At 37.3% G+C, this 69,219-nt stretch overlaps 2 protein-coding genes across 2 annotated transcripts in view; both read right to left on the reverse strand.

Moving 5' to 3' along the window:
- The window catches only part of LOC129261213 (uncharacterized), a 13,880-nt gene extending 11,567 nt beyond the window's left edge, over positions 1–2,313 (reverse strand). Inside the window, exon 1 of the mRNA XM_064114419.1 lies at positions 1,972–2,313. The gene's annotated coding sequence lies outside the window, so the exon portion shown is untranslated. The remainder of the gene's footprint in view (positions 1–1,971) is intronic.
- Positions 2,314–38,668: 36,355 nt separating this feature from the next.
- LOC129261044 (iduronate 2-sulfatase-like) lies at positions 38,669–54,142 on the reverse strand. Its single transcript, XM_054899087.2, has 5 exons — positions 53,959–54,142; positions 44,660–44,748; positions 43,362–43,838; positions 42,561–42,687; positions 38,669–41,978 (listed from the first exon to the last, which is right to left on the reverse strand). Exons 1-5 carry the CDS (start codon positions 54,140–54,142, stop codon positions 41,041–41,043), a joined length of 1,815 nt encoding a protein of 604 aa, XP_054755062.1. The 3' UTR covers positions 38,669–41,040.
- Between the last annotated feature and the right edge of the window lie 15,077 nt (positions 54,143–69,219).

Raw genomic sequence — 69,219 nt, forward strand, 5'->3', positions numbered from 1 at the left:
GTGATGTTTCGGAGTAAGATTCTTAACTGGAAACAACTTCTTAAACAAAGTGTGGTGATCCTCTATGTGGTATCTAAGGTGGCTAATCATGGATTCTGTAATTTCTTTGGCAAAAGCAATGTCCATTATCCTTCTTAGCAAGATAAGCAATTCCCAGTATTGATTATCTCTGGGAATTTTATTGCCGATCACGAGGGGCAGAATTCTTATGAAGCACCACATCTGTGATGCAGAGTTCTTGAAAGAACTATCTTCACTAAGCAGAGAACTTTTACATATTAGAGATGGCTTATTCTTCACATCTGCAAAGCCATATGAGAAAGAACTCAGTCTGTCATTCAAAATATTGAGTGTGAACAGTTTTTCTTCATATATCAGATGCCTAAGAACTAATTTGCACTCAAGTTTACCTACACCCTCAAGAATGTCGTGCATCACATCGGGACAAAAGTTTTCTGTGACGTGAAAGTAACGTGAATTGTTTAGAACACATGCACTTTTCACTCCATGGTTAGAGCATGCCTGTCGATCAAGCATAACAGACTGCACATGAAGTTCATGCTCAGCTCGAGTTCTCTTTTGACACTGATCATCATGAAAAAGTACTTGCATTTCATGTCTTGGGGTCATACATGTTCTACATGGGTAGTTTGCTCGAAAACTTTCTACAAAACCGCACAAACTGTTTGCACCTAGGTTATCTGCAGGTGTTTGAACCAAAGTTCCTCTGATTTTCTGAACATCTCCATTTCTTAATGTGATCTCTGCTCCATTGTCCGATTCCAGTTGCGCCAATTCCTCAATGAACGGTTCCAGAATGGGTCGAAATCCATACTTGTCACGGTCCAGACTATGAAACAGGCCAAGCAATTGGATAAATGGCAAAGTAGCATTCAGTCTGGCAGGTATGTTTTGTAAAGTGTAATACAGTGCTCCCAGCTTATGAATACCACGCTTTGATCGGATCGGATTTGTCACCTCAAAATCATCGCAGTACAATGCAATTTGCAAGGCATGTGGACATTCTGAAAACAAGGGATGAAGCCTGAAATGTGTACCATCACAAAAATGTCTCCTTACACCATCAGCTGACGGGGACATGCAGCGTATCTCAGCTACAAGATTAGGATTACTTAACAAAATTCCAAGTGTTTCCTTCAGTGAAATATACTGAAATGTGTCTTGCACAAGAACTTGTCTGGCATCACCAGTTGATTTATCCACTCGAACATCAAAGCGATTTCCAAGAGAAACAGTATTAGGTTTAATCAATCCAAGTTCCTGCTGAAAATATTGCTCTTGTTCATATCGCGAGCGTAAAGAAAGAAATGGGTTCCGAGCTTCCTTAAATGAATCAAGCAGTTCCTTACATCCAGCTGAATTTTCATCAATATCTTTTGTTTGTAGAAATGCTGTAGTTTTTTGTTCTAAATCTGTCACTATATCAGTAATGAAAGATGATGATTGATCCACAACTCTTTGAACAGTTGTGTAAGTTACATTAGACTGAGAGAGTAAAGCAGTGATGAAAAGTGCTGCCCTTTTCTGTAGATGTAAATTATCAAATATTTCATTATTTTCATCATTTCTCTCTGGTATGTCTTCATTATAACCTGCTGCTGGGGGTACTGGGTCATCAAGGTCTTGTTCATCATCGTTATTTTCATGATTGCCAACATCAACAGTTTGCTGATTGCCAAGTTCATGATCGTGTAACCTAAGTAGATGTTTTCTAAGCGAATTAAATGTAGGGAAAGTCCGGGGACATCCCCCCTGACCACACTGTACAATCAATCCAGGTCCATCAAACAACGCATGGGCAACATGAAGATGTGAAAACAGCTTTGAATGTCCATGAAATATTAAATGGCACACAAAGCATGTAAGTTCCATTACCCATAACAAGAGTCATATGTCATTATGCATGCAGAAAAACATACATAAACAAATTACTTTCCACTTTGAGCTCACCTTGTTCAGTCGAGACGACAACAGTACAAATTCCTTGTATCTAAGAAATAATGGATCTCTTAGAAATTCCCAGTTAGAGGGTTTCACACTCTTAACAGAAACCGACGACCTTGTCTTCTCATCTGTTTGCGTAAAAGAACCACCAGGGTTAAATTCAGCCGAGGTCACATCACTGCATGGAACAGAACTTGTGCTTCGATTGTCATCATCACTACAGATATTTACAAATGGTGGGAGGGAACTTTCAGATGCAGGATCACTGTCCTCTTCAAATTCCAACTGTTCGTTTTTTGACAAGCAATTTTCTTGAGGATCACTTATGGAGTAATCAGTCAACTGAGTAATGCTTTGTTTGCTAGCATCACAAATAATGTCTGTTACTGGTGGGAGGGGATCATTAGATGACGTATTTGTGTCCTCTTTGACCTGCAACAGTTCATGTCTTGACAAGCTTTTTTGTTTCAAGTCCTTTCCTTGAATCTGAAGTGTGGAGAATTGGGACTCAAACTGTCCTCTTCTGAAATATTGATTGCACCGTCTCTGCCTCTTCTTCCTTCTCTTCATGTAGTGACAGGCTGCAGCTCTGCTATGTCGCCCCATCCATTGAACTTACTGAACTGAAAACTGAAATGTTAGAGAAGTTGTTAAATACGATTCAGTAATCAACAAAAGATTAAAAACTAGATGCCCAATCTATCAAGCCCAAATACATGTACTATATTGATTCTGCCAACTCGAGTGGGCATTCCAAGGTAAAGGGGTACATTTTGGAAATTTGATCTTGCATAAATTTTAAAAGAAATATTCACCATAAATAAAATATATTATACAAATTCATACAGGAGAAATAGTTTATGATAAATATTTTTACAAAAGAGTATTTTAAATTATACTATCTGCTTTTCACTGAACTAATATGAGATGCTCTAAACACAATGTTATATGTTAGAGATTATTTGACTTGCATGGTCAAGACTCAAGACACGGCAACACTGACATGTGTAACATAGGTATCTGTCAAACAGGCTATGGGAGCTGACTGACGAATGTCAATTGAACTCATAAGCTTTTAGAATATGTAATTAAAAATGAGGGTTTCCATGCATTCTTAAGTTATGACGAATTTACAAAAAGCATGTTTTTACCATTTTTACACACTAGATGCACATAGGCATGCTCACAGATTTTTAACTTTGATGTGCGTGTATAACCTTATTGTTGGACCAGAAGATCTGAATTTTAATGAATGGAAATGATTACGAATTGTATTAGGAACCCATATCAAGTGAAAAAAAAAATCTCGCTTCTCTATGTGCTGCGCACCAAAAAACGCAAGCGCAGATACATAGAAATGCATGTGTGCTCATGTCATATTGCGCAGTCAGACAGAATGTAGACTTCCTACATTCTGTTGGTGTGCTGGCATTACGAAAATACCCCGTTTGAGGTTTCACCGCACTTGGGATCGCAAACTGCGGTATTAGACCCCATTTTTCGTTTGAAACTCTCATTTCTCATTTGAACATTTCCGAGCCCCGATAAACCCATCTTGGCCAGGTAATCCCCGTTGTCTCAATTTCACCTCCACAGGCCAGTAAAGCCAAGGACGAAATGATAAACAACAGCTGTGCTATTACGTAAGACTTCTCTGCCTTTAGAAGGAACTTCGGAATGAAATTATTGTCTTCGATATTTAATCACGTTTTCAAAGGCATATTGTATTCAGACATCCAATATTAGTCCTTTCTCAATTTCGAACGAAGAAAATCGACCTCGAAATAAGGAAAATAAGCGAATAAAAATTAGGGTATGGTTTGCATGCAGGGACTGCCCTTAGCGCTGCGATGCATCCCATAGTTTCTGTCCGTCCAGCAAGAAAATATGGGATGCATGCCGTTCACTCGCGCATTGATAAAACAGCCAGACAGAAAGAAAGAATTAGGAAAGAAAGAAAGAAATAAAGAAAGAAAGAAAGGAAGGAAGAAAGAAAGGAAGAAAGAAAGAAATAAAGAAAGAAAGAAAGGAAGGAAGAAAGAAAGGAAGAAAGAAAGAAGAAAAAAAGTTGCACTTCACCGCGTGTATACACGGAACTCCATAGCAGGCTCTTATAGACACGTTGCAATCCATCGTGTGTGGCCCCCTGCTGTGTGTGCTGGACTGTCGTGTTATCTTTGGACCGAGGTCAAGAAACAGGTGTTTTTATATTTAGGGCTTATAGTACTTGGAGAAGAGAATTGGTGAAAAAGAAACGGGGGTATAGTCTTCTCAAACGGAGGTTTTTCGTCATGGGTGGTTAATTTACCTGACCATTTCTTTTCTTCACTGATTTTCACTGATTTTCTCTTCTTTTTTGATCGGAACTTCGACCACAAGCAGTTTCTAAGCGTGGTGCGCATAGTGCCGTGCGCATTTTCTTTGTTTTGCGAGTAAAGTGCAATTTTTCAAGGGGTGTCAGTTTCAATGTACAGCGTCGATGTGTTTAATAGACACCTACCATACAGCGCACACACGCATAGTGCTTCCACATTCAAGGAGTTTTCCTCTTCCATATAATTAAATGCGCTTGTGTACTTTGCAATGTAAGTCCACATGTTCCTGATAAAGGTAACAATTCCTATACATATTTGAATACAAAATTATTTTGGAAGTTTTAAATTCAGTCAATTATCCAATACTACTCTAGCATCATGTGAAAGTGTAATTCTGATTTGTGACATGTTTGGTTTCTGAAACCATGAATTACTTTGGCTACCAAAACTGTCATGAAACTTAAAGATGTGTCATCCCTTAGCTTGTGCATTCTATATTTGGTACCAAAAGCATGAAAAATCTCGAACTAGGTTCATGACAGTTCGGTTTGTAAAAATAGTTCATATTACAAATCGGCCCCCTAATTCATGGAAATACATGTACTGGAGTGTTCGAAGGGATAGGGAAGCCCATCAGTGCGGAGTACCAGACGACGAAGGTAAGCCTACAATGTACGTACGCGCTACCGGTTAGCGAGTTGCATGTTGTGAACGTACACTTGCCGAGCCAAGACGCCAATCCAATTTAAATGTTAAGAATATTTTTAACAATATTCAAATTTAAAATCTGTCATTTAAGTTCATTTTGTGAGACTCACCACATCTGAATTTTATTTCAATTTATTTTGACATGATCAGAGTTGTATTTGGAATTTTGGACTTGCCTCACCAAGTGTATTTTTGTAGCAGTTTGCATGTCGGATACATGACCCATGCCATTTTAATTTTTTAATTTTTTTTTTTTTTATTGTAGAAAGTACAGCGTCTAGACTCTAGTTAGAGGCATGTCGGGTACGTGACCCATGCCTTCTGGCGCTAGTGTGCTTCCGTACCGGACGATGATAGCAAACTAATTTTAGCTCAATTTTCCACATTTATTCACTACTATCTCATCAATCCATAACCTGAATTTCAGCCACATCGAGCATCGGCTTCGATCTCGCTGTTGTCGTTCGAGTGCTCGGTCAGAATTCGCCTTCGCTGTAGTTTTGATAAGGACCGAAGTTAGCTCTAAAATTCTTGCACATCTGCGGCGGTATCCGCCTGTGTGTTTGAAACATTTATGAATATTTAATAATAACTACAAACTAGTGAAAAATGAAACTCACCAAAACACGGAAACCCTCTCTTGAACTGGAGGTGGCGCTTCACTGTAGGTGTATGGGCAGCCGTTTGAAAGAAATACTCTATTCAAACGCCAAACGGGAAAAATAAATATTGAACCAAACCACTGGTACCGAGTCTATACCAAGCCAAAGTCGCCATATACATGTAGTGTGTACTGAAGATTTCAGCTCGATTCTGTAGAGGGCGTTATACATTTGATTCTCGAACATCTCATACACACACGAGTGAAATTAGGGAGAAGAGAAGATCAAAACCTCTAGGTAAAACACCCCTTTTTCACATTTAATTTTAGTTTAGAATTGTATGTAACTTCGATGCCTTTTGGGGGTCTTTAGCGCATTATTTCAACGTAATTGTTTTTTTCCCACACCAAGCTAGTCCAACCTAACAAAGATACATGGTTTTCTACGGCAACGGCGCATACGTGTAATTTTGGCACGTATGCGCCGTTTCCGTACCAAACCGTGTATCTTCGTTAGGTGGGACTACTAGCATGGTTTAGAACAAAAATACGTTCAAATAATGCGCTAAACACCCCCAAAAATGCCTCCACGTTACAAATGAATATTAATACAAACAAAAAATTAAATTAAATGTAGCTATATGAAAGGGGGGTATTTTACCTGGAGGTTTTGATCCTCTCTTCTCCCTAATTTCACTCGTGTGTTTTTGAGATGTTCGCGAATCTAATGTATAGCGCCCTCTACGAAATCGAGCTGAAATTTTCTGTACACACTCTATGCTATGGCGACTTCTTCTCACCGAACTAACTTCGGTGCTTCTTCTTGGTATAGACTCGGTACCAGTGGTTTGGTTAAATATTTATTTTTCCCGTTCGGCGTTCGAATAGAGTGTTTCTTTCAAACGGCTGCCCATACACCTACAGTGAAGCGCCATCTCCTGTTCAAGAGAGGGTATGTTTACCTCACGCATTTGTACAGAATGCACCACGGGGCTAATGCAATTAGTCCCCGTGCTTGCACAGGTGTAATTTTGGTGGCTAAATTCAAAATTTAAAATTAGTTTGCTATTATCGTCCGGTGCGAAAGCACACTAGCCCCGGAAGGCATGGGTCATGTACCCGACATGCCTCTATCTAGAGTCTAGACACTACTTTCTACATTAAAAATAAAAAACAAAAAAATTAAAATGGCATGGGTCATGATGACGTTTCCGACAATCATGCCACTATAAAAATACACTTGGCGAGACAGGCAAGGCCAAAATTCAGATGTGGTAAGTCTCAAAGTCACAAAATGATCTGAATATTGTTACAAATTGGGGTCTTGCATCGGCAAGTGTACGTTCACAACATGCAACTCGCTAACATAACCGGTACCCGTAGCTCGTACGTAGAACTACGTAGGCTTACCTTCGTCGTCTGGTACTCCGCACTGATGGGCTTCCCTATCGCTTCAAACACTCCAGTGCCAGTGGCACTGGTAAAGTCCAAAAATTGTTTAGTTCCATCGATAGACTGCGCAAACCAGGGCTTCACCACAGTGGTTGTGGGTCCGGGCGTCCTTATCGCGCAGCAAGCAGAAATCTTGCCCATGGTTAAGATGGTCAGAAGTACCATTCAGCTGACCTTATTCTCCAGTTCCCTGACCCTGTCTGTCTGTGCGGCCGGCCGTGACAGCTTAGCAACCTAACTAAGCGTACCCGATTGCTAGCAGCATGTTTGCTGTGTCCGTGTATTGCTTAAGTGTAGCTGGCTCGTACGCGCGCTTGAATGTTTCCCCCGACGCATTTTCTGGATTTTTCTCTGTTTTTACATTTTTTTTCACTCTTTTTTTTTTCAAATAAAAATACAAAAATAAATTGAGGCGGCCTCAAAAATTGAAGCGGGCGGGGACGAGAAACATTATTTTACTTCATTTTATTTTTATTTATTTTACTCAGTCTAGTCCAGTCCTTCAGGCACGCTTCACGACTTTGCTAAGCAATACAAATTGGGTTGAAAATGCGAATTCAAGGAATGTTTTCAAAATCTAAGGAATTTTGGGAGCTCAACAACGGAATTTTGATTTTAAGCTTGTGAAAGCACTGCGCGCGCAGCTGGAGCTAGTGCCTAGGCTATTGCACCGTGCACCGCGTTTGTTAGTTCTCCTATTCCTAACTAGCCGACACCGACAGCGAAAGTCACTCACTGATTTATGAAATAGTAATAGTCTACTCTGGGGCTCATTCATTGCATTTAGATCATAAAAATAAAAATCAAACATCTACTTTGCATGGAGGCTGGATCTAGTACAAAATCGGCCTAAGTTTCCACCTTGAAAATTAGCCTGTCAATTGTCGTACCGAATCTAATTTAGATATGAACTTTGCTCTCGTGCCAACAGATAGGGTCTACGTGTAATACACTTGCAAGTGAAGATTGTGTGACCGGGCATTTTGATGAATTGAACAATGATCCATATAAGTCTTGTTTGTGACATTTTCTACCCAAATATATTACCAATTTCCAAATCAAAATTTTCTTTGACTATCAAAGAAGTAGACTTTTAAAGGATGGAATATGACTTACCAGTTTCTGAAAGATTGGATGGGATTTGAAGTTCAGCATACCACTTCTTGGCGATGGGATGCAGGGACGCTTTGGGTGACGCTATGATGTTGACGTCACGGGATGCGTGGACCAATCAAATTATTCATGTGCCCCAACACTTTTAAATTGGTTAATCCAGCACGATTGTTATATGGTTAAATAAACACTTTCACCGTACGCGACATCTCGTAACCATTTTTCTACCATTAAAACTGTTAATGTAGCGTTTTACTATTTCAGCAATATTAAAAGTGTTAGATTCAACACTTTATTTTTAAGAGTGTAGAAGGGGTTTGCCAGTCATAATGGTAGATGAGGGTCGCTTTCCATAATAATAGAAAGGGTTCGCCAGTCATAATAATGGATGAGGGTTGCCAGTCATAACTGATGGAATGAATTACATAAGGTTGATTGTTATGATCCAGCGCACATTTTGAAAATAAATATGGATTTCTAAAGACATCCAATCGTACCTTTGATCAGTATTTGTAGCATATTTCGGACAAAAAGGTCATGAAAATGTTCATTTTAGGCCAAAATAAGGCCCGAATGACCACTGCTATTGTGATTTGGCAAATGAAACCACTTTATTTTGAATCTGGGTGCATTTTTACTTAAGATAGACCCTTTAAATTGCATGTAGCTACAAAAGCATTCTGTTAAGGGATCATTTTTCAATGAGTGGTTAAAATTGTCATTTTTTGTCAAAATTTGGCCAAAATGGCGTGAGTACGGTCAATAAGAGTGACATTTTTGGAATCAGCGCTCAATCTTACCGCGGATAAGCTTGTCAAACCTTCCCCACCAAAAATTCTGAATAAAGCCCCCTATCTCCTACACAAATATCCTCTCCCTCGATCACATACACACACCCCACCCTCAATCACAGCTCTCATGCTGATAATTTCTGCCCATATCATATTCAAGATCAACTAAAAAAAAGGTACATATAGAGTAAAGACATTTTTCTCTTTAAAAAATCTTTATTGAAAAAGAAGGCTTTTAGAAAATACTGTGGTACAGGTTTAGGTCTACACTATCCTAAATGCATATATTCAAAGTAGATTTCCTTGATATTGGAATTATGCACAATCTACACCTTTTCCCCAAGACAAAACCAATTGCATTTTCTAATATATACATTACACCCCCTGCATATACTGTAGAATAAATCATATGGACATGTCAAACAAAATGTTGTAAGTAACAAGTGATTTTATATGATAAATTAAAACATAATTATTTCAATATTGGGTGTCATGAACATCCCATATGTTAAGGTTTTTAATGTCTAAAATTTCCATGATTATCAATGTTAATCTAAAGGATGATAATTTAATAAATTAATATTGCACACATTCTTACAAAATGTGTTCACTTGGTTAATTGCACTGTGATGAATGAAGACTATCATGATTATTAAAACACTTTAAACTAGTGTCTAAAATCAAGGCTTTGTTGTGGGAAATATATACATATAATTCATGCCTTATTGTTAGGTTTAAGAATATAAAATGGTGAAAACCATGAATCAACATATTAAACAAATGCTTATTAAAAAGATTATGCTACACCATGTAAAAGCTTATTTAACAAAATAAAATGACAATATCTGTCATCCTGATTTTGTCTTGTATATCAAATTTATGGTAGCCATTTATACGAAATGAAAGCCATGTTGGAAACAAATGGTAATAAGTTTGCTATGCTTTTCATCTTATTTAAAACTCTGGACTAGAAAACCTCACAGATCTCACATGGGAAATATGACAGATCCACCACAGCATCCTTTAAAACCTTGCATTTTCTTGTGTATTCTGGGTATTTAAAATAAACAGTGCTAATGTAATAAAAAGCTGATTAGCTTATTAGGGCCAATACTACTTTGGTATGTTATTTAAAATCGTTGACACTCCTATGAAGGCATTTCTAGATCTGTTGAATGGTTAAGAGAGGACAAAGAGACTGAAAACTTGCCCCTCCCCCCCCCCCCCCTGAAAGTGGGGAACTTTTTTTGCTTGTCAATTTGTTGTGGTTGAAACCTTTTTTGGGGGGCTTTTTAGATATTTCCTGTGAAAATTTGCCCCCCCCCCTGGATTACTAGATCTGTCCGTGAAGTTGATATAGAATCCATAAAATATGAATTGGGATTTAACAAACTTCCCACTTCATCACATACTTCCTTCACAGACAATTAACTCTAAGTACACAGACACACACTGTGTCCAGATTATCACACGCTCACCAGGTCATAGTTGAGGACTTGAGATGGTGTTGCACAGGGCTGCTATAGTTCGCATTAGTGCATTGAAGGGGAAGTTCATCACCCTGATAATAAGACAGTTTTTATAAAGGCAGAAATATAAAGAAATGTATGTATTTCAATTTTTTGTGACGTCAGACAAGCAGCACATACATAATGCTGTGTCATTGCACTTTTTCTGCAAAAAATGAAAGTGTTTAAATTGAGCAGGAATAGATCATCAGACACCTCATGTCACATCTCTTTTTATAGGAAAATTATTTTATTCATCATGTTTCATTTAACACAAAACAAGCAATTTTGTGTCTCGCCCACTTATGAAAATAACCAGAAATATTTTGATTTGCGAGGGCATGCAACAGATGTATCGAAACTTCATTGTGAAATGACTGGGATGGAATAACACTTGTCATAGGAGCCTTGCTTGTAAACTTTAATGCTGACCTGAAAATAACGCTTGACCTTACCATGTGACCTCCGACTGCAGCATAACATGCGGGTCGCCTAATCTACTTTCCAAGTTTTGTTGAAAAGTGACTTACGGTTGCAGAGTTAGGTGTCATAAGAGTCTTGCATGTAAACTTTAACATTGACCTGAAAACGACCTTTGACATTACCATGTGACCTCCAACTACAGCATAACATGCAGGTCCCCCAAGTCCATCTACCATTCAAGTTTGGTTGAAAAGCAAGGTACGGTTGCGGAGTTAGGTGTCATAAGAGTCTTGCATGTAAACTTTAACGTTGACCTGAAAATGGCCTTTGACCTTTACCATGTGACCGCTGATTGCAGTATAACATGCAGGTCCCCAAAGTCCATCTACCATCCAAGTTTGGTTGAAAAGTGACTTACGGTTGCAGAGTTAGGTGTCATAAGGTTTGGGACAGACGGATGATGACAGACGACATTTGGATCCCTAAGTCTCGCCTTTACCTCTGGTGGGCGAGACAAAAAAAGTATGAAGCAATATTTGACTGGTTACTCCTTGTTTTTCCACATTTATAGGCAATATTTGACTGGTTACTCCTTGTTTTTCCACATTTATAGGCCCATAACTAAGACAAGTGGAATGCCTCTGGCAGTCTCACCTGCATCACGCGATTCAATATAGCACAGTGCTGACTTTGAAAACTACTATAACTCGCACAAGATGTTCAGTGATACTTGGTTACTCTTATTTCCATGTTTTATGAACTAGACCAATACACTTACAGAGATATGATGGTAATTCAACAAATACCTCCAACATGGTCAAAGTTCATTGACCTTACATGACCTTTGACCTTGATCATATGACCTGAAACTTGCACAGGATGTTCAGTGATACTTGATTACTCTTATGTCCAAGTTTCATGAGTCAGATCCATAAACTTAGTTATGATGGTAATATAACAGATACCCCCATTCGGCCAAAGTTCATTGACCCTAAATGACCTTTGACCTTGGTCATGTGACATGAAACTCTTGCAGGATGTTCAGTGATACTTGATCAACCTTATGTCAAAGTTTCATGAAATAGGTCCATATATATAAGTTATGATGACATTTCAAAAACTTAACCTTAGGTTATGATGTTGATGTTGATTCCCCCAACATGGTCTAAGTTCATTGACACTAAATGACCTTTGACCTTAGTCATGTGACATGAAACTAATACTTGATTAACCTTATGGCCAAGTTTCATGAACTAGGCCCATATACTTACTAAGTTATGCTGTCATTTCAAAAACTTAACCTTAGGTTAAGATGACGCCGCCGCCACCGCTGTCGGAAAAGCGGCGCCTATAGTCTCACTCTGCTATGCAGGTAAGACAAAAAACATTACTTTTTTAATAATAATAATATAGGGTATTTATATTGCGCACATATCCACCTTGTTAGGTGTTCAAGGCGCTCCTATATTACCCGGCTAAGCTAGGCGTTCATAGCGCACACAGCTTTTTAAGGAATTACTTCCTACCGGTACCCATTTACCTCACCAGGGTTGAGTGCAGCACATTGTGGATCAGTTTCTTGCTGAAGGAAATTACGCCATGGCTGGGATTCGAACCCAAGACCCTCTGTTTCAAAGTCAGAAGACTAATCCACTGGGCCACAACGCTCCACAAAGTTTTAGTTTTAATAGCTGAAAACTGAATTTATTTCAAATCCTTGAAAATTTCAACATGAGTGTCACTATATATAAACGAGCACATAACACGCCCGCCTGTAATTTAATGTGGAAAATTGGTCAAGCAAGAAAAGTGGAAGGTGGCGACTTTACCTTAAACGGTCTGACCTCAAAATCAATAGAATTCCTGCTGGGATCTATGCTAGTGTAATAAACATGAGCCTAGGTATTAAAGTGAATTAAGTTATCGCATTTACAAGGACTTTACAAGGTAGAATAAAAGCAGGTCACTGTAACCTTGACCTTTGGACCTCAAAATCATTAATCTTCCTGAGATCCATGCTGGTATCATAAACTCCAAATTACATACATGTAAGTCTAGGTTAAGTTAAAGTAAAGTTATCACGTTTACAATTTAGAAGAGTAAGATTAAAACATGTCACTGTCACCTTGACATTTGAATTCAAAATCAACAGGCTTCCTGGGATTCATGCAAGTACCATACACATTCAATATCCAAAGTTATCACGTTTACAAAGACTTCAGAAATATTCATGAATATTCCCAGGGATCTACAACCCTAGCTACTCTCTGATTTATGAACTTGTTTTTGGTGGCATAAATAGCTACTAGCTAGTACAGGATTCAAATCAAACTAATAACGGTAACTGTTTCCCTGAGGTGAAAAGTGGGCTAGACATAAATGGCCATTTACACAGCTAAACAAAAACTCTCCATATTTAATGAAACTCATGTGTTACATAAACAACAGCTGCCCAGTACTCTGCCAAAGTATGGCCGCCATCTCGGAGACTTGCATTAAGTATGTCGATACGTCTCTCCAACCTCCTCCATTTTCTTTTGATCCTAGGAGGGCGATCCCCACGAAGGGCCTTTGCCAAAGATGGCTCAGTCCGCTTTCCTTCCTTCTTCATGCGACGAATTACTGCCCAGAGGGATGGATGAGCTCTTCCTATCTGCGCATTCCATCGCCTATGGAAACCTATTTGGAAAAAAAATTGCTATTAAGTAAAAGGGGGTCCATCCAATTAAAAAAAATGTTTTGAATCATTTAGCAACACAGAAACAGTGACAATTTTATCAAGATCCAATGTAAATAGGAGTGGGCTATACATGGGTCAAAAATACTTTTTTGGTAATTTCAATATGACAACAGTTTTTTTATTCCTTTTACCTTATCTCAACATGAAATGACAATATTTTTTGTCTCGGGTCCGAGAAAAAAGTGTGCTGGGCCAAAATCCAAAATGGCCACCAAAACCCCCCAAAATCACAGTTTTTTGGTTGAAGTTTGAACTTTTTCTCCTCTTTCTTTCTTTCTTTCTTTCTTCATCCTTCTATCCTTCATGCTTGCCCTTTTTTGTTTCATCTATCTTTATTTCCTATCTATCTTTCCTGAACCTTTCTCTTTATCTGTGTTCATTTTTCTTTCTTTCTTTCTCTGGCTTCTTTATTAAATTTCTTTTGAATATAATTATTTTTCATTCTTTCTTTCCTTAATCTTTTCTTTGCTTCCTTCTCCCTTAATTCCTCTCCTTTTTTATTTTTGTTCTTTCTCTCCTTCCATTATTTTCTGTTTTCAGTCTCTCCTCCCTTCATCTTTCCTCCCTCTCTTTCTTCCTTTCTTTCATTTTTTTCTTTGAATTATTTTCCCTTATTCTTTCTTTAAATTCTTTCTTTCCCTTCCTTCCCTTTTTCACCATTCCTTCCTGTTTTCTTCTTTCTTTGTTTGTTTCTTTCTTTCAAAGAATGAAGGAAACATTTCCTTCATTCTTTCTTTCCTCCTCACTTTTTCTTTCTTTTTTCTCCTTCTCTCCTTTATTTCATCTTTCCCAAATTCATTCATCTTCCCTTCCTTTCTTTTTCTTTCTTTCTTTCTATATTCATTTCAAAGAATGACGGAAACCTTTTTTTCCTCTCTTTTATTCTTTCTTTCATCCTTCTTTTATTCTAACTTTCTTTTATTTTTTCCCCTTCATTTTTTTTCTTTATTCATCTCTTTTCTTTCGTCTTTTCACCCTCCCATCCAGTTTTTTATATTTTTTTCACAAGTCTAACACTGTGTAGCCTTCTTCTTTGTCGATTGTCCCGTATTTCATTTTGTGAAATCTGGTCTCCCTGCCTAAGATAATATTTTAAAAATACCCACCTGTTGTATATTTTTGAATTCCCATGGCTTTTTCAAAGTGTAAACTTTTTTTGATACACACTGTATATATATATATGCTACTTAGTTCATAAATTGTGTTGATTACAAAGATTTTGGTACTTAACAGTAACAATAATTTTCATGAATCAATTCCTTGTCAAAGGAAGTCTTAGAAAATAGAGAGAGGAAACTACAGAAATTGTGAAGCCCAAGAGAAAAGAGAGTGATGTTGGAAAGAACCAGAAAGTAATTAGTGTTAAAAGATACAGACCAAGTACCTGAGAAATAAAGAGAGGAAGGGGGGATCTAATGCAGAAGTCATTACTGAATGCTGATTTGGAAATCTTACTACCAGGTACACCTAAAAGTCTGAAAACAATGACTGGGTATCTGATATATTGCAGCAAAGTGCATGTACTGAAATGCAAAGGATAGCAAAAGCGGCAAATCATTTTCCCTTTTACAGGAGGGGGTTTTGTATTTTCAGTGAGGTTAAGTTCCCTATTCGTTGGTGAGGCTTTATCCTTTTTGTCTCGCCTGCGTAGCGGAGCGAGACATAGGTATCACTATTTCCGGCGTCGTCGTCGTCAATAATTGTGTTGTACACCCAATAACTTTCTATAGCTTCGAGGTGGGATCACCAAATTCATACCAGAGGTCCATCTCCTGGAGGCACAGGTCAAGTTTGAATATGAGTCAAATTTGAATAAGGTCAAAGGTCAATGAACTTTTCATGACTGGCACTGTGCTATGTTGTACACATAATAACTTTCTATATCTTCGAGGTGGGATCACCAAATTCATACCAGAGGTCCATCTGAAGGCACAGGTCAAGTTCGAATATGAGTCGAAATGTGAATAAGGTCAAAAGTCAATGAACTTTCCATGACTGGCACTGTGCTGTGTTGTACACACAATAATTTTCTATAGCTTCGAGTTGGGATCGCCAAATTCATACCAGAGGTCCATCTCCTGAAGGCACAGGTCAAGTTCGAATATTAGTCGAATGTGAATAAGGTCAAAGGTCAATGAACTTTCCATGACTGGCACTGTGCTGTGTTGTACACACAATAACTTTCTATAGCTTCGAGGTGAGATCGCCAAATTCATAACAGAGGTCCATCTCTGGAAGGTGCAGGTCAAGTTCAAATGTGAGCCGAATGTGAATAAGGTCAAAGGTCAATGAACTTTCCATGACTGGCACTGTGCCGTACACACAATAACTTTCTATATCTTCGAGGTAGGATTGCCAAATTCATACAAGAGGTCCATCTTTTGAAGGTGCAGGTCAAGTTCGAATGTGAGTTGAATTTGATTAAGGTCAAAGGTCAATGAACTTTCCATGACTGGCACTGTGCTGTGTTGTACACATAATAACTTTTTATATCTTCGAGGTAGGATTGCCAAATTCATAAAAGAGGTCCATCTCTTGAAGGTGCAGGTCAAGTTCAAATGTGAGTTGAATTTGATTAAGGTCAAAGGTCAATGAACTTTCCATGACTGGCACTGTGCTGTGTTGTACACATAATAACTTTTTATATCTTCGAGGTAGGATTGCCAAATTCATAAAAGAGGTCCATCTCTTGAAGGTGCAGGTCAAGTTCAAATGTGAGTTGAATTTGATTAAGGTCAAAGGTCAATGAACTTTCCATGACTGGCACTGTGCTATGTTGTACACACAATAACTTTCTATAGCTCCGAGGTCGGATCGCCAAACTCGTAACAGAGGTCCATCTCTTGAAGGTGCAGGTCAGGTTCAAATGTGAGTTGAATTTGATTAAGGTCAAAGGTCAATGAACTTTCACACTACTTTGTTCCTCTAGTGACATGAACTTTATAATTTTATACTTTTTAACACTAACATTTTACTTCAGAACTCAGTACTCTCTATACCTGAACTAGATTTTGTATTTTACTTGTTTATTCTTTAAAAACTGTTGTTATTTATTTAATGAGCTATAGTTCTTGGCACCATTTATAATAATCACACACATTTGCCAATGGTACAATAGAAAAGCTGTCAAAGTTTCTTAAATGTTACCCTTCAGATTTGACATGCAGTCTCTTCATGACTGCAATATACAGGCGAGACAACGCTTGGCGTTTGCCTTGTTTATTTTGCCTCCCCCTCTAAAATCCTGGATATGCCTTGTCCCATATTGCCCCAGCCCCCTGTCCATGACACCTGCATCCCCCTTAAATCAACCCCAGTTGATAATGCTTCAATTTACAATTTCTATTAAAAAATGCAAATGACAAATTCAGAAAGAAATAAGAGTATGGAAGAAAAAAACACTGTATGTACAGCAGATCACATAGCAAAATATTTTATGGTAATCTTTGTTCGACCCCTGCAATATGACATAATTCATGAAGCGCATTAGACACACATACTATGAATTTGCATATGAGGGCATAAAAAGCAGAAGCCTTAATATCCCCACCTCAAGTCCTGAACTATACTACTACATCTGGCCAGGTTCATTTCCTACGTGTATAATGCAATATTATGAATGTTGTAATCTTGTTGTGATAAATTTGATTAACACACAGATTCAATGTTCTACATTAATACAACAAATTATAACCAAGTACAAGTACTTATCCTCTGCAATTACTCATCAGAAATTTTATGGGCTAATTTATTTCATGTATCATTAATATTTATCTCAAAAGTTTTATAAGACTAGCTATTACTGACACACAGACCATCCATAGTCTTTGTTGATTTGCTCCCCCCCCTATAAAGTTCCAGTTTAACACACTCCCTTGTAAAGCAGCTAATTCAGCTTGTGATGGGCTGAAGGATTTTTTAGTCCACGGCAGCAAACATGGAAAACACAATAGTTTTGGAGAAAATATTTTTTTTTTAATAATGTTCATGTACCACTGCAATCGTTTGGTAATTTTCAATTAAATCAGGAAGGTATAATTTGCAACATGAACTGGTTTGATGTTTCTGGATTTCATCACAGAAGCCATTCACAGTGACACTACTTCTAGGTAATATATCAATATATTTTTTCTCTCCAACTAGCACTTTAGTTTTTTAAAGGTAAATGAAACCTTAGGAACAAGAAGGCTTGTGTCGAAACAGAAAAATCAAAGAATAAGAACAAAGAAAGTTTGAGAAAAATCATACAAATAATGAGGTTATGAGCATTTGAATATTGCAATCACTAATGCTATTGAGATCCTCCTATTGGCAATGCGACAGGGATGTGTGATGTCACATGTGAACAACTTTCCCTTTGATGGATTATAAAATACCCTCAAAATGTCTCTTTTTGCTTTTTCTTATGGTGATACAGACTCTTTATCCATGATGTATTCGTTAAAAATCTGTATGACATGCCCTTCTGTAGAAAGAACACATGATTTACTGATAGATGTACATGATAAAAGAGGCAATATATTGAAATATACACTAAAGTAATGGGGAGAGTAGTTCACAAGTGACATCACACATCTTTGTCGCATTGTTAATTTGAGGATCTCCATAGCATTGGTGATCGCAATATTCAAATGCTCATAACTTTCTCATTATTTGTCTGATTTTTCTAAAACTTTCGTTGATCAGTTTCTTTGATTATTTTTGTTTTCATACATGTACAAGCTATCTTGTTCCAAAGGTTTCATTCTTCTTTAATGAGTAACAAAGACTGCCAAATTAAAAAAAAAGGTGCATTGAATAAAATTTAATTTTGATTTATCAGATTTATGCAATTGTTTGCAATGCCATCAAGTATTATATGAAATTGTTCTTTAAAAAAATTAACTTACTTTCTACTGCGTTGTTGGTCCGGATCGCCATTGGCCTTTGGTGTACGTTCCACACACAGGGAGCAAAGAGATTGCCATGGAGGTACGTCATCTGGAAATACTCCAGGAATTCATTGAAGGGTGGGAATTCTGCCACCAGCTGAACCGTGACCGGGTCATTGCGCAGGTTGCTATTTAAAGAAATAATGCACAGAACTTAGTAAATTCCAAATAGGTCTTCAAAACATGCAAGTATATGATGTCACCATTCTCTTTATCCTGAAAACATGTCTATATTAAAGAAAATGTAATAATTTAATGACTGAATTAACAAAAAAGAACGTTTTCACTGAGAGGAAAAAATGAGCATTCCTGTAAACAATTTAATATATTTTAATTTAAATGACATTTTTTTGTTTTAGCTTCATGGTTGGACTAAACGTAAAATATGCACATTCTTGAATAATTCACTCCTTTATTTCATATAATTAAAAATCAAAAGTTTTTGGAAATATTGTCTGTTGTTTACTTGTTTCCATTGAAAAAAAAACTTTATGTATATGAAATTTATATTTAACAATATTTCTTCATTCTAGAACTTCATTCTGAACAAGAAATAAATAAATTACATGTAGATGTACTCACTCAAAGGATCCTCGAACATGGGCCAGTGGTAGATATCCTATAGCCATAATTCTCCTGACGCAGTCCTTCAAATCTTCATTGCGTCTATATGGTACTTGTAATCCTAGATCTTGTATCTTTCGGTATAGACTGCTACAAAAATGGAAATAGCATCCATATGATCTTGTCTGAGGAAATGCTGCCCGCATCGCAATCATTAAGGCAGCTTCGAAATCTGTGATACATTGTCTGGGCTCAAGTCTCCTTCCGGTGATAGCAAGGACACCATCTTTAAGGGCCTCGAGCAGCACCTCGTATTGCCTCTGGGTCTTCCCTCCGAGCAGTGCCATACCTAAGACAACAATGTAGAAAAAAATTATATAGCACAAAAATACTATCTTTTCGATACATTTCATTTCAATACATGTTGATTATGATCGAAGTATATAGCATGCCTTTACTCTGTGTATGTTTTTTGTGTGTGTGGTTTTGGGGAGGGGTACTTGTCTATCTAAGCCTGAAGGGTGTGATTACGAATTAAGTTTATTACGTTTCATTACCACATTACCATTAGAAACGCTTGACCCACGAAACACGTATTTATGTGTTTTTCAAAGCTTTTTTTAAGACTAGCCAAACGTGTTTATAGGTTATGTTCTTTTCCCCCGGGGTTATATTTTGGCGACAACTTGTTCAGGGGCCAAATCTGTAAATAAAGCCCGACTTGTTACTCACACAGAGATAAACTTTTTAGGGGGTGTTTGGAAATAAGTTGGCCACGAGTGTGTACAGCAATACACACTCTCCCCCCCCCCCCCCCCCAGCCAGGAAATGCCTAATATAATTACACTCACTCATATGATCTTAAAGGACAAGTCCACCTCAACAAAATGTTGATTTGAATAAAAAGAGAAATTAAAAGAGAATTAAAATCGGATCTAAAATAAGAAAGTAATGAAATTTTGAAGTTTTGCTTAATTTCACAAAACAGTTATATGCACATCCTGTTTGGTATGAAAATGAGGATGATGACGTCATCCACTCACTATTTCTTTTTTTTTTATATGAAATATTCTTATTTCTCCTCATTGTCAAGTGGTACAAAGATTCATTCCTCCCTGAACATGTGGAATTAGCATATATTGTATAATACTATATGCTTCAGTCAACTTGGCCTTTATTGTCGAATCTGAAAAAAGTGCATAATTCAAACAATAAAAAAACAAAGAATAGTGAGTGAGGTACATCATTGACTTCTCATTTGCATGTCACTCAGTTGTGCATATCACTGTTTTGTGAAAAATAAGCAAAACTTTAAAATGTCATAACTTTCTTATTTTACATCCGATTTTGATGAAATTTCAGCATTATGCTATAGTTTGATTTCTCTCTATTTATTCAAAACAACATATTTCTGGAGTGGACTTGACCTTTAACAGTTAATATCTGAAATGCTTAGATGAACAATATGACTGATTTACCTAATGGGATGATCCAGTCAGTATTTCTATATTGGCCATGGATTGAGACTATCTGACCATATGGCCTCGGAGTTGTCCTGAATGTCCCGTCAAAAAATAGGACAGGACATTCCTGTAGGGCGATGAGCTCTTCATCAGTAGCGAACAAGACTACCCCTTCCTCATTGTTATGGAAAAGCTTTCTCCTCTCCTCATTCCAACTCTGCGCCCATACTCCATCAATTTGCAGGTCATCAATCCTTCTTGGAATGGGTGGACATAGGGATGCCCTAACTCTCTGTAACTGACTCCTAATTTCAGCAAACGCCGGAACCTCTCTCGGATTGATATGGCCATGTTAAAAAACTATGTCATAAGCTCTTCTGATTGTAAGCGTTGGATCTTGGTGGATTGTATCAGCAACTTCATCAACGAATTGTCTGCGGCGTATATGGTCATCTTCTTGGGGATGGCTGTGATTCTCTAAAACATTACGAAGTATGCGAATCACTGGATTCTGTTCATCTAGAAGGAACCGATTTGTGATAATCGTCTCCCCACAATTTGTTCCAGGGCATCGCCAGTAGATCCGCTCTCTAGCTGCATTACTACGGTAGTATCTAGATTTAAATGTAGATAAAACGAGAGAAAATATTTTCTTTTATTAATCATATAATTGACCCAATGAAAAATATGAGCAAGAATTCATATTCTTTCATGTCTTGTTTTTTTCCTGTTTGTATATTAAGTATTTTGTTTCTTTGTTAAATTTCGTTTCCATATTTCTTATGAGCCCTTTTTTCATCCATTCAAAAATTAATTTCATTACTGAAATTAAGCAATGGATTTTCCGTACATGTAAATAAGGGACTCACTAGCAAAATACAACCTTCAGTGATTTTATGATACCATAACAAAGAAAACTTGTGCAAACATGATGTCCACTTCAGTTTATTAAGGATACTTTCCCATTTAACTTGCAATGATCACAGCAAAATAGTCGGGTAGATATGATCAAAATTATTGCATGACCGTCAAGTTGGGTATGACTGTGATTTTTTTGCTGGAAGTTGTAGTATGGGATGTCTACTTTAAGAACTTTCCCTTAATTGCCAAATAGACACAGTGTGGTATCACAACCTGATAGGGAATTATCAGTGCAAAGCTAGCTTTTTTCTACAAACTTCATTGCCATGCCTTTAACGTCAATTACTTTTCCATCAGTATGCAAAAGACTTGTAAACCCAAAATGAGAACACTGGTAGAACAGAAATGTCAGTGTCGTCAGAGAAAAAAATATATAAGCTTCTACTGCCATTACATCTTCAGAAGATAGCTGATAGCACATGGAACATGTCATTTGGGCCTACCCGTACTTGTTCATGACACAGTGGTTGTTCCCAAGGAATTAAAAGAACTTCCTTATCGATAAAGTCAGTCTCACCCTGTTTTATAGCTTTAAAGGATTAATGTAGTTGCTGGTCGGCCGTCGAATCATATACATACATGTAGTTCATACTGCAAGCGTGAATCAAAGTAACACAGCTCTTGCAGAGGGCATGTAGTTGAGATTGTTGGTGAAGGTGAATCCTATGAGCATCTGGTCGAAGTTGTATGGTACATATGGTAGTTGTGAGAGGGATATAACAGGACATGGTGTAAAACGTTAAATTGGTGTAGATTATTTGGAATCACATAAAATGATTTGATACAAAATGATACGTTTTGTTAAAGTCCTGTTTAACTTGCGCGATCATCAACCTTTCTTGCGTGTAAATGACCTAAAGGTCACGTTAACATGCTCTTCATTTTTTTTCCTAACCTTTAAATGTACATTCTATTTTCCATAAGCTTTAATTTGATACCAAACATGATATGTTTATATTGTACACTAGATAAGTCATAATTAACAGGTTGACCTATTTGAAAATGGTGTGGTTTATAGTGTCATAAAATAAAGTTGCCCAAGGTTGCCAAAGTAGCCTTTGTCATATTCTTAATCTGCACATCCTCAACGTCACTTTCAGCCAAGAATAGACTTACATAAATAATGCCTGACTTGTTTGTATTCCAAACATGATTTATATTCCACATTGTTGCATTACTTACATTGTGACCCAATTTGAACTTTTATGACCTTAGATGACCTTTAATAGCCCTGGACACTTTTAAATGTGTAGCGATTCATATTAGGATCCTATGTGGATTTTATTTTGCATTTTAATTAATGTGATTTCAAACACATATGTTTATTCCGCTAAATATAAAGTAACATTTACGAGGAATGTAACTGAAAGTTGGTGTGGTTTATGACGTCAGAAAAATAAAATTCCTCAAGATGCCAAGGTAGCATCCATTGGATTCTTGATATGCACACTCTCAAACTTAATCTTTGCAAAAAATACTTATAACACCTAACTTGTATTTAAACATGGTATGTTCCGCATCATATGTCTTTTGTGACCTTAAATGACCTTTAACTGACATATGCTTACTTTAAACGCCCTTAATTCAAATACTTTCATTTGATTTATCATTAGCTTTAATTTGATACCAAACATGACATGTTAATTCCGTAACATATGAAAATCAAATTTAAGAGGTATTCGAAAAAGTATAGTAAATGTATAGTAGTAGACTTGTTAACTGCAAAAAAAGGGGTGAACGCTGCATTTTTTAGTACAAATGTGCCTCATGTACATGTATATTCCTTGAACCCATTATCCAAAGAGACACCCTCTATCTATGCAAATTAACCCTAATTTGCATAAATTATGTAAATTAGCCTCTAAAATGAGTACTTTACTAAAAAACCCTTGTAAAAATGTAAAGCTACTTCATAGAAATGTCAAATTTGATGCAAAGCCTGTGTGGAGGTAGCAAAAGAAAACTAATGAAAAAAAATGCGATACCCAAACATTTCATTACCTAATTTGCATAAATTATACACATTTTCAATAAAAAGGGCCTCTTTTTCAAATGATTCTGGATAATCTCAATTGAATAAAAGTATCAATAAATGTGGTATGTAAATGATAAATGGTAGAAATGTGTCTTAGGGTTTGGGAAAGACATTGGAGGAACAAACTGTTTGAAATATGCAAATGATCCCCAATTACCATAATTTATGCATAAAACTGCAAAATGCTCTGAATATTAGAAAAACGCATAAATAGTAAAACATGTCTTACTCGGGAAAATCTTATGATGAAAGGAAAAGAAACTATGCATGAGAAAACTAAATCTTTGTAATATTCAATATTTGCGTTGAATTCATTCGTTTGTGATATTCCTTGCATAATTTGCATTAATTATGCAAATTAGTACTATATTAACCTTTTGTGTGATTTTAAATGATTCAAACTTAATAAATAATGTCATAAGTGCTAAATGGGGTTACTAGAAAGTATTCGGGCACAAGGAATTCACTACATCTATGCAAATGACCACTTATTACCATAAATACATATTAATGAGTTTACTTATCATTGCTTATACGAATTCTATGAACATTGTAAAAAACTTCAACTACCAAAATTAGGCATTTTACTCAGTACTAACGTCCTATGGATGGAGGAAAAGAAAAACGTTTATCCATCCATATTGTCGTCTAATTTGCATAAATTATGTATGAATTATGCATGAATTATCATATATTATGCAAATTCGAACATAAAATGGCTAATTTTCGCAGTTTAAATCTGATTCCCAATTAACATTGTGGCACAATGAAAACTAACTTTCATTATGACATGAAAGAAAAAAGTAAATACAGATAGAACAGTTTGTTGGATGTAGAACTAAGCAACTTTTCATATTATGCTTATCACAGTTGGTATAATTATACAGTGCGTATAAAAAAAACGGGACAGTTTTGAAAAGTCTATAAAAAGCTGTTTCAAATTATATCTATATGTTAATAGAAGCTCTGATATCTTATCTTTGAAATGCAATTTAAAAAAATATATTTTGTTCATGCTTGAGTGAACATGGGACGTTTTTGTCGGAGGTTCAAAAAGAGGCCTGCACCAAAATGGCAGAAATTAGAAATTTGATGATTAGACTTTTGGCCAATCAGCAGACTTCCTCTTAAACTTGTCATTATCTTTTCAAATTGTACCGTCAAATTTCATTTACAAATTTATTTATTTACCTGAAATATTTTGTTCTTCATTTACACTCCTTTAACCTTTGAAATTTTCTTCATAAGTAAGTAAAGAACCTTATTTCGTTTTCGGATTAACGAACCTTCGCAATTACGAATCTTCGGAATTACGAACCTTCGGAAATACGATCCTTCGGAATAACCGAAACTTTGGATTAACGAAGCTTTGGAATTACGAATGTATGCTTATTATATAGATCTAAGCCTAGTCTAGCATAGATCTAGGCCTAGATATAATCTAGCAGTTAGATCAAGATCCGGATCTGATATAATACAAAGTGGTAAGGTAAATGTCTTACAAGTTCGTTAGTGAAAACCCACTAACGTTACCCACTAGCACTAGATCTAGATTATTTCTCGGCCTACAAGGCCAATTAGCCCAGGTCTAACGTTAGAATAGATGATAGATCTATAATAAAGTAAGTCACAACTTCTTACCTATAGCCTTGGTAACTCAAAACTCTACCACCTCGTCTGTTGCCGTTGGTGAGGAACGGGACATCAAGTGGTAGGTTGGGAACATGATTCAAATCCATCTCAGATTGTCAGAAACGCTTGAGCTTGGGTTAATGTATTTGACCATACTCACGGGACTAGCGTGATTTATGGTCTAAATATTTCCAAATGAATTGTGAAAACAGAAATTTTGCACTTACCACGATTATATGGATGAAGGTCTAACGAGTGGCAGTTCCCTGACATCGAGGCACAGACTGGAACCTCAAAAAATGAAAAGTTCTCTCCTTCTACCCCAGTCTCGATCAGCCATTTTTGTTATGAATCATAACAAAATCATAGCAAATATCATCTAAACACAGACTGGTGCCCAGACTGTCTGCTACCTCAATATGAATAGCCCTAGTCATGCAGGTAGAGACCACTCCATTTTTGTCTCGCCTGCATAGCAGAGCGAGACTATAGGCGCCGCTTTTCCGACGGCGACGGCGGCGTCAACATCAAATCTTAACCTAAGGTTAAGTTTTTGAAATGACATCATAACTTAGAAAGTATATGGACCTAGTTCATGAAACTTGGACATAAGGTTAATCAAGTATTACTGAACATCCTGCCTGAGTTTCAGGTCACATGACCAAGGTCAAAGGTCATTTAGGGTCAATGGACTTAGACCATGTTGGGAAAATTATTTTCAAAATCTTAACCGAAGGTTAAGTTTTTGAAATGACATTATAACTTAGAAAGTATATGGACCTAGTTCATGAAACTTGGACATAAGGTTAATCAAGTATAAGTGAACATCCTGCTCGAGTTTCAGGTCACGTGACCAAGGTCAAAGGTCATTTAGGGTCAATGAACTTTGGTCAAGTTGGGGGTATTTGTTGAATTACTATCATAACTTTGAAAATTTATGGATCTAGTCCATGAAACTTGGACATAAGGTTAATCAGGTATTAGTGAACATCCTGCCTGAGTTTCAGGTCACATGACCAAGGTCAAAGGTCAATTAGGGTCAATGAACTTTGGCCAAGTTGGGGGTATTTGTTGAATTACTATCATAACTTTGAAAATTTATGGATTTAGTTCATGAAACTTGGACATTAGGTTAATCAAGTACCACTGAATATCCTGTGCGAGTTTCTGGTCACATGACCATGGTCAATGGTCATTTAAGGTCAATGAACTTTGGCCGTGTTGGGGGTATATGTTAAATTACCATCCTAACTCTGAAAGTTTATGGATCTAGTTCATAAAACTTGGACATAAGAGTAATCAAGTATCACTTAACATCCTGTACGAGTTTCAGGTCACATGACCATGGTCAAAGGTCATTAAAGGTCAATGAACTTTGGCCGTGTTGGGGGTATTTGTTGAATTACCATCCTAACTCTGAAGTTTATGGATCTAGTTCATAAAACTTGGGATATAAGAGTAATCAAGCATCACTGAACATCCCCTGTGAGTTTCAGGTCACAAAACCAAGTCAAAGGTCAGTTAAGGTCAATAAACTTAGGCCATGTTGGGGTAATTGTTGAAGTGCCATCATAACTTTGAAAGTTTATGGATAGAGTGAATGAAATGTGGACATGGGTGTAGTTGACAGTCTCCGTTCAAATGTCATTTATGGTCAATGAACGTGGTATTATGTCATTATATGAATGATGTTTTTGTGACTGATTATTTTATAGTAGTTTTCAAAGTTAGCACTGCTGCTATATTAAATTGCGTAATGCAGGCGAGACTGCCAGAGGCGTTCCACTTGTTCTTTCTTGTTGTCCGTCTGCATCTGATGTTGAATGGGCCAAAATAATAATCGATCCCCTCAGTCATTAATGAATGTTGGTTCATGTACTCTCAGAAGAAAAAAAATAAAGTAAAACATATGATTGGTTTTAGATTGCTAATAAAATTAAAAATTAAAATTTCTTTTTGATCAAAAATATTTTCCATGAATTTCTGTATTTAAAAATCGAATGAATAACAAAATACACTAGTTTAATTTATAGACAAAATTATTTTAATCAAATAAATCAGATTTTCTTATTCCAAAAAAAAAATGCCAACGCGCTCACTTTGACAAACATGATGTGATTCGTCCATGGCAAACTGTTGATTACATCTGTCTTTAAGAGGTGTTGTAGCTCCATAAGGTCTGGGGTTTGAATACCACCATTCATTCGGAAAGGCCTTTATCTACATTTGGTACTCTCTGCCCAGGTGTGTACCCGGTAGGAAGGAATTCCTTGAATGCTCAAGCACCCGATCAGGATAGCCATGCTAAAGCTGGGGTAATGCGGTAGTATGCAGTGCTCAAATCACTATGTTAAAATGTTGCATATTATTATTGTTATCACTTCACAGATAACACAATATACTTATGGTGTGTCAATTAAGGCTGATATTTATGTGCAGACAGTACACTCTATCTTATATGTAAAAGCAAGAAAATGACATATCTATAGTCTAGACAAGTGAAGTTGCTAGCATGTTATTTTCTTATATATTTCTTCATAATAAGATGTTTGAGCTGGTTTTGCTTAACCTTCCTACTATACACAGTTGACCACTGATTTTAAAAATGACTTTGATTGGTGCAATTAAAGCCTGTCTAAAGCTTTGAACAGTTCATAATTAATACAACATTTAAAAAATGTAATAGTCATTGAATGCATTTTGTTTAACCCATCAGAATTTTGATATGGCATTTATTTCTGGCTGTTAGAAATTAAATTGAATAAAAAGAGAAAAATCCAACAAGCATAACACTGAAAAATTTCATCAAAATCGGATGTATAATAAGAAAGTTATGACGTTTTAAAATTTCACTTAATTTCACAAGATAGTTATATGCACATCCTGGTCGTTATGCAAATGAGGAAACGGATGACATCAATCACTCACTATTTCTTTGTATTGTATTCAATTAAATATGAAAAATTCTAATTTTCTACTCATTGTCCTGTGAAACAAAGTTTATTTCTCCCTAAAACTGTGGAATTACCATTGTTTATCATTTTATGGGTCAATCAAGTTTGTCCTTATTGTTAAATCTGTAAAAAATGAAATATTGTCTAATTCAAACAATAAAAACAAAGAAATAGTGAGTGAGGGACATCATCGAGTCTCTCATTTACATCTGACGAAATTGTGCACATAACTATATTGTGAAAAATAAGCGAAACTTTGAAGTGTCATAACTTTCCTATTCTACATCCGATTTTGATGAAATTTTCAGCATTATGTTTGACTTATTTTTCTCTTTTTATTAGAATCAACATTTTTCTGAGGTGGACTTGACCTTTAAATCAAGCGCCCTCTCTTGGTAATGTTTTTATTTTCTATGAAAAATAACTGTTTGAACACTTCTGTTATATGTTTATTGGAAAGTTACTGACGACGATCATATCCTGAAATTTTTAGCCCATTCCATGCTTGGGCACCCGATTGAATTGACTTTGATGTATGTTTAATTCATTTGGTTGAATTTTTAACCTGGGTTATCACAAGCTTGTTTGTAAATTGTAACCCATAAAAAGTCTATAAAATATATTCCTAATCAAGACAATGCTAGGTCACATGGAAATCCAGACCAATATGGACAGAAAAGTCTTGTTTTTGAAGTTGCCTTGTTTTATGATGAAGAAAGAAAGGAAATTACTGATCGATTATTCACTGACAGGATTTGGTATAAAGTTCAACATTCCAGAACTTTCAAACTTTTTCATTGTTTTCAGGATGTTGATGCTTGTAATTGACTGTTGTTGATATTAACTGTACCTTTATTTTTACTGTAGCATATTTATTGTACAATTATCTCTTTTAATCTCTGTGGGCGCCTACTGGTCAAGTCGTTCTGACTCTCACCTTTCAAACACTGGGGGGGGGGCAGTCAAGTATATTGCTGTACACATGTGTTACAAAAAATGTGTTTAAAGGGGTGTTTTTTCAGTTTAGGACACGGGTCGCATGTGCACTCGTTAAGGGTATCAAAAACACAGATTTTCAAGAAAAAGGGTGGTTTTGAAAGACTGGTCAGTGGTCAATCGCGGGGTCAATCGTATTTGGGGTATGTTTTTCCCCAAGCTTTTTCACCGAGATCACGATATTCTGGCGACAACTTGTTTTGGGGCCAAATTGTCCATACAAAGCCCGCGAAAAACTTTCACACAGAGAAAAAACTGGTTTAGGGGATGTTTGGAAATAATTTGGTCACGCATGTGTACAGCAATGTGTGCTGCCCCCCCCCCCCCCCAGGTTCTAACAGAGGGTCGAGATTTCGAATCAGTAAGAAATTTATCCACTGTGCTGCACACGACCCAGGTGAGGTGAATGGGTACCTGATAGGATTAATTCCTTGATTGCACTGAGTGCCGGTGATGGTAGCTCTGGCTAAAGCCGGGGTAAGTTGAGAAGCACTTTGTATCCTCAGGCAAAAAGTGCTATATAAAAGGGAAATTTTCCAAAATACTTATTACAGAGGTTATACTAGTTGCAGAAATGTGCCATTAGAATAATAACAAAGTCATCATACCTTGCCCATACAAACATAATTTTTTTAAATCTCAATATTTTAACAATATTTGACCTGAATGTTTACTGCGTTGCCATGCATATTTATGTATCGGTATTTTAAAAATGTTTTGCCTGAATGTTTTAATTATTTATTTGTCAAAGTGCTGTCAATAGATATGCAACAAGACACTATAATGATCTATACTTGCCAAAGTACCGATATGATTTTTCTTGTTCCATTATTAATTACAGAGGACCTATGATTTGGAATAATTTGAAATCAGAACAGAAATCTTGCCAGTCAATATCTCTTTTTAAACGACAATACAAATCATCTCTTATTATTAATCAATCATTCATTCAATATACTTTCAATTGCCTGTTTGCCCTTTTTTGTATTGGTGTACACTTTATTTATTTGTATGTTATTTTAGGGGACTAGCCTTGATAGCCTTTGCTCGTTCCCTGCATCCGGTACATGTATGTTGTGCGTTCATTTGTTGTAATTGTTATCTCTAAAGTAGTATTTTGCTTTATTATCCCTTGCCTCTTTATAATATTTTTAAATATTGTTTTATCATGTTAAATGTATGATTTTATGTTGGATGCAAATAAAAGGCCATATCGGCCAATCAAGATAAAAAAGCCAGCTATTATTATCATTTTAATTGAATTGAATTATAAGGTAAACATTGTTTTAAATCATTTTCTAGTTTATGTTTGAGGTACTTTGTCATTATTTTGGAGCTAAAAGTTTGTAATTATGAACAAACCTTTAAAATCTCATCTGGTGGGGCAGAAATTTTCTGAAAATATAAAAAAGTTGTCAAAATTATCTGGGGGGGGGGGGGGCTCTGCCACTGTTGGGTATGCTAGTGATGGTAAGAGTTCCATTGAGCATACATAATACATCAGTGATACTCAGTGGTCAGATCTGCTACTTTACAGGAAGTGACACTTCTCTTGTTTCCTTCCCTTTGTTATTGTTAGAATTCTTTTTTTTTAATCATGAACTGGGAGCTATTTTTCATAGAAAACTGCTTGTAAATTACCCATGACTTTCCAATAACTGTTGGTCTGTTCTGTTTTTGAGATGCTTGAAATTTCCCTTGTTTAAAGCATTTATCTGCATGCTTATTAACAATTATGAAAGTTGAATACCAATGTTAGCTGATTGGAATCAATATGAGAATCTCATTCAGCATCCAAGAACAAGTTTAATTAATGCCTAAAATTGTGCATAAACTGACATTATGAAACACCTACACTTGCAGAGTTTTATTTGGAAATTCATTTTTCAATTAAATTGTTTAATTTCAATAGATGTAATATTTTGTTTATTCGTTGTTTGAATTCACTTGAGTGCATTAACTGTATCTTGGTTTGTGATGCCTCTCTTATCAAAGTGTATTTACTGCCCATTAAAAAAAATCCTGTTTTATTAAAAATATGAAAATGTTGAAATTTAACAACCAATTATTTGTTTAATTCCTGAATAAGTATTAAATATAAAGGGAGACAGATTTTGTATTTTCATAGAGTGACTTCAAGATGAATGTACCAGGTGCTGTATTATTATCATCATCTTTATTATTATGATTATCATCATCATCATCATTAGTGATATTATATTGTTGGTATTATTACTTTAATCATTTTCTCCAGAGAATACATTTAGTGGTATGCTATACTGCAATCCTGACACAGGGAATGAATTATATTGGGGCTCGGGGATGATTTAGCCCCCAAAATGCTTAAAAGAGCCCTGGAATATAAAAAAACAGGAAAATCCCCATTCATTGCAATGTTTTAAAGCTTATTCAATGTTGTGGACAGTAGGATGTGAAAAGTAGCCCCCGAAAATAAAATATTAATATTTTTGCCGGCTATGTTTTGTCAATGTACTGTTTGTAATTTGGTGATAAACAATCACTAATGATTGACTCTGGAGAGAAAAAGAAATATGATGAAGCTGATTAGCTGAACAGGTTGAGAAGAAATTATTTTTGTAAATGCTTAAAAATGAACCAAGAAAAATATAGCAAATACTTTTTTGCACTTAAACTTAATAATTGATTAAAATAATCTCTTAACGAATGTTCAAATTAAAATTCAATTCGGTTTTATTAAACAATACTCACCAAAAAGTCAGAAGACTAACAATGTGAGTTTACATTTTTTTAAATACATAACAGAGAAATAAATAAATACATAACATGCAGTGACCATTAAAGAAGAAAAAAATATATATTATGTTTAGAATGAAATAATAGTATAGAAAGAAATGAAAAAGAAATAGAATGAGCAGATGATATAAAAAGAAATAGAATGAGCAGATGTGTATGTAATATTCTATCATGATAAATTGTAACTGAACAGATGCTTATTCTATTCTCTACAATAATATGAGTAATAGAAATAATGCACTATCAAATTTTGAGTCACAGATTTTAACATAATTTTGCAATACTAGAATTATCAATTTTTATTTTTATTAATCTTGAATGGAATATATTTTGTAAATAAAAATCATCAAAATAATCTGCCATGAAGACCTGTGAGTTACAGATCTTATTATACTTTGCAATAATTACATAATAACTTTTATATTTGAAATAAAATGTTATATAGCTTGCTAATCCATTTTGCTTTGTTTCATATTTTGATATGTATATAACATGTATATACATGTATATGTATATATATATATATATATATATATATATATGTATATATATATAAATGAAGAGAACTTTCACAAAAATTTAGATAAAAGAGTTGCCAAAGCTGTTGTACACATAACTTCACACCTTTATATATACATATATGTATGTATACTCACTGGTGTATAGCCATGTCTTATTTATAGCTGTTTGATGAACCATATCTGTACATGGGTTGTAAAATTCAGGGAGATGTGTATCAAGCATATACATGTATAAGAAAAATGAGAAGTGACCTATCTGGGAAGAATTTTAAACGAGGGAGATGCAAAATGATGAAAGCAGAATTAAAGGAGAATGAAACCCTTGAAACCAGCTGAATCCATATCAAAGAGAAAAATTAAAGAAACATATTGTTGAAAGTTTGAGGAAGATTGAATGAATAATAAGAAAGTTATGAGCATTTGAATATTGAGATCACTAATGCCATGTAGATCCTCCCATTGGCAATGCGACCAAGATCTGTGATGTCACACACGTACAACTCCCTCATTACTTTAGTACCTATTTCACTTATATTCTCACTTTTATAGAGTCTATCACAAGGTGAGGTGTTCTCTTTCTGAGAGGACAAGTACAGAGGTTTCACAACATTATATCATTGATGAATCGTTTGTCATAATGATTAGAACATTTAGAATGAGCAAAAAGAGATGTTTTGGGGTATATTTTCAGTGTCCAAAAGGGGAGAGTTGTTCATCTGTGACATCATAGATCTTGGTCGCATTGCCAATGGGAGGATCTCCATAGCATTAGTGATCTCGACATTCAAATGCTCATAACTCCTCTATTGCTAGTCCTATTTTACTCAAACTTTTGTTGATCTTATTCTTTTATTTTTCTGCTTTCACAAAAGCTAACTTGCTCCAAGAGTTTCGTATTGGTTGTTGATTTGAGGTCATTGATGAAGGGGATGGTGATGGTGACAGTGATGATGATGGTGCAGATGGTGGTGGTGTTGATAATGGCGGTGGTGATGGAAGAGGTGATGGATGACGATGGTGTGATACTGATTGTGATGACAATGATGATCATGGTGATGGCAGTAATGAATAAGGGTGGTTGGTGGTGGTGGTGATAGTGATGATGATGATGGTTGACATCTTCATCATAATGGTTAGGTTGTGGTGTTGATGGTGATGATATTTGAACCTTCAGAATAATGAAAGTTATACAATTTGTTGTGTGTCTTTATTGCCTTTCAAGTGATATAACTTTTATTTAAGATATATTCTTATTTCATAGCCTTTTTTTTATTTATCAACTTAATAGCATCCATTTTTCTTTAACACAAACTGATTATTGATCATTTTTGTCTCGCCTGAACGAAGTTCGTCAGATCACTTTTCCCGTTGGTCTGTTTCGATTAGTGTGTTCCAAAATGTGAAAGTTTATGTTCAACTTGCTCCCTTGTCTTTTTCTGCATCAATTATGTCATACTCAGTACATATGATCCTTGGATAATACCACATGTGAACCCATGAGAATGCGATGGGGTCAAAGGTCAAATGATATGAAGTCATGTCCATTCTTTTTATAAAGTTTTTGTTCAACTAGGTCTCTTTTTTTATTTCTGCATCAGTTATGTTCACACTTGGTTGATCGTTGGGTAACACCACATGCTGTTCAGGATTATGGGGTCAAATGTCATCTTGGTGTCAAAGGTAAAGTTTTTGTCTCACCTGCGTAGCAGAGTGAGACTATAGGCGCCGCTTTTCCGACGGCGACGGCGGCAGCCGCGTCAACATCAAATCTTAACCAAAGGGTAAGTTTTTGAAATGACAGCATAACTTAGAAAGTATATGGACCTAGCGAGCGAAGCACGGGCTGAAATTTTGATATACTGACCAGAAAATGAACCTGTTAAGGACTGCATTTAGTGACTCATGAATAGGATACATATCTCACCAATCGAATAATTTGAGCGCGAAGCGCGAGTTCAAAATTTGTGATATTCCAACCCGAAAACTGGAATTCTAAGCATTTTTGTAACCATGAACAGGATTAGTACGTCATTTTAGTACAAATGACCTTCTTCTGATCATGTGCAGAATAGAACTACGAAATGGCTTATTTAACCCTTTCTCTAGTCGAATCATCTGCACCAAAGCCATTAACCTGAAAGAAAATAACTTTGCATTCGTTTCAATTACTCTTTTTCTTCTTATGATATCAAAGGGGAGGAGTCCAATCGGTATTTCATGCGGACCCCCAAAACTCTCCTAGAAGCTCGGAAAATTAAAAATAGGCTTAGGAAAAAGGCGTTTGCAAAGAACGCCTCAGATGAGGACCGAAAAGCATTCCGCGAAGCTTTGAAAGCGGTATAGCCTATCTAAAGAATCAGCAGAAATTGAATAACAAAAATAAACTTGCAACCAAAAGCGAATCGTTCTACAAAAAGAACTTTTGGAAATTTGCGAAACAGTGTTGTGAAGGATCGTTGGACAGCGATCAAAATAGCGGATCTTCCCCTTCCTTTACAAAAGAAACCGCCAACCAGTATTACCCTTCAAAATATTCAACGGCAAATCCATTGGATTTTGGATTGACAACATGGTTCCCCTACATTCCGGTCCCAAATGAGGATTATTCTTTCGACCTTTCCCCGATTCGCCCGAAAGATGTAAAAATGATCTTAATGAAAAAAAATCCTACATCAGCACCAGGTCCTGATGGACTTATGTACGGTTTGCTTCGGAAACTACCTTCAACACACTACTTCATGGCTACCTTGTTTTCTAAGATTCTTGTCTCCGGTCATCCCCCAGAATCGTGGTCAAAAAGTCGAATTTCCCTAATTCACAAAACTGGTCCAAAAGATAACCCCGGAAACTTGATTTCACTTACATCATGTGTTGGGAAAATATATCACCAAATATTGGCGGAGAGGTTCGAAAATTTTCTCTGCTATACGGGTATGATTGACGACACAACACAAAAGGCGTTTTTAAAGGGAATAAGCGGATGCGTCGAACATTCCCAAGTTATGAACGAGCTCATTGCGAATGCACGCCTGATGAAGAAGGCCCTGCACATTACCTTCTTTGACTTGGCAGATGCGTTTGGATCGGTTGAACATTCTCTCATTTATGATACCTTGGAATCTTGCCATATCCCCGAAACCGTAATTTCTTACATTCGTAACCTTTATTCTGGACTGAAAGGTGTAGTAAAGTGCCCCTCTTGGACATCTGATCCATTTGAATTTAAGCGCGGGGTGTATCAAGGTGATCCGTTGTCCCCCATTCTCTTTCTTGTCGCATTTAACCCTCTTATTAACTATCTTAAACAGTTTGAAGACAGATTCGGTTACGATCTTAATGGACAAAAGTACATAACACTGCCTTTTGCAGATGATTTTTGCCTTATTACAGGCAACCAGAGGACTCATCAACGAATAATGAAAGACATAGGACTTAAAGTAAAATCAATGAACTTAGCACTAAAACCGGCTAAATGTTTGTCACTATCAATTTGTAGTGGTTCCTCTAAAGATATTACATTTTGTATCGACAATATTCCATTGTCTACATTGATAGATAAACCAGAAAAGTTTTTGGGATCTTACGTTACTTTTCTTGGAAAGTCGCAAGATATTTTCGAAATCATTGACAAGAGACTGAATGATATGTTACGTAATATAGACAACAGCTTAATAAGGAATGAATATAAAACTAGAGTGTATATTCAGTACGGTCAACCATCTCTCAGGTATCTACTAACTGTCCACAATTTAACTGATACCCAATTGAACTCTCTAGATTCTTCTCAAACTAAGATGTTAAAGAAATGGTTAAAAATCCCCCAATACGGTGCAACACCAGCAATTCTGTATGCGCCTAGCGGCCTGAAATTCATGCTGATGTCAGAGTTGTACCTACAATGCCATACTTTATCACTAGCGTCAACATTATCAAAAGGGGATACAAAAGTGAAACATGCGGTCATGTCTAAAGTTAACAGAGAAAGCAAGTGGGTGTCTAAATAAAAAAAAATCGGTGTTAAAAAATCTATAGAAATGATCAATGCAACATAAAATGTTACTGAATCCCAATCATGGAAAGGGGTAAAAAGGGTTTTGAAGAGTGTTATATTAGAGAACAAACATGAGAAATGGTCTGACCGTATATCTTCTCTCGCTAAACAAGGCAATATTTTACAATTGTTAGAGGAGGAAGAGAGTGACCTCACATGGAAAGGGATCATGTATGGTCTCCCAAAAGGTCTCTTAAGTTTTGCAACCCGGGCAGCAATCGACTGTCTCCCAACTCCAGAAAACTTGAAATTGTGGGGCAAGAAGCTTAATGAAACATGTAGCTTGTGTAGGTGTAGAGGTTCACTTGTGCATATCCTAAATTCCTGCTCGATAGCTCTTGATCAGGGCCGGTTTACCTATAGACACAACAGCATATTGCGTCATATTGCAAATGAACTTAAAAGAATAGCAGAAGAAAATATGATTCCTGTGACAATATTTGCAGATCTTCCCGGTTTTAGAGTGGGTGGGGGAACGATTCCCCCTAACATTATGCCGACAACTGAAAAGCCGTATTTGGTACTATTCTTCAGAGATATGCCCATAGTAGTGATGGCTGAGCTCACAGTACCATTTGAGCCCAATATTCCAAGAGCTAGAGTGAGGAAACTAGAACGATATGCACAACTGAATGATGACATTAGGGCAGCCAATTGTGAAACACAGTTGATTTGTTTTGAAGTTGGAAGTCGAGGTGTTATTACTAAAGAAAACAAACAACAGATTAAGAAGATTTTCCGTCTTGTAAATAGTAGAGTATGTAAGGACACCATTCGTAAGATAAGCAAACTAGCTCTTGTGGGGTCTTATGTCATCTTCAATGCTAGGGCAGAGCCGCATTGGACAGATATGACTCTTTTAGATTGAGGAATCACGACATGTACCATGTGTATACGGGAAGGCTTCTTCTCTCTCTTCTCTTCTTTCACTCACCTTTCCACTCTTCCACCCCTCTTTCTCTCAACCCTCTTTTTATCTTTCTCTTCCTCTTTCTTCTACTTTCTCTCTCCCTCTCTCTCTCTCTACTATTTCCCTATCTTCACCTTTCCCCTATCTTGTCAGCTCATCTAGTCTTCTGGATGTATAAGTATAGATGATTTTTGTAAAGAAGTAAATATATGCCAATAATGCAATGTCTCATTCACAAAACCTTGTATTGCACTCCCTTACTTCTTCTTATTCCTATTTTTCTTCATTCTCCTTCTCTGCCTTCCCCTTTATCCTGTTTCCCCCTTCTTTTCCCTTGTCACACTTTTTCCTCCTCCTATTTCTCTTCATCAAGTTCACTCTTTCTATCTCCCCTCTATCCTTTCTTCACTTCAGCTGTAAGGGTGTGTGCTTAATCTATTTCAATTTTCTTTTCTGCAATCACCAATGTATAATCGTTTTATATAAATTTGATTGTGATATGTTATATAATGTGTATCTGTAATTATTTTATTAGTCCTGTACTTCGTCCTAAAAAACGAGTAACCTGGACTTATTTTCATTGTTTGTAACTTCCCTTTGTTTTGTTTTGAATAAAGGTGATATTGAAAAAAAAAAATATGTAGTCTTAATAGATCCAGCAGATAAAACAAAAATTAGTAAATTCAACCATCTTATTTTTGTTGTTGTGTTGTTGTAGTGTTACAGCATTCCTTACCAATGGTTTAAGAGTATACTGGACATTTCCAAATATACCTGTATTTTATTTCTTGATTGCGGTTGAATAATTACAATCATGATTTTGACGTATCAAATTAATTCAATTCTACGTCTGAAGTAAAGAGACACTACTTAAGAAGACGGACCTATAAATGATGTTATTTTTTTTCATCGATCTACAAGACACCAAGATCATTGGGTTTGGTGCTTTTGGTTAGGTCCGGTCACTCCTTTTGCGACTGATTGATGTCATAAGCTTGTTCGAGAAACTCTAGATAATTACCCTAATCCAAAGATGTTTTCGAAGTCTGAAAGAAACCGTGGTTTATTTAATTTTATTCATGCAATTATTGCATGTTATTTAGCGTAAATAGTGTGAAAAATAATCAGATCATTATGGGGGATTTTTAAAAATGAAATGAGATCTATAAAGGTTCTCACACATTCACAAAAACACTAACAAATTAAACCGAATCAGACGTAAACACGCCAAAACATACAAAGAAACAGTTATCACTATTCAAATCATAAAACTAAAGGAATTACAAAGAAAAAAGACAATTCTGTTTCAAGACAAGATATTTAATTTATGTTGTCTTCGCAACATGACAATGTAAAGACAGTGTAGACATATCATAATAAAAAAAACCAATGTGAACAGAATAAAGTATAATGTACATAACATCAATAGCAATGAGCCAAACATTCTGAGGGGGCTAGACATGGCGTATGAGAATTTAAAAAAAGCTGCGAACGAGCGAAGCAATCAAGGAAAAATATATTTTATTACAAACCTTTATTTTTTGATAGATTTAATGATATAAAAAAATATGTTCTTTCCTTTCTTTCTTATTTCTCTTTTTCTTGGACGTATTTTTTTTTTGGGGGGGGGGGGTGTCCATGGCCCCAGCCCCCCCTACCTCCTGTACGCCAGTGCATAACACATTTGTTTTCAATGAACACAAGAAAAGCCTTTCATAACGCACCCAGCAGTGAGATTCCGGGCCTGGCAGAGGAGGCGAAGACAAAATGACCTATATCCATCGCCAAAATATAGTGATTAGAGTAAAATGTCAATATGATGATAGATCCGTCTCTGGATAATCTGCATATTGGCCTATATCAGGGATTCTCAAATGGTGGCGCACCGAGCCTTCCGGAATGGCGCGTGGGAGCCGGTATAGAAAAATTAAAAAAACATGAGAAAATAAAAGTTTGATCTTATATTAATCTGAAATTGATGTTTGATCATATAATTACAAAGGGAAAATAAAAATCAGCTCTTTTTGAAATGTAAATGCTAATTGATTTCCTCTGATTTTGTGTAATCTAGCATTCGATAACCCCTATTATGGAGGATCTATGGTGTTCTTATTTATTCTATTTGATGTATTCATTTCCGATTGGTACAAAGACTATGTTTATATTATGTGAACATAGATTTGTGCTTTTAATAATAATGATAATAATCATAATTAGGTTTTATTTACTCAGGGTAACCATTTCGGTCAGGGAACTGGAGCGGGCCCTGCATTTCCATGAATGTTATCACTACCCTTCTCCAATCTAAATGCTGAGCGCCAAGCAAGAAGGCAGAATGTTCCATTCCTATATATATATTTTTTTGTATGACCCGATGTTGGGGATCGAACTCACGGCCTCCCGTTCATGAGGCTGACGCTCTACCACTGATCACCATACCCAGTTTGCTTTTCAAACATATGACCCTCATCAAGAACAAAATTTAATACAGAAACATAATAATAAACACTAATTTGAGCAAGTCACTTATCATTTTTTAATAATGAATTGTGTAGTATGTTGGTATTTTGATATCTTCTGTTGTTTTGGGCCATTTAAAAGACTTTCTACTTAAGCTCTTCAGGTGGTCCTGCATCCCAGCAGTCAAGATTCTCAACAAGAAATTTGGAGCTTCGACAAAATTAATTGATAATGGCTGGCCTATAAATCCCTTATACCACAAAGTCACCACTTTGGAATAGAGGATGTGTGACACATCCTCTATTCCAACTGTCATGGCACTGGAAAAAGAAAATGCCACCCATAACGATAACAAATGGAGAAAGGGACATAGTAAAATATATCACTTTTCATTTTCCTTCGTTAAATTTTGGCCATATGACGAGTTCCTCAATTTATTAGCTCACACCGTCATTGTTGTAACGAAGAAGACAAAAATATCATGAGTTACATGTATCTTTCGCGCACGTATCCACCTTGCAAGGTGCTCAATGCGCTCCTATATTACCCCGGCTAAGCTAGTCTACCGATTCCGGTACGCACAGCTTTTTGAGGACTTACTTCCTGTCTGTACCCATTTACCTCACCTGAGTGGGTTGAGTGCAGCACAATGTGGGTAAATTTCTTGCTGAATTAGGAATCGAACCCACGTTCTTCAGATTGAAAGACGAGAGTCTTAACCACTGGACCACGAAGCCCCCATCATTATTAACCCATATGGCCCGAATTGGACCCATATAGAAACACAGTTCTGTGTCAACGGGGGGGGGGGGGGGTGGGGTCCAGATTGGCCATGTAGGATTCCCATTGGTTTAAGAGGGCATGCCCGGATTTAACCTACGTCAACTCACTTGACCCATGTGGGACCTATAATGGGGATGACAGTACAAATGGTATACCTTATGGGTCATAATTGGGCCCGTACATTCCCATATGAGTGGCACATGTGGGGCCCATATTGTTGCCCAGATAAATCCCATTTGGGTCCCACATATTTTCCTGAATGGTTGTAGTAATGTTAGTAATGAATAATAAATTTAGTTCATCAAAATGTCCCATACAGTTAGAGCACTGCTGATTAAAAGAAAGAGCTAGATGTATTTGTTTTTAACCCATAATAACCAGATAACGTACAGTGATGTTAAGAGCCACACAACTGTACTTTAATCATGTCAGCTTCCGGTCCTAAAAACGGGAAGACTATCTCTCCAGCCTCTCCTCAACTGAAGACTCAACTTCTCAATCAAATCATGATAACATTTCTCATTAGCAACGTTATTATCTTGACGTGGATCTTCGTCGTTCAGGTAAAATTCTCTTGCTTTCACATCGGACCAGTTCCCTTGATAGGTGATATGATCAAACCCGATCCATTCCGTGTAGTGATATCTCTCTGTCCTCATCGAGTATCCCATGATCTTGATAAAGTCCAGAGGTGGCAAGTCGGTCTTCTTAGTAGGGTAAATACTAGGCCGAGGGTATTGACTGAAAGTTGCGTTTTTCCATCTGGAGAAATTCCTAGAGGTAACGTCTTGACAGTGTTCGTGGCGCTCATGATCAATATCTCTGTTATTCAGGCATGCCACTTTTTGGAGAAGTGGTGCGAAGCTGTATCCTTCAGAGCAGAATGTCACATTGAAAGGGTTTGGAGGGCAAAGAGGCGGCACTGGAAGACCTGCCAGGTTGGCAAAAGTAGGAAACAAATCAACGAACTCTACAAACTCTTCAATTTTGTTCTGCGATAATACTTTCCGTCTATCTGTATAAAGTCGGAAAGATTTCGCCGATTTGAACTCTTCATTTCTTGTCTGGTTCTCAATGTTCTTCGGAACTTTTAAATTGTTGCCATCGAAACGAGAATCAATTTCGTTAATAGTCTGATGATGTTCTATGGAAGAGCTTTTACCAGTTCCCAAAGTGACTTCTTTTATTCTGTTTTCATAAAGATTACTTTGGAAAGAAGGTGACAGTGGGTCGATGAGGGGAAACTTCCTTGAAGCAAAAGAATCCCTATGTGTTACCCCTGGCACATGAAGTATCAGTGGTGCCCTTGTGGCTAGATGGTAGTTAGAGGTCTTGCACCATTCTCCGTGATCTCCTAGCTGGTAACCTGCAAAAAATAGATTGTAAACATGAGCAACGTCGACTCTTTTTAATAAAAACTATTTTTACAAATGTTTATTGAATCTTGCTAAGATTTAATACGTAAAAATAAGAAACGACTCTTAAAGAATAAATGAGCTGGTTAGTGTGATGTAGTGGTTCGGATGGCAGGAGCATTCTGTAAGTTCATTATGAGACAGGGGTGCTAAATAGGGCCCTGGCCATGATTTTAATAGGGGGTTTTCTGAATCGAAAGAAAAAATTGACAAGCAAAGAAAAATGGACGGGTTACTCCAAAATGGTCAGGGGGAAATAAGGTTTCCATTTCAAAGTGATTACATATTTTGGTTTGATTTCTACTTTTTATCATACCAACCGAGTTTTCAGAAAGTGCTACCTATATGGTCACCATAGGTAGCACTTCCTGAAAGCACCCCAAGATTTGTTATTGTGTTGAACAATTTGATGAAGAAAATATCTATATGATCAATAACCAATTTACTACTCAACAAACCTACTAAGACTAACTTATCCATGAATCCCATTCTTTCTTTCAGAGCACAATTTATTTTAAAAAAATCGTATTTACCATGATCCCCTACGATAGAGATAATTGTATTTTTCTCATGTCCCCAGTCTTCGAGCGCCTGTAGGAGCCTCCCAACTAGGTAGTCGATGAAACTTGTAGCTGCGTAATAATTCTGCCGCATCGAAGCCTATGAAAGGTGAAAGGTGGAATTATATATTTAAAAGATATATGTAACATAATGTCGGTCTAGAAACAGCCTGAGGAATGAGAGGCTGACATTGGTGAACAGACAGGAGACCTCCGTCAGCATGGTCCACGGTCCCTCCACTTCTATTGTCAGAGCCTCACGCCGGGGCCTCACGTTCCTTCACATTTACCGACTTTTTACAACCATGTTAAATCTTTTGTAATTACTATTGTTGTTTTTACAATCTTGTTCAACCTTCATTTTCTTCTCATGTGGTTTACCCTCCGTTTCACAGCATGTGATTTGTCAGTTCATGTCCTTGGCTTATTTTTCCATGTCTACATATTAAGCTATGATTTTAAATATTGAATAAAGTAACATTTATAAAAAAAAAAATAAAATAAAAAAATCTCTCAAGGAGATGGGTCAATGGGAATGAGAGCAAACATATCAAAAAGAATCTGTAATCTTTAGAGGTTTTGTTTTCTGACATGCAGGTTTGTAATCAACGAGACAAATAGTCATCAATATCATCACGTTGATCGTCTAAATCAATGACTGGTGATTGCCTTGCTTCTCATTCCCTACTGAAAAACAAGATAAAGGGGACAAAAAGTAAGAGTAGGAAGAGAGATATGAACTACAAAGAAAGAGAAAGAGCCAAACAAACTTACATGGTATTCCAAAGGAATGGTCCCGAATGGAAAGCTAAGATTTAATGCTCTAATGTCATCTCGTTTTCTGAGTTGTTTGAAAGTGTCCCATGCCACGGTCGGTAGGTTTTCGGGGATGTTCGGGTCGGGAGCGATCTTTACCGATTCGAGCGGATACAAATTTTGGAACTCCTTGGGATACTTCCACGGTAAGTGCGGCTTCCTGAATCCAACGGCCAGAAAGAAGGGTAGATTCACAACCGGAGCTCTTTTGCTTCGTCTTGATGTTGATCCCTGTGGATGTAGAGTCGCTTCAAGCTTAGAATAAAGGGCGGCATCCCGCCTTTTGATACGTTTTGGTTTTGAAGAGAGTATCTTGATGAGATTTTCAGTGATTTCAAGTGTCTGTAGGTCTGGTAGAGTCTTCTCAGGCATCTTGTCCACATCAACCGGGCACATCGCATTGTCGTATAGGTTGCCGTCTTTACCGGGACATACCTAGTTTGCACAAAAATGAAAAATAGATTAATACACTCAGTGGCGGATCAGGGGGAGAGTGGGCACAACTGGCCCGTGTCCCCCCCCCCCCCCCTTGAGAGGCATCAAACAGATTTGTAGTGGAATATGTCATGCATGGACAACTTTTTTTATTTTTGCTTGTCGAACTGTTCATGGAACAAAACCAAAACAAAATGACATCGATTTGGTAGTGAAGACCTTTTTTTTGCTTGTCAAATTTTCCTTGGAACCAATGAGCTCGATTTGGTAGTGAAGACCTTTTTTGGAGGGGGAACTATTTTCTTGTACACAATGCCCCCTTTTCGGAAATCCTGGATCCGCCCCTAGATACACTTTCATTATCACTTTTGATTATAATTATGACTGTCTAGCATGCTCGTAATGAAAACTTAGTGCCGAACATTCAGGGCGGCACAACATTAACAAAATCTGGAATGAATTATTTTTCACGACTTTCTACCATTTAAAATGTACGAATTTCCTTGACTTTCGAGAAACTACCCGTTGACCTGAATTTCAACTCTTATATATATTTTTTTTTTGGGGGGGGGCGGAATGGGGTCATGGGGTCACTTGTTTTCGTGACTGAGTTTAACATTTCCTTTTTCGTTTTTTTACAAAACTTTCACGGCAGTGAAATGATTTCACTGATGATCGAAATAGGCAATTTTTATCTGCCTTAAGTCTTCCCATGTCATAATTATTATTTCAATAGCAAACACTGACTGACACTGGATAAAGTATTCAAGGGCCTACATGGTGATTACTAGATTAGGTCGATCTATAAGATTGTAAAATACCTTTGCGTTCGAGTAGCTTTGTGTGGATGGTTGGTATGCTGGAAGGGTCCAGCTATATGGATAGTCGTCAGTCTTTCCACTAGGTGCACCTATATTATGATCAAATGGATGAGTATATGGATATCAGTTGGACATTGCGTACAGAGTATTAAAGGGGAATCCTGCCTTGGCCATAAAATGTTGTGTTGGGAAGGAGAAAAATAAATTAAACAGAATATTGAAAGTTTGAAAAAAAATCGGACAAGCAATAAGAAAAATATAGCTGCTTTAAAATTGAGATCACTAATAATATGTAGAATTTAAATTGGCAACTGGGTAAGTAAATTATGACAAGGGGCAAGGACAACTTTCCCATAGGCCATGTACTTTATTATCAGGGATTTGTGGTTTTCTCTTAAGTACCCCGGGGGGGGGGGGCACTTACATTGACGAGTGGATACCATGCGAGACCCCAAAAAACACGTAAAAAGGAAGTCTTTTTCAAGATGGGCACGTTACGTACGTAACGTAATAAGGGTGTCAAAAAAACTAAAATAATGAAAAAAGGGTATCTATTTCGCTAGGAAAGAAACTTGTTTAGGGTCAAATTTGCGAGGGTATAAAACAGACTAAAATGTTTTATAAAGGATGTTCTTTTTGCCCCGTCAACACTACGTGTTTAGAGTCCGATTTGCGCGAGGTTTTGGAGGTTGGGCCGTACTATATACCCAATGATGGAGGTAATGGTAAAACCAACGACCGACGGCCGTGACACCCGGGGGGGGGGGGCATTTCCATTGACGAGTGGATACCATGCGCGACCATGGGGTCTCGAAAAGCACCCTAAACACGTATTTTATATATTCTGAAAATGCACCCCTTAACAAGTATTGGCGTGTGAAACCCTACCCTTAAAGGGGAATCCAGCCTTGGCCATAAAATGTTGTGTTGGGAAGGAGAAAAATAAATTAAACAGAATGGCGAAAGTTTGAAAGAAATCGGACAAGCAATAAGAAAGTTATAGCTGCTCTAAAATTGAGATCACTAATAGTATGTAGATTTCAAATTGGCAACTGGGTAAGTAAATTATGACAAGGGGCAAGGACAACTTTCCCCATAGGCCATGTAATTTATTATCAGGGATTTGTGGTTTTCTCCTAAGTACCCATTCCCCTGGGGCAGTAATCTAAATATAATCCAGGTAGTATATTGTTTTATGTCCTCATGAAAGAAAAATATAATTTGAAATAAAACTTTTGGGAAAAATGAAATTTTAGCCATAATATGTATTGGAGTACATGGAAGAGTAGTCCTTGCCTTACATCACTATGACATCCCATATGCGGCCAATTTGAAGTCTCCATGGGTATAGTGATTACCAGTATTTACAACTTTTAAAAATTCATAACTTTCTTGTTGTTTGTCCAATATTGTTCAAACTTTCACCTTTCAACTTGTCTGATTTTTCTTTTTCTTATAAAAACAGGTTTTTATTTGGGTTGGATTCCCCTTTAACAAGTAGTAGAAACAAAACGATACTCTTGGCAAGAATTCCCTGAATTGAACTCCTAAACAAGTAATTCCCGACCTTTCGTTGGAGAACGCGACCGCTTATTTGCGACGGTAGTTGATTTTGGAAGAGACTTTTGGGCCCGTCGTCATGGTCGTAAAACTCTGTCCTGCAATGCAAATTGTGTGACATGAGATTTTTTTTCGTTTCGCATCTGGAACGGAAACATTCAATTTGCGTTTCGTGTGCAAAATTCTGGTTGCTACTATGGTAACAGCGATATATCCGATTTAGGACGACTTTCCAAAGCCACATTTGGTTCCTCCCAGAGCTCGAGAGGCCGCCCGGGGGGCCCACTTCCATTGAAGAGTGGATACCAGGCGCGACCACGCGTAAAAAGGGAAAGAGTGGGCAAGTACGTTACGTATAGGCCTATGTAACGTTATAAGGGTGTCAAAAACGATGTTTAAAATACTGAAAAAGGAGGATATGTTTTCAATACTTGTAGGGTTTCACAAGCTTAATACTTGTTAGGAGATATGCATTTTGATAATCTGGAAATGCCTTGCTTCCCTTGTTTAGGGTTCATTTCGAAACCGCATGGTCGTGCCTGGTATCCACTCATCAATGGAAGTGGTCCCCCGGGAATTCGAATCTAATCCCCATTTCTGGGGAAAGTAAAGCATAATGCCTATTACATTGTGTGCTAGAGGCATATCGTTTGTGTAGGAGTAAACAAAATAAAAAAAACACCGCACGTATACATGCTGTGTACATAATCAACGCATACGAAATGGTTTCGGCTGGAGAGGTGATTTGACACATGGAATCAATTGCCAGAGATCCACCAATAATCCACATTAAATGCAATATCGATTCGATGGACTGTAATGATCTATATCTAAGCCTTAATTCAGTAACTATTTCCTCACTCAATATGTACTCGATTTGTTTGAAAAACCACTTTCTTATCCATGTCATGATCTATTTTAGGTCCTGCATTACGAATATCTCCAGCCATCAGTCGTAATGTACATGCATGTATGGTGCGGGTGTCGCGGGAAAGAATTTTGCACACGAAAAGCAGATCTGTAGGGCCTGTAACCCCCTGTAACACAAAGCTTAGCATTGATTGTAGAGCAGTTTTCTATATACGTTTGATTCTATTGACTATAATGTACAATAAATCTTTAAAATGAAATGTATGATTAAGCGTTAATTTTTGTGTTAGGGGACCCTAATATAAGCGTCCGTGAGGATTGCGAAAGGTGGCAACTGTTATGTCACGGACGTTAGTCTTGATTTTTTATACCCTTGCAAATCTGACCCTAAACACGTAGCTTTCCTAGCGAAATAGATACCCTTTTTTCATTATTTTAGTGTTTTTGACACGTGCCCTATCTGAAAAGACATCATTTTTACATGTTTTTTGGTCGCGCATGGTATCCACTCGTCAATGTAAGTGGCCCCCGGGCCGTGACATAACTAAAATATCGCTGTACTTGTTTAGGGGTTCACTTCAGGGAATACTGGCCAAGGGTATCGTTTTGTTTCCAATACTTGTTAAGGGGTGCATTTTCAGAATATGGAAAATACTTGTATAGGGTGCTTTTCGAGACACCATGGTCGCGCATGGTATCCACTCATCAATGGAAGTGCCCCCCCCCGGCTAAGTACCCATTCCCCTGCACTAAAAAAGAAATGTTAACTAAACATTTGAAAAGTTGGAGGAGTGCCAACATTTTCTAAATGTTGCATTTACCACTTTAAATGGTTCTACCCAACACTTAAAATGTTGGATTCAGCTTTATACAAGGTTGGATGTAACATTTAGAAAAGGTTGTCACTCCTCCAACCTTTCAAATGTTGATTTAACATTCGAATTTTTAGAGTGTGGGGCAGTAATCTAAATATAACCCAGGGAGGATATTGTTTTATGTCCTCATGAAAGAAAAATATAATTTGAAATAAAACTTTTGGGAAAAAATGACATTTTAGCCATAATATGTATTGGAGTACATGGAAGAATAGTCCTTGCCTTACATCACTATGACATCCCAATTGGAAGTCTCCATGGGTATTATAGTGAATACCAATATTTACAACTTTTAAAAATTAATAACTTTCTTGATGTTTGTCCAATATTGTTCAAACTTCCACCCATCAACTTGTCTGATTTATCTCTTTCTTATAAAAACAAGTTTTTATTTGGGTTGGATTCCCCTTTAAGATAGAGAATGGTACACCACACGGATATTGAGTCGAATGATGGGGAAGATGATGACCTTCACCTTCAAATTATATATTTAATGTCCTGAAGGAATTGCCACAGATGACACACGAAATGGGATTCAATTTAACTGCCCAATAATGCAGAGAACCATCCTGACTATCAACGTACCTTTTCCAATGCATAGGCGGGTCCAGCTAAAGAGGGCGAAGGGGGCCGTCCCCCCCCCCCCCATTAGCGGCGCAAAAAAAAGGAAAAGGAGAGGAGAAAAAAGGCAAGAGGAAACAATAATAGGAGGAAGAATAAGAGAGGATCGATGTGAATAAAATAAGGTGAGGATAAGCCTTGGAAAATAAAGCAAATCATTCTACTCGCATTATCTGATTTGTGAGGTTCCTATTTCTCTTCTTGTATTCCATCAAGTTCTCAACATCTCTTTTCAAGTCTGGTTGTCAAAGCTTATCAGTTAGCGCAGCGCGCTCGCATTGTGATTAGTGATATATAGGGATATACTAATTCTAATTCGTGCTCGCATTATTCATCTTGGAAGATACCCATCCTTTTCCTGCATGATTACAAAATATGAATAGCGTTTCCCGTTTTTAGGTATTGTCTTCCCGTTGTTGCCCACAATCATTAAAGTTGATTATTATCTGTTATGGCAAGTTGAATAAGGAAGATCAGTGAAGAAGATCAGTATATTAATATATATAAAATCCGCTCGCTCTTCGCACCAGTTGTTCAGGTGCATACCTATTAGTCCGAGGGCTCAGGGAGTTTATTCAGCTGATCGGGTACATAAGGTTTGATGGTCCCAACTTGTTGGCATGATATCAGTGGTCAAGAAAATGTGTTGCTGCCGGGTCATATCCTGTACGGAAGGCCCAGAGGACCCCATCTTTGTCGGCCATCTTGGATATTTCATGAAAATCAATTATTTTCATATTTTTGCACAAACAATGGAAAAATATGAATTAGATAGTACAAATCGATTGCAATCTTTTTCTGGACAGTCCGGTTAATATTTTCTGAAAAATATAAGAATTTATGCCAAAATTTCGACGTTTTTAGGCAATAATTTGCATGTGCATTGATATCTTTCTGTTTTGTCATTAATATCAACAATTAATGCAAAATATCAGCATTCAACACGAAAGAGGATATATTAACGAGAACATTGATATGCTTCATGAAAGTATTAATGTCTTAACTTGCTTAGATATAGGAAAAATACCTCCAAATGTATTCCCGATATTGCGATAAAATGAAACCAAAAAGCAACCTCCGTCACTAGTCACACCAGTAATGCCGACTTCAATACGCTCGCTGGCATGCCTTTCAAAAGACTACAATAGACTCAATCGGTCTTGCCTCGCCTTTGTTGGTGTGACTAGCACGCATAAATGCATGTATATATATAATAGGCGTCGCGATAGAAAAGTGTATATTACATATTGCCTCAATATGGGCTCCAAATTTGCAGATTCTCTAATAAAATGATAAAATACAGAAAAGGGGTGGGTAATTTCAGGAGCCCCTGACGGGGGTAGGCTTTGCTGTACCAGCACGTCTTTATATGTAACTGATAGAAAAAAGGCAACTCTTTCGTCTCCATGTGGTTTTAAGACAATGAAAATGGATTGCTTTTTAGCGAAACACCCTTTAGCCTCAGTGGGGGCTCCAAATTTGCAGATTTTTCCATAAATTTGCAAAATACGGAAAAGAGGGATGGTGTCTTCGGCAACCCACTGACGGGGGTGGCTTTGATTTTCCAGAAATTCTTTATATGTAGCAGATAAAAGAAATTCTACTCTTTTGTCTCCAAGTGGTTTTAAAACAATAAATGTGGCTTCACTACATAGTAGAAACACTTTTTTCATCAATGTGGCTCCAAAATGACGAATTTTCAAAGAAATGGGCAAAATACGAAAAAGGGGCTGGGTGACTTGGGGCAGCCCCCTGAGAGGGTAGGCTTTGCTGTGCCCCCACTTCTTTGAATGTAGCTGATAGAGAAAAGCCTACTCTTCCGTCTCCAAGTGATTTAAAGAAAATAAAGTTGTTTTTTACCTAACCGAAGCATCATTTTGCCACATTGAGGGCTCCAAAAGGCAAGATATTTTAATAGTCAAGCTTCGGATAAGGGTGGGGTACCTTCGACAGGCTCTTGCGGGACTATGTTTTAAGGTGCCCGAATGTAATTGCTTGCGACATACAGAACAATGCCTCCTCTAACTTTTTCAAGAGGTTTCATTAACATAGTAAAAAACGCCTTTTGCCCTCATACCCATATATGTAATATACACTTTTCTATCGCGACGCTCATTACATGCATTTATGCGTGCTCGTCACACCAACAAAGGCGAGGCAAGACCGATTGAGTCTTTTGTAGTCTTTTGAAAGGCATGCCAGCGAGCGAATTGAAGTCGGTATCACTAGTGTGACTAGTGACGGAGGTTGCTTTTTGGTTTCATTTTATCGCAATATCGGGGAATACATTTGGAGGTATTTTTCCTATATCTAAGCAAGTTAAGACATTAATACTTTCATGAAGCCCCGGCATGAAGCATATCAGTGTTCTCGTTAATATATCCTCTTTCGTGTTGAATGCTGATATTTTGCATTAATTGTTGATATTAATGACAAAACAGAAAGATATCAATGCACATGCAAATTATTGCCTAAAAACGTCGAAATTTTGGCATAAATTCTTATATTTTTCAAAAATATTAACCGGACTGTCCAGAAAACGATTGCAATCGATTCGTACTATCTAAATCACTGTGAAATGCGTATTTATTTAATATTTTTCCATTGTTTGTGCAAGAATATGAAAATAATTGATTTTCATGAAAAATCCAAGATGGCCGACAAAAATGGGGTCCCCTGGGCCTTCCGTACAGGATATGACCCGGCAGCAACACATTTTCTTGACCACTGATATCATGCCAACAAGTTGGGACGATCAAACCTTATGTACCCGATCAGCTGAATAAACTCCCCCAGCCCCCGGTCTATATCCTATCCATGATTACAAAAAGTGCTGAATGTCCAGTTTTAGGTCGGAATACCAAAAAATCTTTGATTTTTGAAATACGTAACGTCTTCATTGGTAATTGCCAGTGCTGTGTCCGAGACCAAGGCCGGATCACCCGAGGACAAGGCAGGGGGCCAAAGTGCCGGATAACATGAGTCAAGGACAAGGCCAAGGCCGACCCACTCGAGGACGAGGACAAGGCCAAGGCCGGAAGGGTCATTGCAAAGTCAAATCTCCGTCACGTCATTGTCAGTGCATTGTCAGTATGCATCATGGACCAACTCATCATGGTCCATGGTATGCATGCAGAGCGTCAGTGCATTGTCAGTATGCATGTAGAGCAGATGCGCTGCATGAATTGGATTTGACATCAAGAACAAAATAGAAAGACAAAAGAAAGTAAGAAAGAAGGGCGTACTCATACCTCGACAGTCGACCCCCCCCCCCCGCCCCCCTCTCTCTCCTTCTCTCTCTCTCTAAGAGTTTCACTATTATAGAGAAACGACAACATTCGGCACTTGCACACCCTATTTCTATTCTCCTGGCCTCGACCGGTCTTGACCCGAGGAATACGTCAGAGGCCGAGGATTAACCTCCGTCCTCGAGAATGAGGCCGAGGACGATTTTGCGGCCTCGATCGAGACCCACAACAAAAGGCGGTGCTGCACCATCCCGAGTTTGCTCAATCTCGAGATTTTAGCCCGATCGGCCCACTTCGCGCGATTAATCTCGAGATTCAAGAAACCCCGTCTCCACCATCGCAAGAAGAGCGATTCCTGCTCGAGCGAGGCAACAAGCCCGATATTCCGAGCATGCGCACTTTCGGATCTTGGAGTTTCAACGGCCCGCGCTTTTGAATAACTTCCCGCGATATGCAACCAATGTACTCCTTTCACTAGCACTTTCGCCGAATTCGACCGGTGTTATGCAACAATCCTCTCAGCTCAGCGAGTGAAGAAGTGATGTTACAGTATTCTTCGTTAAATATGATGGCGGAGTAGGAGGGAACGACAGAGAGAGAGGGAGAGAAGGAGGAAAGAAATGCTATTTGCTCACATTTTGCGAAGGAATAAGACGACACTGCTGTCAGTAATATGACCATCGTCGATGAATATGTGGTCAATCGACCGACATGATTCAATTTTCAGTATACAATATCCATTGACCAGCATGTTTCTTTTTTCATCATATTACAGTGGATTGTTGTAATGAAACACAAGTGAATTAAGACCCGGCCGGGGGTGACTGTCTTTGATTGATATAGATTTAAGACTAATAGACTGAGGATAACAATATTGAGAAATAGACCTTTTTCTAAAAAAATCAAATAATTTGAATTGTATTTGAAGGGATCAGCTTGCAAAGAGAGTCTATTATAAACCCACAGAGCTGTCCAACTTTTCACACTTAAACACACAACAAAATAAACCCATCCCAGATCTCACGTCATTTGTGCTGACGTGTGTTGTTATTGTAAGATTAAAATCAATAAAACGACTGGTTTCTACTCTATGCTCACACGTCCATAGAACGCATGTACAGACTGTGTATATGCTTCGCATCACACGAACACACGCGATACACACACAGGCTCCGCACTGTCTTAACTGACCAATCAGAGAACGACTTGAGAATGGAAACCCGTCGGTCGCTAGCCAGCAGTTTTATGTTTTGACCAAGGCGGAAGTGGAACGCGAATTGCATTATGGACTGACGTCATGAATAAATTACCCCGAGTCCAATCTCGAGTGCGTCTGCATCTACGAATTAGCGGGATAATTCGTAAAATAGCGCGCTATTTTGCAAATAAACTCGGGTTGACTTGGGATTGCAATCTCGATCCTACGAACTAGCGCGATAATTGCGTCTCCACTGCAAACTATCTCGAGATTTTTCAGATCGGGATAATTCGCCGGATCAGAAATAGCGCGCTAATTTGAAAACTCGGGATGGTGCAGACGGCCCTAAAGGTAATTTCTCACAGTCCTTAACAGGTACATATAGCGATTATATTAAAAATTTAAGCTCGTGCTTCGCGCCCGCAGTATCTTGTTTATGAACTCACTCAAACATTGCTCAGAATGTTCAATTTTCAGGACAAAATACATGAAATTTCAAAAAAAAAATAGTTCGCGCTCGCATCAAGTTATTAGGGCTTATGAGATACAATTATCTTGTTTATAAGAATAAGGCTAAGAAATAACTGTTAGGACTACCTCTTCAAAGAAACCAACAAAGATCAGCTTTGAGCAACCAATTAGGGAAAATGTGGATGAAAATAGTATATGGACCCGCCCCAGCAACGAATTAATTAATGATCCCATTCACAATGAGGGCAATATACCTTGACAGTATGAACCGGGAGTATGAATGTGAAATTATTTCTACTTTTTGACCGACTCCCGGGCTGACTCTGAATTTGCCTTCCCCGCGTACCGGCCCACCCTTCCTCTCTTTGCACGGCACCCTTACCCACTCACACACACCCGCACACCCAAACACCCCGTCTCGCAATGATAATGTACTTCTTTTCTGGGTGGCTGTACCTGGATGGAAAACTTTTCCAACTGAGAGTGTGATGTAGCCGTTGTCTTTGAAGTGCTGCGGTATGGTTGTGTAGTTTCCGGCATGCGTTCTCCAGTAAGAACCGAAGTCATAAAGGCGAGTTGTGTCGGGACGTCGACCTGTCAGAAAAGATGTCCGGCTGGGGGCACACACCGCTTGCTTCATAACAAAATATAAAATAATCCTAGATTACTTCTTCGAGTGAGTATCTATAGAAGTAACACTGTCAGAAACTCCCTACCTACATGACCTATAACTATTTTCGGCAAAATCCTTTTACCACTATTCACCCCTCCCAGCGTAAGATTGGTCATGCCATTCTATCACATAATGGTTATCCTATCCATCGAATTAGGAAGATATTCACTATCGTAATCACTTACTATCATCATCATCATCATCACCATCAATCAGTGGCGTAACAGGCGGGGCCGGTTGCCCCCCCCCCCCCCGGCGGATTTCAACGGAAAAAGAGAAAAGGGAGCGAGAAAGAAAGGGAAACAAGGAAGGAAATGGAAAAGAGGTTTAGGAAATTGGCAAAGCCGATCTCCTAATATAAATATAAAAGTTAGATCCTACCTTAATTCTTGCTCTCCAGAGGATAGAATGTGGTCCAGCCGCTCAGAATCTCAGGTAAATTGCACAAATCCGTGAATAGAAATATATACACTTCACAATTTCAAATACAGTAGATAAAGGGACAGATGTCACAAAATGTCTCGCGAAGTAATGAGCTCATTAAATATGCAGAGAATATAGACTTCGAATGAGTGGAAGTGACGGTAAGGAATAAGATTGGAAAATGCAGAGAAATAATTAAGTATAAGTTGATCCTCCACAAGATTTGATTCAATCCTCACTAGCAGCTGGATGAGATGGTCAGCATGAGTGGACAGGACGAAGGCAGAGAGTAGAGTGATGATGTGGTAGAGAAAACAAGTTGTTTTTACCAACATCAGAAAAGATGAGACAAAGAAATAAGCGCCAAAAAGGGGGCAAAACACAGTTGAGAAGAACAAAGAAGAGAGAAGCAGACTGTGAGAAAAGCAAACATGCAAGCATCTCTGTATGATGTTGTATACCTGCAAGTTCATTGCAATAAACAAGGAACAATGAAAGGATGTTTGCTACAAGTCTAGGAACAAAAGAAAGGTTGTTTCTCAATATAAGAATGTGTTTGCCAAGTAGATTTGGGCAGGAAATTGTCTTGCTCTGTGAATGTACAGTATTGTAGTACATACACATGGCGTGAACAAGTGAGAATATATGAAATTGGAAATAAAAGAAAGAATTTATATACATATACAGAATGTTGAAATATAAATGAAAATATATACAAGGAAAGAATATATAGATGTAGATATAGATATAGTCAAGTCACTACAGTAGCTCCCCCCTAGATTTGTACCGAATAGAAATGTAGTAACAAATCGACAAGGGAAAGTAAAAGGGAACTTGGCTATATAAAAGAAGAAAATAAAAGGAGTGGAAACATCAGTGAATTTTGAGACATGTTTCAACCGTCTCCGAAAAATTGAATGTATTTGGCAGGAAACCTGACATTGCGACCAGAACGGGTCTTACGAATTTCGGGAGGCATATGCTTGTCATCAGGATCCCCTGCCAAGTCCGTGGATTTGGATTGTTGATGAACTAGGTCAGGTGGATCTTGATGATGAAATGAAGGAATGTTAGCCTCCTGCTCGATGAAAGCCGGTTTCAGTCTGTCGACACTGACATTTTCATGTTTACCATTATAATCGATGGTAAAATACTTGTCAGTGCGACGGATGACTCGGAAGGGTCCTTTGTATGGAGGTTGCAATGGCTTTGTAACAGCATCATCTCGTAGAAAGATGTGAGATGAAGAATGCAGTTCAGGATGTACCTGTGTTCGAGTTTGCTGTTTTCGAGTAGGAGTGGGATGTAATTCCCGCATCATTCTCTTTAGTCTGTGGGCATAGTTAGATGGGTCATCAGCAGTATCGATTTGTGATGGAGCTACTAATTGTGCAGGTAGAGTGACTGTTGTCCCAAACACAAGTTCTACTGCAGAGCATCCAATGTCTGCCTTGATTGCTGTGCGTATACCCAGCAAGACTAAAGGGAGTGACTCGGTCCAACGGACCTTGTTATGAGCTTTGAGAGAGGCTTTAAGTTGGCGATGAAAACGCTCCACTAAACCATTTGCGGCAGGATGGTATGCTGTTGTGCGGATGCGTTTAGTGCCAAGGAGGTTGGTGAGTGAAAGGAAAAGTGCTGACTCAAATTGCCTACCTCTGTCTGTTGTGATGGTAGTAGGTGCGCCAAACACTGCTACCCATCTGGCCACAAATGCTCGCGCTACCGTCTCCGCAGTGATGTCTGGGATAGCTAGGGATAGCTTCTGGCCATCTGGTGTAGCGATCAACACAAGTAAGAAGATAATTGTTACCCTCTGATGAAGGAAGCGGGCCAACAAGATCAATGTGCACATGAGAGAAGCGTGCATCAGGTGAAGTGAAAGTACCAAGTGGTGCTTTGGTGTGCCGATGTACTTTACACTTTTGACACTCGAGGCATGTTTTGGCCCATTTTCTGACATCAGCGTTGATGCTAGGCCAAACAAAGCGCTCTGTAATGAGTTTTTGAGTAGCTCTGATTCCTGGATGAGAAAGTCCATGAAGGGAATCAAAGAGAGCTCTTCTATGTTTGACTGGTACCAAAGGCCTGGCAGTACCAGTTGATATATCGCACAGAATGGTAGTGGTAGAACCTGGGAGAGCAATTGACTTGAGTTGAAGTGGGAGTCTTTCACCTCAGTTTCATCTTCCTGATCTTTTGCGATGGCCGCAAAGTCTATGATTGAGGAAGAATCAACTCTGTCAATATACAGACGAGAGAGGGCGTCTGCTGCTGTGTTCTCCTTACCTGAAATGTGCTGTATATCAGAAGTGAACTGAGAAATGAAATCGAGTTGTCGGATTTCACGTGGCGAATGCCTATCCGGTTTCGATCTGAGTGCATGGGTAAGAGGTTTGTGGTCAGTGTAGATAGTAAATGACCTACCTTCAAGAAGATGGCGAAAGTGCTTGATACCAAGATATGCTGCAAGCAACTCCCTACCGAATGTGCTGTATTTGGTTTCAGCTGGTTGTAACCTCTTAGAGAAGAAAGCCAGAGGTTGCCAAACTCCATCCACTTGTTGTTGGATGGCTCCCCCAACTCCTACGTCAGATGCGTCGACTAGTAGGCACAAGGGAACATCAGTGCGAGGGTGCACAAGAACAGTACAGTTAGCCAATTGATCTTTAGCATGATTGAAAGCAAGAAGCTCTTTCTCTCCAAGATCAATTGGCATGTTCTTTTTTGTTCTGTTTTTCAACAGATCAGTCAGTGGTTGCAGCACCTCTGCACAACGAGGAATGAATCGCCTGTAGAAGTTTATCAATCCCAGGAATTCTCGAAGTTTGGTGAGTGACGTAGGTGCGGGAAAATCACGGATGATTTTCACTTTGTCGCTAAGAGGGCGGATTCCGGTGTTGTCCACCATATGTCCGAGAAAAGATAGCGATGAAGCACCAAACTGACATTTCGAGGGATTGACAATGATGCCATACTCCTGCAGGCGATCGAAAAGCTGACGGAGATGTGTCACATGTTCATCCTTAGAGGAACTGGCTACCAGTATATCATCCAGATAAACATAGACAAATGGGAGGCCGCGAATGACGGTGTCCATCAATCGCTGGAATGTTTGTGCTGCATTCCGATGTCACTGTTAATCAAAAATTTCGGCTCGCGATTTGCGCTCGCATTGATTGTTGAAAATATATTACTTATGCATCTTATTTTATAATTACAAAAGTGCTTTAAGTCCAGTTTTCAGGCCATAACAAATTAACAGATTTCGCGCTCTCATTAGGTTTATTAAATTAATAAATAAGATATTAATTTAATAAAGAAACTTGCCCCGTTTTTCAGAATGGAATATCGACAAGTTTCATATCCCGCTTAGGAAGAGATATAGGAAGATATAGCCATCATTTTCATATGATGACATAAAGTTCTTAGAATGTCCCTGTCCTATGTCAAAACTCAAAGTAATAATAATGAAACATATCAGATCTTTTTTAACTGTGATTCATATCCACCTCATAATTTTCCTACAAAGTGCTTGAAATACAGAGCTTAAATTGACCCTTTTTTCAGATTGGAATATCAAATATTTTAAGCTCGAGCTTCGCGCTCGCTTTATTGATTTTCATGATGAAAGAAGGGTATTTAGAATGCCCAGATTCTAGGTCGAAATCTGAAACACGCGTTTATTCAGATACGCTGCTTGTTCTCTGTTTCAATCATTATGAGCCTATATATCCAGTTTCAGATCAGAATATCAAAATTTTCCTGCACACCCTTTAAGTTATACCCAATTTTTTTTCATGATTTACAAAACATGAAGAGAGTGTCCCGTTTTTAGGTTTGAAATCTCAATTTTTTCCGCTCGCGATCAATTGTTTGGTTATATTCTTATACCGTTCATGATTACAAAAAGTGCATAGAACGTTAATTTTTTAGGCCGGAACGTCAAAAAAAATTCAGCTCGCGCTTCGCGCTCGCATTATTTAATCATTGAAATATGTATCGTCTTAATGGCTGACTGCAAAACGTCCTTAACAGGTCACTTTTCGAAAAGGCCAGAACGCATTATAAAAATTTCTGCTCGCGCTTCGCGCTCGCAGTAATTATCTAGTTATTTACGCATCTTGTTCAGTTTCACAAACATTGCCCAGAATGTTCAACTGAATTTTCAGGACAAAATACATGAAATTTCAAAATTGTTTAGCTTGCACTTCGCGCTCACACTATTTAAATAGGGCTTGTGAAATTATTACACATTTATGTTGTTTATAAGAATAAAGCTAAGAAATTACTGTTAGGACATGGGCATTTTGCCCCCCCCCCAAAAAAAAAAAAAAAAAAAAATATATATATATAATATCATTTTCCAAATATGTTAAAATCTATCACGAACTTCGCTCGCTCTTAACTTCTCATTAATTTGAGCGATACGCCATATCGAGCCCCCTCAACATTTTTGGCTCATTTACGCCACTGGGACGACCCCTTTAAAGAAACAAACAAAAATCAACTTTGAGCGGCCGATCGGGGAAAATAAGGGTGAAAAAAAAAATTCGGGGCCCCCCCCCCCCCCTATTAGCGGAGGCTGGATCCGCCCTTGCATACCCCATGCAGAAGGGGCTCTTCATCTGTAACCTTCAAAGGGATCTATAACACCCCCTGTTTACGTTCAATCACTGGCGTACAGGGGGGAGGAGTCTTGGTTCCACACCGAAGGGGAAATTTTAAAAAAGAGGCAACGTAATGAAATGAATGGAAAACAATGATATATGTTATTTTCTGAATAACTATAATGTAAAAATCTGTCAAATAATTAGAATTTTATTTTTAAAAGGCCAATTTATTCGGACTCGCTTCGCTCGCTGGCGGCTTTTTACAAATTTTCCAACTTTGCTATGTTGTGACCCCTCAAGATATTTTTGTTTCATTGCGCAACTGCGTTGAATTGATATGTTGTGTAAAAGATATGCACTGTATACATCTGCGATTTGATTAAAATAGCGCTAATCTGTAAGGTTTAAAATGGCTTAAATATCGAGAGGTGCCCATTTTAATGTAAGAAATGTCTCAAAGTTAGATTCTCATGAAAAGGTATATTTTTGGCTCTTGCCCCCCCCCCCCACCAGCCACCGACCCCTGTTACGCCCGTCATCATCATCATCAACAACAACATCATCACCACCATCATCATCACTACCATCACCATCATCATCGATCATTACCACCAACATCATCATCACCATCATCATCACCACCACCGCCATCACCACCACCATCATCACAACCAGCATCATCATCACCAGCGCCATTATCATCATTATCACCACCGCCATCATCATCACCATCATCACCACCACCATCATCATCACCACCACCATCATCATCACCATCGATCACCATCATCATCATCACCACCATCACCACCATCACCACCACCACCATCATCACCATCATCTTCATCACCATCATCTTCATCATCTCCATGGAAGTCAGAGCGGAGGATTATCTTTTGTGTTTGGGGGACGCAACAATAGATGCCCCCCCCCCCCCCGCCCATGAACAAAGGATAATCCTCTGCGCTGACGCCCGTCATCATCTCCATCGGCATCGGAATCTATGGTGAGTAGCCTTTTCTTTGATTTATCATAGATAAGGTATACCAGCAAAACAAAATAAATGACGTTTCAAGCAGAGAAACATATTGAAATGTAAAATCTTTTTTTTTTTCAGATAATTCCTCGTTATTTCCGTCTTCTTCCATTACTGTTCTCGTTTTTGCTTCACTTTAATTCTATAACATAGGCCTACCTAGTGTCTTATAGGGCCATGCGTCTGGGCATCTATGGTTTATAATGATCATTATGATTGGTAGTAGTAGACTTATTAACTGCAAAAAAAAGGTGAACCTTGCATTTTTTAGTACAAATGTGCCTCTTGGCATGTATATTCCTTGAACCCATTGGAAAATTTTTATCCAAAGAGACACTCTCGGGACACTCTGTATCTATGCAAACTAACCCTAATTAGCATAAATTATGTAAATTAGCCTCTAAAATGAGTAATTTACTCAAAACACTTGTAAAAATGTGAACCTACTTCATAGAAATGTCAAATTTGCAAAGCGTTTGTGGAAGTAGCATTAGAGAACTAATGAAAAAAAAGAATCCGGTAACCATACATTTTCATTACCTACTTTGCATATAAATTAAACACATTTTCAATAAAAAGTGCCTCTTTTTCAAATGATTCTGGATAATCTCAATTGAATAAAACTATCAATAAATGTGGTATGAAAAAAATAAATGGTAGGAATGTGTCTTAGGGTTTGGGAAAGACATTGGACAGACCAAGGAGGTTTAAATGAGATGGAGTAACAGCAAACGAAATCCCTTTGAACAAGCTTCGAAGCCGCCAGCAGAAAATATGTCAAGCATGCACTTTGCTAAACATCTCTTGCAAATGTGTAGACAAATGATTCCCGCATGACTCCGCAGCTATAGGTCATACAGAAAGGGAAATATGCTTTTGTGATGATAATTACTTTTTCGCCGCATCTTGGTCTGGTTATATGTGTAGTACATAATTCGGAGGCATGTGAAAATAAACTATGCAATATGTCTTGAAATATGACTCAAATTTGCTCGACTGGGCACGTGCGGGCACTAATCTGGCATATAATGAATAACAATATTCCACCGACCACATTTGAAATTTTCATTCGCCGCAAACGATCGGATAAGTGTTAAAATCTGGTTTCAGTAAAGGTCAAATTCTTTCTTTTTTCACTAATTAAAGGTTAATTGATATAATCTGGGCAAATATCTCGTCGTAATAGTGCTTGGTTATTGATGTTTTGTCATGCATTCAAATTTCAGTTTGGTTATTAATATGAAAGATGTAAAATCGATACAAATTAATTTCGTAAAATTTCACCCCTCGGATTTCTTCAATGAAACTGGCGGCTTCGAAGCTGGACATCAAAAGGGTCCTAATTGCCGTTCTTTCTTTTGTGCTTCTTTAGAAATGAACAGCTGCTTGAATAAATTTGTTGACTGTTGGAACTCCAGTCATAGAATCTTCTTGGACAGACGAACTTTTTAAAATATGCAAATAATCCCTAATTTTATGCATAAAACTGCAAAATGCTTTGAACATTAGAAAAACCGCCTTAATAGTAAAACATGTCTTACTCGAGAAAATCTAATTATGATGAAAGGAAAAAAAACTGTACATGAGAAAACTATTTATTTGTAATATTCAACATTTGCGTTTAATTCATTTGTTTGTGATATTTTTAGTTCATACTTTGCATAGATTATGCAAATTAGTACTATATTAAGCTTTTGTGTGATTTTGAATGATATAAATTTGATAAATAATGATATATGTTTTAAACAGGGTTATTAGAAAGCATTCAGGCACAAGGGATTCACTACATCTATGCAAATGACCACATATTACCATAAATACATATTTATCAGTATTCCATGAATAGAGTAAAAAAAAATTCAATCACCAAAATTTGGCTTTTTACTTAGTACTAACTTTCTATGGATGTAGGAAAAGAAAATATTTACCAACAGGCTGGTTATCCATCCATATTGTCTAATTTGCATAAATTTTGTATAAATTATGCATAAATTATCATGCATTATGCAAATTCGCACATAAAATGGCTAATTTTCGCAGTTTATACCTGATTCCCAATGAAAATGTGGCACAACTAAAATTAACGTTCATATTATGACATGAAGAGAAAAGTAAATACAAATAGAACAGTTTGTTGGGTGTAGAACTACACAACTTTTCATATCATGCTAATTACAATTGGTATGATTATATAGTTCAAGACTCTGTATTATTTAATTGCTTGTATGAACTAAATTGATTCTCTTCTAACATCTACATGGGGATTATATTTACAAACGTTGGTCCCACAGTTAAGGAAACTTTTAGAGTTCACAGTCTGAAACTTTAAGAGTTTCCTAAACGCTGCGATGCCACATTTAGCAAAACAAATTTTATATTTCAGTTTCAGTTTTATTTATTTCCCATCTCTCATAAAACCTCTTCTGCTCTTGGAAAATATAGAGAAAGACAGAAAAGGTTTCTGTGAATGCTTATTTTGAGCCATGTTTTAGTCAAACGAGTTACTTACATACGATGTTATTTAATGAACTCTGCACTTCAAACATTTTCTTGTTTATGCTTAGTTCCTATACTTTGTATTTATATTATTATTATCAATGTAACATTATCCTGTCAATTTATGGAGAAATATAAAACATTGCTATGTATGTTACATGCAATGACGTTCTGGTAACCAAAGCCTAACCCCATTAAGACTTAAGAGCCTCTCAAAGGTACTCCCCACCCCTTTCTCAATATTATGAGTTAAATGATTTTTATTCGAAATTATCGCTATCATTTTCTCTGATCTTTTGAAAAAAAGACAAAGACGTCCTGGTACATTGAAGCCTATACCCTTTACTACTTACGTTGCTTGTCAAAGTAGCCACATCACTTTCCTTTGACTCCATTAGTCTATTTAAAATATCCTGTTAATATCGCCCCTTCTGTAATAGGGGCGCTTTGCTGAAATTAAATCAGCTTCTATGTTATTAACGTCCAGGAGGCATAAAGATTAAATGAAGATAGATCCTGACAAAATAAAGCCTATCTCCATCGAAACCTATAAGAGGTTAAACGACTAATTATCTTATTAATTACATTTCTGCAAAATTCTACTACTCTGTATAACACTTCAATACTTATTGTTCTCTTGGATAAGAAATAGAAGACCCTATACTCTACTAGTTACATTATAGCATTTGGAAAATCAAAGCCTTTCCCAAAGGGAGCCCCCATGGCCATGATGGTATTTCTAGTACACGGGCACACATCAAAATATATTATTGTGCGTATAACATAGACATGTATTCTTTAATTTAGATGGGTATTGGTACATTTTCCACTATCAATTGTAATACAAAATATGAAGAGATTCCATTGGAAAAGGTGCCTATCCATTAGCTAGCCAGCATGATAAATATTAACAATAAAGAGGAATGTTTTTTGCCCCAAAGGGGGTTTAAAAAGTGTATATGGAAAGGAGTGGGGAACCATGAAGGTACGCTCTGTACCATGAATTTTCTAAATGCAACTTGTGAATTGATGCCTCCTATGGATCTTTTCCAGGATGGTTTATCTAATATGTAATATAATATGTAGAATTGTGGGGGGTACTTCGACGGGCACACGATGTTGGATATGTTTCAATGTGCCGGATTTTCTCTACCTGTAACTTGCAGACAGGCAGAGTGTCCCCTCTATGTTTTTTTAAGTAATCATTTAAAAAATGGAAGTGACTTTTCCATGTAGAAAAAATGACGTTTTGTCAAAATTGAGAGTTCCAAAAGGACGCTAGTTTCAAATATAGAGTCAAATGCGGAATGACACGTGATACTTTCGACATGCAGGCTCCTTTATGGAACGGGATCTAATAATGAACTAACATGAAATCGACAGAGCAACGTCTCTTATATCTATTAAAACAGAGGTTCCATAAAACTAAAATTTGCTTTGATAGGTACTAAAGACGCCTTTTTGCCACAGTTGGGCTACAAAAACATGAAATATACACAACAAAAAAGTAAGTCCGCCCTGAATCAGATCAGATATTTTGAGATATAATATTTCGTAGGTAATTTTTTACACTCACTAAGCAACTCCTGGGGGAAAATGAGATTGATCGGTTGGGTCATGCATGAGTAATCAAAGATTGAATAAAAATGACAATTTTTGAAAGTCACAAGAGTCGTTTTTTCAGATTGTGTAAATACAAAGTTGGGCAAAGGTTGTTTTTTGGTGAATTTTATGATGTTAACGTTGTTTTACTATCCATCATTGAGCCACTCCACACAAAATTTTGATAACATATGTTCATGCTTGAGTGAGCACATTTTTTGTGACGTATCATCTCATATGGGGTTTATGGTAGTATCCTCTGTAACTTGTTAAAACATGTTAAAATTTGAAAATGTTAGTGGCTCCCCTCCCCTAATTTCTCGGCACCTCCCCACTTTCAAATTCTGGATCCACCACTGATTTGTCCATAAATTCAACTGATACTGAGAAATTATTTGGAATTAAAAGAATACATTTATGCAGTAAAAAGAGTATTAATTCCTAAGTTTTTTAGTGTGCTCGTTCAACCATGACAGTGTAAAGAGTTCGGAAAGTGTGTGGTGATAAAAATGGATAAAAACAACACCAATTAAGTTACATTTGAAACCGAATTTGCCCCCATTATTCACTTTATAACCCCTCCAAATGAGTCTGTGACATTGAAAATGCCCCTTTCCCCCTTTGATGCGTGCTCACTCATCCATAAACATACAAATCGATTTCATTTTCGCATATAATTTTGCCCATAGGTTGATAAACATTACTGCAAATTGATACTGCTAGAGACAGCTTTGAAAAAAAGTTCCACCACATTGAATAGGGGGTTACTCATTCTCAAACATCGTGTACACAATGTCTATGAGAGAGGAAGTCCAAATTTTAACAAAAGTGAAATAAGGGTTTGTTTCATAGTCGGTTTTTGTTAGTTCTGCCAATAGTTTTCTCATGAAACTTCGCACATGGCTTCGGAGTGACACTATCCAAAGGGCCCGCACACTCAAATAACCATTCGATACGGCACAGAGTGGGGCCAAGGCCTTGAACTTTCTTCTCATTTGCATAATTTTCGGATATTGTGTGCTCACTGAAGCATTAGATATCGGGATTTTCATAAAAATCCGATTAAATTAACCATGCAAGAAGGTTTGTGACAGATATCCATAGTTAGCAATTGCATGTTTTTCAATAACGTAAAAAAGAGCTAATCATTCAAGCGTGAATGTTTAATTAAATGCCTTTGAAGCGTGTTACTTGGTCATGAACATAACGAAAAAGGTTGAGAAAAGATAATTTCAGTTACCAACTTGAAACATTACTTGCCAATGATATTTGAAAATAGTATTTTTTGTTTTCATTAAATGTTCATTGAGCCGTGAAATGATGAATATTGTTGAAGATACTCTTCCCAAAAATAATTGTCATCATATTCGATCATTTTCATCGATAGAAATGTGTAAAAATTCTAATAACAGCAAATTTTGACTGTTTATTCAACCGTGAAATTTAGCACAAAAAAAGTTGTATCGTCTTTTAGAAAGTACCTTTTACAAGCCTTCTGACCATTTTTCATGATGAGAATGTGGAATTCGTTCCAATAAACTGAAATCAAAGTCATGATATTTTACTTGTGACTTTTAAAAAGTGACAATTTTGCATTCAGCCGGTGCTCACTGAAGCATGACATAAAATACGTCCGTAACATTCTCTAAGAGGGTAGCTTATGAAATTCCCTACACGCTCATGTAAAAACTCTCAGTGGTTGGGAAATTATGGATGTTTGTTTAAGGGGGGACTTACTTTTTTTGTGTATATTTCAATATAGTCAAAATATGGAAAGGGATGGGGAACTAGCTCCCTTAGAAGTAGGCTTTAATTTGACAGAATTTCTTATTCATATAACCTGTGCACTAGAACAATGCCTCCTCCAGGGCACTGAACGATTTTTACAGGGGGTGCTGAAAAGCAAAAAAGGTTCACTATAAAATGAAGGTCACTTTGGGCCCAAGAAATTTAACAAGCAAAGAAACAAAAGGATTGCACTGCAAAATGAAGGTTATTTTGGTAACGGTTTTTTTTTGTCACATCTGCCGGAATTCCAGGGGGTTCTGTCTATATGGAGAATAATACACGCAATACCCCCTCTTGAAAAAATTGGGGGTGCTTCAGCCCCTGCTTCCAGTGCCAAGGCCTCCTCTATCGTTATAGATACTGCTTTTAACAAGTGCCCTTTTCCAGATGAGGGCTTCATTAAGACGATATTTTCAATATACATTGTCAAAACAAAATAAGGGGTGGGGCAACTTCGACAGGCCCCCGTAATGTACACTAACTTATTTTCATGGGATATAAAACAATGCCTTCTCTATCTCTCCAAGAGGAGAATGTAAAGCGGCTTTACTGTGTAGTAAAAATGCATCTTCCTTCCGATGGGGCACTAAAGATATTTCATTTTAACATAGAGTGGAATCAATAAAGGGGTTGGGGTAGTTTAGAGCTCACATGTGGCTGTTCTTCAATGTACCACAGCTCCTCTACATGTCACTTTAGAGTATTTTCTCCTCTCCTCCATCTATCAATACAAACATTAGTAATCTTTTGGGAGTGCTAAAGACAATAAATTATTTTCGAATACATAAAATCAAAAGGGGAAAGGGTACCCTATATAGGCAATCTTCTGTTGGGTTATAGCCTTTACTGTGCTATAGCATTATTGAAAACTGCAGAGTAATATCCCCTCTAAGTAAAAGAGATTCCCTTAATATAATAGTTGCTTTACCAAATACGCCATTTGCCTTGCCGGTGGCTTTAAAAACTTTAGGAAACATGTTGACTGATGTTTCATAATTCTGTCTTTTCCAAGTCGATAATACAAGTCAAACTGGCTTTGTAACGTAGCGGGAATCCAGTTTTGCCATTTCGGGGTCTCCAAAAGATATAAAGTTAAAATATGGATTGAGGTGGGGGTACATTCGTCATGATTCATGTGTTTATATTTTTGATGTGCCAGAGCTTTATTATAATAACCTGCAAAGCAATGTCTCCTCTTAATTTTCCAAGAGATGCTATAAAACAAATGGTGTTTTACCGACACCGAAATGCATTTTACTCGTATATACCCATATAGCTTACGGTGTGGCAGATACACCAACAAAAGCGATACGAGAAGCCGATGGAAGCTATTGTGTTAGGATTGTGTTATCTCGAATGACATACCATCGATCACTTTATAGTTGGATTCATGAGTGTGCCTGTGACATAGAGGTTTGTTTTGGTCTCGTTTTAGCGCAACATCACGTAAAACATTTTGACATATTTGCCCTCTTTTTAAGCAAATTAAGACACTAATACTGTCATGAAGCATACGAATGTTTTCGCTTATATTCTCCTCATGTAGAATGTTGACATTGTGCATTAATTGCTGTTATTTACAAAACAGTTTAGGATTCATGAAAAAAACTGTTTTAAATTATGATTTGCATAATTTATGTAGATTAGGTAATAGTAAACAAGGATATCCCAATAATTTCATGACAATTTTCTTCCCTTTCATACCCAAAGTCTCTGTTTCCAATTTTAGAGCAGTTCTGGTTAAATATATATTCTTAAATACTTGTTTTCACTATATCGACATAATATGCAAATTTATGCAAATTACTTGCTTATTTGCATAGATACAGCGTGTCTCTTTGGATGAATCTCTTTCGTTTGACTCAAGGAACATTTGTGCCAAGTGGGACATTTGTACTAAAAAATGCAGCGTTCAAGCAACCTCAAGTCTACTATAGGAACCGTGACGGCAGTTGGCGATAGCTCATGATCCCTGTGATGATAATGGTCGCTTACCATTGACGGTTTTCTTAATTGGAACTATTAGTAATCTACCGCTATACAAATGCAGTGCGTCGAAGAAAAAATATACTTACCTGTACCATAGCGTTAGTAAAGACGGCTGACTTAGCTGCTAGTTGGTCGATATTTGGTGATATGATAGGACCCCCATAGCATCCAAGTGATGGCTGTAGATCATCTATGACGATAAATAACACGTTGGGTCTTCTCGAAGTTAGGCCTACGAGATCAATAATCGAAAGTATGTATTGCGGCATGAATAAAATTGATAAAGGGGAAAGAGCTATTAATAAATATCGTGCTTTTCATTATTTTGTCTAGTTACGAGTTACGACCATCTCACTTGTGCTAACAATCAAACCAAAATCTTGAGTAAAGCATCTGTTGCTGAAGCATTCAATAATTATTTCTTTTGATATCGGTAAGATTACACAATAAAAGATACCCATTTCCTCGTGACTACATCTTTATTCAACCGTATACCAGCTTTACTCCTCTTTAACCAACTTCTCATCTATCTGCCTCACGTGTTATCAAAGCATGTATTCATTCTATTATTAACCCACTTTGATTTCATTCAATGAATCAATGTCTCAAGGCACTATCCCTGACAAACTCAAGAATATTATGGTAATATACCCGTACAGTGTGTCCCAGAAAAAAAAACCAAACCGTAATTCACTCTTTAAGTGTGAACTTTTTTTGGATACGCACTGTATACTCACTATTTTCTCGCACCAAAAGAACTCTTTATTCCACACCATCAAAACATCTATACTAATTTTTTTTTCAATACAAAATCATCTCTTCTGTTATATAAAAACCTGAACCAGATCGAAGCCGGGGCCGACGAAGGTTAGAAAACACCTTAAAGACCACACAATGCCGAAAGACATAATCGGCGGCTTTGCTTTATCCCACACACGGCAAAGAGTGGAGCCAGCTAATTAAATCCTAGCATTGGGGGATGATAGCAATTAGGCCTATATTGACATGAAAATTCAAAAGGGCTTAACAGGTTGTTTCTATAAAAAAAGGTGGGTAACCGAAGTTAAAAGGTAAGATATACCAAAATACATAATTTA

Source organism: Lytechinus pictus, unplaced genomic scaffold (genome assembly GCF_037042905.1).
Source record: "Lytechinus pictus isolate F3 Inbred unplaced genomic scaffold, Lp3.0 scaffold_19, whole genome shotgun sequence".
Taxonomy (NCBI): Eukaryota; Metazoa; Echinodermata; class Echinoidea; order Temnopleuroida; family Toxopneustidae; genus Lytechinus; species Lytechinus pictus.

Bases quoted from the DNA above. Each gene is read 5' to 3' on its own strand.
- LOC129261044 (XM_054899087.2), bottom strand. From the start codon at position 54,142: ATGAAGCAAGCGGTGTGTGCCCCCAGCCGGACATCTTTTCTGACAGGT. The intron at 43,839-44,659 runs GTATTTTACAAT...TGTGCAAACTAG, and splicing joins AAAGCTACTCGAACGCAAAG to GTATGTCCCGGTAAAGACGG. The intron at 41,979-42,560 runs GTAAATACGATT...TATTTTTTGCAG, and splicing joins CTCTATCGTAGGGGATCATG to GTTACCAGCTAGGAGATCAC.